Source organism: Erigeron canadensis, chromosome 2 (genome assembly GCF_010389155.1).
Source record: "Erigeron canadensis isolate Cc75 chromosome 2, C_canadensis_v1, whole genome shotgun sequence".
NCBI classification, from domain to species: Eukaryota; Viridiplantae; Streptophyta; class Magnoliopsida; order Asterales; family Asteraceae; genus Erigeron; species Erigeron canadensis.
Window position 1 is genome coordinate 5,057,293 of NC_057762.1, and position 61,070 is coordinate 5,118,362.

At 30.7% G+C, this 61,070-nt stretch overlaps 3 protein-coding genes across 3 annotated transcripts; all 3 read left to right on the top strand.

Moving 5' to 3' along the window:
* The first annotated feature begins 18,152 nt into the window (after positions 1–18,152).
* LOC122589554 (transcription factor PRE1-like) lies at positions 18,153–19,988 on the top strand. Its single transcript, XM_043761852.1, has 2 exons — positions 18,153–18,429; positions 19,666–19,988. The coding sequence occupies exons 1-2, from the start codon at positions 18,163–18,165 to the stop codon at positions 19,816–19,818; spliced, it is 420 nt and encodes a 139-aa protein (XP_043617787.1). The 5' UTR covers positions 18,153–18,162; the 3' UTR covers positions 19,819–19,988.
* A 4,384-nt stretch (positions 19,989–24,372) lies between these two features.
* On the top strand, positions 24,373–25,423 carry LOC122587571. Its single transcript, XM_043759752.1, has 2 exons — positions 24,373–24,772; positions 24,861–25,423. The coding sequence occupies exons 1-2, from the start codon at positions 24,373–24,375 to the stop codon at positions 25,421–25,423; spliced, it is 963 nt and encodes a 320-aa protein (XP_043615687.1).
* A 20,072-nt stretch (positions 25,424–45,495) lies between these two features.
* LOC122587572 (homeobox-leucine zipper protein ATHB-13-like) lies at positions 45,496–46,919 on the top strand. The gene is made up of 3 exons (XM_043759753.1): positions 45,496–45,571; positions 45,797–46,182; positions 46,596–46,919. Exons 1-3 carry the CDS (start codon positions 45,496–45,498, stop codon positions 46,917–46,919), a joined length of 786 nt encoding a protein of 261 aa, XP_043615688.1.
* The last annotated feature ends 14,151 nt before the right edge of the window (positions 46,920–61,070 follow it).

Consider the following 61,070-nt stretch of genomic DNA (forward strand, 5'->3'; position numbering starts at 1 on the left):
GACTGATTTTTGAGTATTTTTGGTGCGAATTTCGTGGTCTAATTCGGAGAAACGAAAGTTTAATCGGATTTTTAAGTTTTCCAACGAGTATTTGCAGTTTCCGGCGAGTTTGAAAAAAAATAATCAGTTTTTTTTTTAATTGTATGCATAAACTAATCCCAAAAAGTTATTGTGTGCATGTCACGTAAGCAGTCAACGGGTCAATGTGAAAGTAACCGGTCCCACATAGCCATAATCCTGTTTTATGTTCACAATAACCAAAAGTTCAAGTTTCGTGAATACAATAAAGCCGACCTAGAGTTCGTGCACACAATAACTTTTGAGCATTAGTTGACTGTATTTCTGGGCACTTATCCCTAAAATCAATTCCCATTTATTAATTGTTTATCTATCGCATCGAATTCTTAATATCACAATGATTATTTAACTTCATTAGTTGATGAAACCACGGATAACAATCGGGTTGTGCTTGCATCAGTTGCATGCACGAAGGTATTAAATTTGATTTTTTGGTATTAAGGAATCTAATTGATACTATATTCTATGTAAGTTTCTATGTAATACCACAATGTTGATTGTTGAAGTCACTACACCAAATTTATTGTGAGTTCATAGCACTAAATATTACACCAAATCTTATCGTTTTCTATTTTAATTAATTTACACATTTACTTATTGTTTTACTCCCTAGTTTTTTATGATGTATCGATTAGTATAATGCCCAAATGTGAAAATGTTAAATGTTTTTTTTTTTGTTTTTTTTTTTTTTTTTCACTTAAGCATAAGGTTTTGTAAAATAAAAATCAAACTGGGATAAACCTTGGAGTGTTAAAACTAAATTCAGTTTTATCATTTTGTACCAAGTTTGATATATACCTTTAAGATACCTTAAGAAAGTGAGCTGATATACATACATCACACCTTTAATATAGAAGGTTTTAAGGTTATTTTGATATATAGAAAAGTTATATCATTATACACTACACACTGTCACACTATTATACATATAAATATTACTGTGAGTTGTCACCCCTTAATTGCCATGAGACCATGATACAATACACAACAACATTACATGATTAAGATATGATAGTTTATTATTAATTTTTTAATTATTGCAAGACAATACAATAGAAATATATGATAGTACGATACAATATTCTCAAAGGGAGATATTAGCTTAAAAAGCTTTTTAACAATAAGATAATAACATACGAGAAGATCAAAAGACAAAATTATAAAGAAAACTGAGCGAAATTCATATGTCATGTTCATGGAATTTTAAAAAGTTTTTAAAACTAATATTTAAAAAAATTAATCATTTTCATTGACTCAATGTGGCATACCGCATATGCAATCATGCTCATGCTCCATTATGATTTAGAACGTCGATGTCGATATATTCAATTGATTGGGTTTTTAGATAAATACATTTGGGCCGAATCAAAGTCCACATAACTTATGGACTAGAGTCCTTTGATCTTTATAATTCTCGCGACCATGTTACATAAACGACTAGAGTCCGATTTTTATCATGTATAATTGTTTTATGATTAATTGATTATACTTTTTAAAATATAACATTTGATAGTAAATAGCCCAATGGTTAAAAAACCATCCCCTTGCATGAGGTCTTGAGTTCAAGCCTTTGGAAGGATATAGGAATTAAATCCTTTTATGAGGGCTTGACATGGGTATACCCAGGTTCAAGTCTGAGGGGGGCAAGGTTTACCCCTATTAATCGTCGTGTTTTCGGGCGGATTAGTAGGGGGTTTTCCTCCTATCGGATATTTGAAATAGGCATTTCTACTTCAAGGGAGCTCTCTAGCGCGGACCCGGTTAAAACAACTTATGCTAGACCTCTCGCTGTCGAATCGCGACACAAAATTTTTAACGAAATTCACCTTTAAAAAAAATAAGATGCATCAATGACTTTCAATAGATAATAAAATTCTCACGCCATGTAATTTCATTAGTGACATTACTTATCTACTAACCTGTATTACATAGAGGTAAAAAACATGTAATTTAGATTCACTTTTATGAATATTGTAATAGTTATGGAGTTGTCCTTAAGCATTAGCTCAATGATTGAAATACCATCCCTTATCCATGAGGTCTTGAGTTTGGGGAGGACATAAGGAAATTCCTTTTATGAGGACTTGGCTTGGGTATATCCATGTTCAAGTCTGAGGGGGTAGGGTTTACCCCTATTGATCGTCGTGCCTTCGGGCGGATTAGTAGGGGGTTTTCCCCCATCGGCTATTTGAAATAGGCATTTCTACTTCGACGGAACTCTCTAGCGCGGACCCGGTTAAGACAACGTATTCTAGACCTTCTGCTGTCGAATCGCGGCACGAAGTTTCCAGCGAAATTCACATTTAAAAAAAAAGCAATTTTGGAAACATATTTCCAAAACATTAATTGCATTCTATCGTATCTAAATGATATGTAAAACTTTGTGTATCATAGAATATAAAGACATGCTTACTGCTTACAGATATTCATGGCTTAAAGATAACCCAAAAATGACTCACATGCATCAATTCTGTATCATTGACGCGGAAATGAGTCAAGTGGAACTTGAGCTTGGATCTGGGCAATGGTGTTAATCAAAGCTAAATTCAAGATAGGATCAAGACATGAAAAAATTTAAATTATACGTACGTATTAGTGTTTTACATTCACAGAACTTATCTTAGGCCAAAAGAAGGCTTTAATGGGCTTGGGTGTGGATAGGCTCGTTATTATATTATAGAGTTGTATGATAAGGAGAAAGGGCCGAAAGTCCTTTGTTTTTGGGCTTTAGGCCCCCCTTTTTTTTTTGCCAGGGGCGTTTAGCGGGAGTGAAGTGGGAACCATCGGTTACTTTTATTTATTTGTTTGTTTTTTTTTCTTTATAAGACAAATTTAGGTTCAGCGGCATGTTTTTTTCCATATATCCAACTTCAATTCATGATGGAAAAACCCCTAACTCCATTTCTGGGGCATTTTGCTCATATCAGAATTTGATCCTAAGACCTCTTAGTCTCAGGTTCCACTATATACCAATATATAGGTTAGCTGTTGAATAAAAGAGAGCGACGAGCAAAGCTTCGTAGACTGAGTTTGACTATTTTTATGTGAATTGATACTAAAACTATCCTTATGTGCTTTCCGATTTTTATAGGTACATGATTGATTTTAAATCATGTTAATTTGACAAAAATAATCAATATAATGAAATTATTTTAAAAGTTAGTATTGGTCTGAATATCCAAAAATGATTTGATACCAGCTTGAAAAGCCCAAAAACGCAAGAAAAGGTATTATGTGTAAACAATATATCGAGAAAGATGGCCTTTATTTTAGACAGTATTAACTATTCTTTTAAGGAAAATATGAATATAAATATTGATCATTTAATAAAAAATAAATATAAAAATAAACATATTAAAGATTCAATAACAAAAGGTCAAAAGTGGGACATTGGGTTGGGGGTACATTTGGCACCCCTAATCCACCTCCTTGAGTATAATCCTCCCTCCTTATTAATCCTATAATTTTGTTAATATTAATCTAAATTAATTTACATTATTTGGTTTTCCATCACCAATTTACACTTTAACCCCAATCTAAAATAATTAATTTACACTTTTTGGTTTCCCATTACCAAGTTACACTTTAACCCAATTTAAAATATTTAACTTACACTTTTTGATTTTTCATCACCAATTTACACTTTAACCCAATTTAAAAATAATTAATTATATTTTTATATAGTTTATACTTTTAGAATATAAGAAACTGTAAAATTTTATTTAACTAATGTTGAAAAAAAAGGGGTAAACTGCAATCAATATTTATATGGAGTTAATTTTCGTATGTTTCTTCTTTGGGCGGATAATTTTTGGTGTATTTTGACCGATGGAGTGGCTATTTAGCTAGCAAATCTCCAAATTGATTTCGGTATATTTATTTAATATATTTGAATTCCAACTTTTAGCTTTGATTAGTATATTTTGAGACTACCCGTCCATTGGACGGGTCTGAACACTAGTAATATAACTAAAAGAGGGGGTTGGGGGTACACTTGGCACCCCTAATCCACCTCCTTGAGTCTAATCTTCTCTCCTTATTAATCCTCTAATTTTTTTAATATTAATCTAAATTAATTTACACTTTTTGGTTTTTCATCACCAATTTATACTTTAACCCCAATCTAAAACAATTAATTTACACTTTTTAGTTTCTCATCATCAATTTACACTTTAACCCAATTTAAAATAATTAACTTATACTTTTTGATTTTCCATCACCAATTTACACTTTAACCTAATTTATATTTAATTATACTTTTATATATATAATTTACACTTTTAGAATATAAGAAACTGTAAATTTTTTATTTAACTAAAGTTGAAAAAAAAGGGTAAACTGAAATCAATATTTATATGGAGTTAATTTTCGTATGTTTCTTCGTTGGGCGGATAATTTTTGGAGTATTTTGACCGATGGAGTGGCTATTCAGCTAGCAAATTTTCAAGTTGATTTCAGTATATATTTGAATTCTAATTTTTTAGCTTTGATTAATATATTGAGACTCCCCGTCCATTGGACGGGCCTGACCACTAGTTACATGTAGAGATGAGAACTTGATAAGAAAGATGAATAAGATCGACGTTAATATAGGAGGAGATGAAAAAAAGCCATTGATTAAAAAACAATTCAATGAATAGAAATCAAATATTCATATAAAATAACAATGAATAAACCTTGATAATCTTTCCATGTTTCAAATTACTTAATTTTCATTATTCAAATGTAGTCACACTTTTATTAAATGGATTTATTTATTTATTTATTTTTAATACTTGATTTCTCTTATTAATTTTGTATACATATAAATTTTACTTTTATTGGGTTTATATATATTAATTGTAAAAAAAATAATCAAGATGTGTGTCAATTTTTAAAGAGAGCCTTAAATTAAAGAGGATGCCTTATAATGCTTGCAGAACTATTTTTTTTATGATATATATATATAGGGTGAGGATCCTGGAAGAAGGGTGTTAAGGGGAGAAGGGAGAGAAGGTCATATTGACCAATCAGAACGCGACATGTGTCTAAATTAAAAAAAAAGCGCGGTGGCATTTTCGTAAATAATTTAAAGTTTTGTGAAGCTTGGTCAACTTCAACTCTCAGTGGGTTGGTTCAGCTAGGGTTGGGTCAGCCTGAGTTGGATCAGCTTAGTTTGGGTTAGCTTGATCAGGTTGGGTCAGCTTATGGTCTGGGTGAGTTTGGGTCAGCTTGGGGTCTGGTGAGGTTAGATCAGCTTGCGTCAGCTTGGGGTTGGGTCTCGGTCAGTTTGGGTCAGCTTGGGGTCAGGTCAAGTTAGGTCAGCGTGGGTTGGGTCAGTTTGGGGTCTAGGTCAGGGTTGGGTCAGCTTGACACACAATCTACACAAATGTAGATTATGGGTTTTGGGTCAGCTTGGGTTTTGGGTTGGGTCAGCATGGGTTCTGGGTTGGATCAGCTTGGGTCAGGTTGGGTTAGCTTGGGGTCTGGTCAGGTTGGGTCAGCTTGGGGTTGGGTTAGCTTGACACAATTTACACATAATCTACACAAATGTAGATTATGGGTTTTGGGTCAGCTTAGGTCCTGGGTTGGGTCAGCTTGGGTCATGTTGGGGTCTTGTCAGGTTGGGTCAGCTTGGGGTTGGGTTAGCTTGGCACAATTTACACATAATCTACACAAATGTAGATTATGGGTTTTGGGTCAGCTTGGGTCATGTTGGGTCAGCTTCGGGTCTGTGTTAGGTTGCATCAGCTTGGGTTCTGGGTCAGGTTGGGTCAACTTGGAGTCTGGTCAGGTTGGGTCAGCTTGGGGTTGGGTTAGCTTAACACAATTTACACATAATCTACACAAATGTAGATTATGGGTTTTGGGTCAGCTTGGGTCACGTTGGGTCAGCTTCAGGCCTGTGTCAGGTTGGGTCAGGTTGGGGTTGGGTTGGGTCAGCTTGGGGTTGGGTTGGGTTAGCTTGGGGTTGACCAGAACCTGGGCTGACCAAGCTGACCAACCAAGTTGACCACCCAAGCTGACCCATAACCCAAGCTGACCCAGAACCTAGGCTGACCAAAAGTTTGATTTATTTACAAAATTGCCACCGCGTAATTTTTTTTAAAAACGACGTGTCACACTCTGATTGGTTAATATAACCTTCTCTCCCTTCTCTCCTTAACACACCTTCTTATTTGATCTCCCTCCTATATATATATATATGAAAAGCGAATTAGTACAATTAGATGAGTGAAATACAATTAAAGTTTGCCTAAATAAGATATTTATCTATAATATAACTAAAAGAGGAGGTTGGGGTACATTTGGCACCACTAATCCTCCTCTTTGAGCCTAATCCCCCCTCCTTATTAATCCTTTATGTTTTTGAATATTTAATTTATATTAATAAATGGACGACCTTATTATTAATTAATAACTCTTTTTATCCTTAAAAGTTTCTCAAAAACTATTTAATCTATATATACAACATAGAAAAACTCTCACATATTTTCAATAAAAAAACCAACGCCATAAAAAAACATACGATTGACTACAAAAAGGGTTTTCTTTAATTTATATACTTTGTTCATATTTAATCATTATTATTATTATTACTTACTGTAACATGTAACTTTTATGTTATTGTTATTATTATCTCTTTTAATTTAGTTTGTTTTCCATTATAGGTTCGTTATGACTTCTTCTTCAACAAAAAAAAAAATAAGACCACATTAGTTCATTTTGAAGATCTTAAGCCAACACATGTAACCATCATCTACAACTCTGTGTTGTGCATGTATGGACTGTTTCGGAGTGGAATAACCCGAAAAAAATCAAAACGTTCAAGATGGTCTTTGTTGATGAATTGGTATGTATTTGTCAAATTATATACTTTGTTGCAAATATTTTATATAACTAAATTTGAGAAAAAAAGATAAACTGGAATCAATATTATTTGGAGTTAATTTTCATATGTTTCTTTTTTAGCTTTCGTATTTGATTAAGTTGTAATATTGGTCATATTGATGGTTGCTCGAATCATATTAACTTTGATTAATATGTTTTGAATTTACCCGTCCATTGGACATGTCTAAGCACTATATACTATCATAATTTACATTAAAGGTATATTTGGTATTTCTCATTTAAGAGTTTTAACTGAATCCGAATTACTTGTTACAATTATTTATGTGATTTCACTAAACCAGTATATGTGTTAGCCCAATTAGCATTTACGAGTAATACTTTTTAACACCCATTAGATATATTCACATCATTATTATCTAATGTAATATACATTGGTCGAGCATATATGGGTCTCGGATAGATTTCGAGTATACAAGTTTGCATCAAAGCCAACCGGCCAATCCTAAACCCCAATTCCTAAAAGATTAAACTCGCATATCTGGACTTGAATCCAACCCAAAGATTCGGGTTTTGGCCATTGGGGTTTTCCTTTGAGGCAAGAGTTCCATGTTTATTTGCTTAAGAGGTATGTCGCTGGTGAAATGTATGTTGCATTTATATATTTTCAAGCGGGCAATGAACCGTTTGCTTAGAATTGAGAATTTTGTAATCGTTGTATTTCTTGATTGTATGTACCTTTAATCTCTAGTAACTTGCTAACGATTATATATATATATATATATATATATATATATATATATATATAATAGAGAGAGAGAGAGAGAGAGAGAGAAGTGAGTATGGGGCTGTTATGCACCTAACTTGGGTGAAAAACCACTCACAACTAGTATTTTAATATTTTGAATAAATGTTTTGACCCCATGATTTTTTATGGTTTAAAAAAATGTATGTGAAAGGTTTTTCACCCAACTTAAGTACCTAACAGCCTCATATTATCTTCCCTCATATATATATATATATATATTTTCTTGAAGTTGTTCAAAAATTTTTTTTTTTTCTTTTCTTCTTGTTATATCCTAAACGTGTAAAAGTGAATGAGCATAAATATACCATTAGAGCTCTTTGTTAGTTAGAGACATTTTTTTTTTTGAACAGTGTAAATTAGAGACATTACCACGATGTAACATGCCCTTCCGAAAGTTAATCTCACATGTTTATGCTCTTATAAGCATGACACGACACGTGTCAACGTAAAACAGGCAAAGTTATTTAATACGGATGTTTCTGTCGGGCCACTGGCACGTGACTTTTCAAATATCTCATTTTTGTTTTTTTTTCTTTAACGTCAAAGGCAAGATTTTCATTTCACATGCTAGCAAGGTGCTAGAACATTACAATACAAAGTTAATAATTATATCAAGCTATTGAAATTACACCACTTTAACCAATCTATTGCCATTGACCTGTTAGAGATCCATAAGAAAGAGATGGATCTAACTTATTCAAATATAAGATTGAGAGAAAAAACAGCCTTTTCATGGACTACTTTATTACGTTTCTTCCACAAGCGCCATATTGTAACTTGGATGATTGCATTTACCATTTTCTTTCATTTTTTGTCACCAAGTAACATGTTATGTAAAAGATGCAGGTCTCGTACTTAGAAGGCAAATATCGGACTTATTTTACACCATCTTCCAACCTTGCTCCAAAAATCTAAAGCTAACGGGCAGCCGGTAAACAAGTGGTCACTTGATTCTTCATTCATATTGCAAAACGGGCATAGTAACGTGGTTGGAGAAATACCACGTTTTGACAGCTTGTAAGAGTGTTGGTAAGTAATCTAATCCTGCCCACCAGTTCATGATATTCACCTTTTTTGGGATCCATTTGTTCCAACAAAAGTCAACACCCGAGACATTATTATCTACGGCGTCAAGTTTCTTCCTTACCTCAGCCACTATATATGAATCAGATTCTAATATTGCAAGTATGTCCACCCCTAGTTTATCAAAATCCTGCTTAAGTTTGTGTACATTTCTCCAAAGACCTCTAATTCTATTTTTGAGTGGAACATCGAGCAAGTTACCTGCTTCACCATGAATAGCAACCATCGTCTTTCTCCATAACCTATCTGGTTCAATATGAAAACGAAACCACCAACGTGCTAGCAAAGCCAAATTTGCAACCTTTAAAGAACCAATACCATGGCCACCCCTATCCTTATGTCTAACGACCTTTAAAGAACCAATACAAATATTTCATATTTGTGACCCCCTCTTCTTTCCCTCCCTACACCATACTCATTTGTATATCTTTTGCCTTACACAATCTGATACAAAGGTCATTTCAGTTGAATATTCAGAATTGGCAAATTAGAGCAAGTTGAATAACTTATCAGTAAGGAAAAAGATAAATCTTTTTAACTAAATAGCATAAAAATCATTTTAACACTTTAAGAAGGTGACATGTGGTATCCAATAATTCTCTTTCTAATCTTCCCCTAATTTTTCCACATGACATCATCCAATAGTTAAGAAGGATTTTTAGCCTATTTAGTTAAAATGATTAATCACTTCCCTATCAGTAAACGTTGATGTCAAAATTAATATTTATTTTAGTACAAGTTTGAGATGTGTATATTGTGAGACGTGATTTGTGGATATTTAAAAATTTGCGCACTATCAATTGGTAAGCATCAACACTTTCTATTGGATCCTTCTATCGGCTTTATTTAGTCGATTGTGGCAACATTTGGCACCAAATATTAACATACAAGATTTCCTTTTTTTGTTTTGTCTTTTTTGTGGCAACATTTGGCATCATTTGGTAAATACACTCTTGAATTTGGCTTTTTTTTTGGCAAAAGTTGGCAAAATTTTTCAAATGTCACATGGCGTGATCTTATTGGCCTAATTCCTTGTCAACATGTCAATTTGTGGCATTACATCCTTGCCCTTAAGATCGATACTCTGTATCGATAATTTTATTCTCATACAGTAGAAATGACTTTATGCATTTGGACGTATATAACGACTACCTACTAGTATACTATATTTACCTGAAGAAAAAATATAGGAAGATACAGACATCATTTAATATTAGAAAAAAGTTACGACTTTCATTATTATTTAGTAAAAGTAATAGTAATAAGGCAAAAGCAACCTTAAAATTTCCTCATTATCACAACTTAAAAACCCAAGTTTATATATAAAAAGGCATAAGCAACCTTATCTCCTTTCATTTTAACAAACAGAAACTAGACACGCTAGAAGCTTTGGTTTTTTGACCAATTATTTGCAAATTCATGATTTATTTTAAAGTAAATATGTTACGGGACATGTTATTCTTTAACGGCCAAAACTTGAATAATGCCCAGTTAATTAGTCGGCTACCCGGGGTAACCTAATGGCCAAATACAACCATATACGCCCACAAATGCATTTGTTACACTATATACATGGGAACTAAGGATAAAAAAGTCCAACTCAAAGTCCAACCATATACATCATGAATTTGTTTTAGAGTGTTTTTTTCCAGCGAGCTTTTGAATCCTCATAGTCAACCCTGAATATGATAAAAATAAAATAAAAAAATTTATTAAAAAAAAGGCGAAACTAATAGATACATTGTTAACCTCTTGGTTCATATATAACATATATTTAAAGGGAACATGTTAACATGGACGGTCTAACATAACTGGTAGTGCTTCCATTCATTGTAAGAGAACATTTGGTTTCAACTTATTAGTATCAATGTTTTTGCACACAATTAAATACGAAAAACAAAGGCACCTAAGCATAGAGAACAAGATATTTCAACTCGATAGACTTAAAACAGTAAGCATTTTGAATGCAATGAGGACAACATACGACAATAGATATACATGAACTCCAAGTTGAATCGATTTTGGATGTTGCATGTACTTTTAAAAGAAGAGTAAACAAAGTTTTAAGGGTTTTCGTTAAAATGTATTAAATAGTTATACACTTATCATAAAAAACAGGATGGGCTTTTTGATAACAATATTGATATTAATTACTTAATTAATATACCTTCATAATATTTCATCAAAGTGGTTAGTGGTCAAACATATAAAAGGAATTACATGGTAATGGGCCCATGGTCGTTTGTGTGTAGAAGAGGGCCCAGCACCGTAGTGTATGGAAGAGGGCCCACGTTCGTTTTTACAAAACTCAAACTGTTTCCGTTAGGCATGTGGATTATGTAACACACTCCTCAACTTGGGCTGCATAATCGCGGAAATTATCTTCCACACACAATAATATGGGTGGACCGTGGACCTACTCATTCTACATATTTTACTCAAAGACATGTATTATCATTATGCATTATTATTTTAATAACCGGACAGACAGGCCGATATAACCAGTTAAACTAGGGGTGTTGATGGGTCGGGTTAAATGTGTTTTGGGTTATTTGGTTCGGGTTAATCGGGTTTTGAAAAATTATAAATTAGCCTGTAATCCAAACCGAATAAGATTAGGGTTATACGGGTTTGGGTTGTTCGGGTTCGGATTTTTGGATCGGGTTTTGGGTAACCAAAATAAAATGTGATTGAATTTACGTGCATTAGTTACGCAACAATATAATTTGAATTTCAAAACATTGAATAACAGTGATACTAATATTGATTAAGTTCTTTATATCCAAAAGTGTTGAAACAATTTTGATTGTGCGTTTTTGAAATTCTCGCATGAAAAGATGATTGTATTATTAGAATAAAAGTCATAGACAAAAAAAAAGTTATAAACTATATAAAAATATAAAAACTACTGATATTAAATAAACAAATTTTGACAATATATATATATATATATATATATATATATATATATATATGACTCTTTTTATATTCATATTGTTATTATCTTTTATAATTGTATTTTTAAACATCTATTATTATTTAACTTTTCGGGATCCTGATTTTGTTTATGAATCAAAATTTAATATTCAAATAATATATACTTTAAATAAATTTAATGTGTTATATTAGTGTATATATATAAACGCATCTTATTTAAGTTATTCGGGTTGACCCAAGTTATAAAATTTTCACCCGCAACCCAAACCGCTTAAACTTTGGGTTATTTGGGTTGACCCAAATGACGACCCACAAACCAAATAACCCAACCCGTTTCATCCAAACCCATTCGGGTTGGGTCGGGTTATTTGGGTTTGGTTATTTTTAACGCCCCTAAGTTAAAGGATGAACTAAGTGAGTAACTGTATTCTCAACCGGATCTGGATATCTTGGATATATTGCGAGGGATCAAAGTAAGGGGGAAGGGGGGAGCTCCCTACAAAATCTTACCCAAATTGTCATATCACTTTCCTCCAATAAATCTATCTAACTCAAAATTACCAATTTTACCTAAATCCTAGACATATACCCAATTTTACCTAATTTCTTTTTCTTTTTATATATGTTACTATTAAAATGCATACGATTAAAAACAACACATCGCCTTGAAACTTTACTTTTGACGCGCATCGTACCCATCTTGAAAATATAAAAAATCGCCTCAATATCCTCGACGATTTTCAAAAACATGTTTTTATCTATACCAAACTTCTTTCGAAAGTAGTCTTCGTCGTATTTTGGTTCTTCAACGAACCAATCATTTAGTAAAACTTGAAGACCTATTTTCCACTGTCGATTTACCAATCATTTAGAACTTTGTGTGTTTGCAAAAAGTGAATGTCGCTCTTGTAAGACATGGGCGATTCATGAATCACACACCGTGATTCGGAAAAACTAGAGGACATTTTTGTGAAAGAAGGTTGGGATTTTAGGAGTGGTAGATAGGTTGTGATTACTTTGTTGAGATTTTAGTGTAAAATGGTTTGTGTTTTGGATATTAATCGGTTGTGAATACATAAAAGGAATAAATTATTTTTTTTTTTTTAATAATTAATTTCGCTAGCTAGCCATTAGGGGTGGGGGGGGGGGGGGGGACTTGCAACAGCTCTATGCATTTACCATGCCTCGGTTTACAAGCTCGAATCACTACCTGACTTCAACTTGATCGGCGATGGTGGGGAAGCCGATCAGTTTACATGAACCCGATGCTTAACTGAGCTCCACTCCTTCATGCCTAACTTCCTCAAACACTACTAGGCCATGCTAGTTTCATACATCTTCTCAATTCTATTTCCCTATTTAACTTATATGAAAAAGTTCGGTTTTTTCCGTTCAATCCGATTGATTGGACCGTAAACTGTCATATATAAAACCGGTTCTAGGCCCCGTTCTAGATACATTGGGCACATATTAGAAAAAGTTATATAATAATAATAATAATAATAATAATAATAATAATAATAATAATAATAATAATAATAATAATAATAATAATAATAATGGATAATGATTAATACATAATTGGTATGCCTAAAAATAGACCTAATAATATAAAGATAACACATTGCATGGTGAATGGTAAAAATTAAGAGAGGAAAAAATACATGATACATGTATCAAACATTTAAGATGTTATACGTATCATTAGGTTCATAATTCAGGTATATCCTGAAATATCCGCAATGCAAAGGATTGTTCAGAATCTCAATATTCATCAAATCATCCTAAAATGAATACGAAAAAGACGGGATATCTCTACAATCAAATAAATCCATAAAATTTCAAAACTGAATTAAAACTTAGAAAATTTATTTTAAAATCTCATCAATTCCTAAAATTAGAAATTTGGGTATGTTCATAAGTTCACCATTGACTCTAAGACCAATTGGTGAACATATATTTTAAGAATTGAATTACTTCATGTTTTAGTTAATTTTAAAATGAGAAAGCTCAGTAGAGAAAATGAAAAGAAAAATGTTTATATCAAATGTAAAAAAGGTTCCAAGTGCTACATTCACAATGTAATTGAAAGGTATTCAGAAACAATACTATACTATACATAACAAATACACCTCCTTGGTTTAAACTTATAACAAATTCACATCGTTATACTTCCAACATTATATAATAGTGTTCTTTTTATTTAACACTTATGCGAACATATGGTTAGATACTTAGATATTTGTTGATAATTAGTTTTTCTAAGTTGCAAGTATAAACATTCCTAACTATTTGAAAAAGGTGCAAAATACCTAAACAAGATAATGCCTTGAAAAAACGACGGGTCCCTGTCTTATTATTGTTTAGTGGCGTCTATTTGTGTATGTTTACTGATACAACCATTCATTTTGATTGGTCTTTAACGAGCAAGCAGGACATTTATTTTGGATAGTCGTAAACAAAGGGCAGAGCATATTTGATCGAACTTAATTATGAACAAAGGTAATGGTAAGCGGTGGGCCTTCAATTAGTCTCCCTAACCTTTGATTAATTGTATTTAACCTTGTTATATAAGCTATTTGTGTGGTGGGATTGAGCTATTGATTATTTGAAAAGATTTGAAGACGAAATATATGAAATAGGGTTTTTTTAATGACATGCTTTAGTAGTGTTGTCATCATAAACTATTTTAGTTTTTGAAACAACGAGTTAATAGTTAGTGATCGAATAGTGAAAATGACATCTAAACAGGAAGTATGCAGACCTCAATTCATGATTCACGTTCTCTCGTTATACACTTAAGGGAAACTCTTAGGAATACCACTCTAAGAGAAAACTTGTGAAGAGACTCGAACTTGAGAATTTTTTAAGAAGAAAACCCTTTCTTTACACTGTAACATACGAGTGACCAATACTTGTAACAGAATTTGTTGGTACTAACTTTCATTTGTTTATCAAGCAAATTGGCATCCAAAATCCGAATTATGGAATTTTTGAAGGTATCAAACGTGTGTCTAACTTAAATATACATATGAATTTAGAACTTTCCTTCAGACAAACTCAAACTAGAATATACCATAAAATGAGTAAATGGAGAAGTTTTATGATAAAATCTAACATGCTACTTGCACATTGAAGTGAGACTGTGAGACTAAATATTTTTCAAGGTGTTGTTTAGTTCGTTGTAGTCTAGCTCATAAAGGGTTTAATAATATCTCTAAATATGTATAAAAGAGAAATCTTAATTTATAACAGAATAATTGGAGAAATGTGAATTCTTAGATGAAGTTTAACTTTTAATTAAAACTATTAGATCAAATTAATGATAATGTCATATATATAGCTTATTTAACTTATTTAAATATAAATTATTATTATTTCTTTATTTATATTTGTAGACATTAATAACTAATATACTTAATGATATAATTATGGAAACTAATATTTTCATATTTTACATCATTTTTTATTTTTATTTTTTTAAAAAATAAATAAAATTACTATAGATAATTATATAAATGAGGAAGGTTACTAGATGTTTATAATAAACTTTGTAAATATAGTAAACATAAAAGTAAAGTAAAATAACTCCCAATGCCGTCTTCCACGGGTTTTGGGTCCCAATACCGTCTTCGACGGTGTATGGGGGAGATTGATATGTAGACAGCCTTACCCCTACCAAAGGTAAAGAGGCTGCTTCCAGGTTCTACCATAGGAAGAAAAGGACCTCCAACCTTGCTGGACATGAGGATCGAACCCATGACCTCTGTTTTCAGAGGCATGAGCTCCAACCACTGATCCAACCCAGTTAGTTTTTAAATATAGTAAACATACTTCCCTTTAATACAAAAGTTTTATCTTCAAATACTTATAATTATTCACTAAGGGGGTGTTTGTTATTGCGATTATTGAACAAAATTTGTCTTTTTAAAATAGATTATGCGTTTTCAAAGTTTTGAAAAAGCATGCAGGTACATGCTTCTCCAAAACTGCGCTTTCATAGCCGATAATCACTTTTTCATACAAACATTTTTTAAAAATATATGCGTTTTACAAACGTAATAATCAGATAATCACTGTATAACGCAATACCAAACACCTTCTAAATAGATGTCATGTCGAGTGAGGTGTTATGATTATGTTAATTTCAAACCAAATATTTGTTTAACAAAATTATAAAACATACATAAAGTATGGAGTTAAGTGGGCTATAAACTTCGTCCTCTTTGTTTGTGCCAGCTAATGTATACCTTTAGTTATTTAAGCGTTGCGAATAAAGTATCCGACTTTGTTGCAATAGGCCGTTAAATAAAACAAAATTTTAAATGAGTTATTAGTTATTTTAGATTTTTAAATATTAAGGGGTGTATGTTATTGTGATTACAAAACAAATTTGCGATTTTAAAATATATTATTCATTTTCAAAACTGCATTTTTAAAAAACATGCTTGTACATATTTATCCAAAACTGAATTTTCATAGCAGATCATCATTTTTTCATACAAACATATTTTTAAATTATTTACTTTTTAAAAATGTAATAATCAGATAATTAATTTATAACGTAATCTCAAACACAACACCCTCTAAACTTAAAATGTAACACACTAATTTATTTAATTTAATTTCACATTGAAAGGCGGTATGAAAGTTTATGTGGCCACAAATCCATTAAACATCGCGGCCAGCTTCAAATTAAATATTATATTAAATGATAACAAATCAAAAGTCTTTCAAAGAAAGGTAAGTTTTAAATTTACATAGACAATAATCAATTAACATATAAAATTTTTGATATAAAAGATATAATTTTTAATCTTAAACTTATCTTAATACTCGTATATACTAAAAGGCAACTGACCTAACCTCAGTTAATCAATCACAACTCTCAATTGCTTAAAATTAATTAAATTAGCACATGTCTAAATTAATTTACACTTTTTGATTTTTCATCACTAATTTACACTTTTAACCCAATTCAAAAACAATTAATATAACTTATACCTTTTGGTAGGGATGTGCATGGTCCAGTTTGGACGGTTTTAGCCAAAAATCTCAACCAAACCAATACATACAGTTTCATGATTTTTCAAACCAATCCGTCCAAATTGTTATGTCGAACCAAACCAACCAAAACCAATTAATCCGGTTTGGTTTGGACGGTTAAGCGGTCTTTTATTTTTTGAAATTAAATGTACAAAAGCATAAAATAATACGTAGCATCTAAGATTCGATATCATGATATAACAAAATATTCATAAGTCTTATAAGACAAACAAACATAACAATTTAAGATTCGATATATATCATGTCTACAACTTTGACAAATAATAAGTATATACAATTTACATTATTAACTATTAATATAGATATAAACTTACATTTATTAAAAGTAAATGGTCCGGTTTGGTTTTACCGGATTGTATAATATCTAAAACCAAAACCAAACCATACAAATGGTTTACGGAAAAAACAAACCGACGGTTAAAAATTTTGATTTAAAACCAACCAATCTGTCCAAATACCCCGGTTTAAATCGTTTAGCCGGTTTGGACCAAACCATGCACATCTCTACCTTTTGGTTTTACATCACCAATTTACACTTTTAACCCAATTGAAAAATAATCAACAATTTTTTTACATAATGTCTTTCTAATAATAAAAGGAAAATGCTATAAAATACTAAATTTAGACATGTGTCAAATACAAGAGTTTACAACATTATTAATATAAGAATTAATATATGGAAAAAAATACGTATACATTAAACGTAGAAATATAATTAAAAAATAATCGAGATATTAAAATGTACTCGTAATACTCAATGTTAAAGAAACTCTGTTACATCATTCAGCTTTCATATGATTTTACATTCAGTATTAACATTTGAATATATATTTTTATATCTAATATATAAGATTTTTTTATTCCTTATTTATATTAATAATGTTTTAAAACTATATATATGACACGGATCTAAAATCTAGTATATCAATTAATATACTACCATTATCCTGAAATTTGTATGTTTTCGACTTTTCATTAAACAAGCTCTTATTAAATACATCGTATCAGTTACCTTCTTTTATTCCCTTGCACAAAAAGACTTGTGAGTTAAAAGGTTTTACAAATGACAGTTATATATACATAAAATTAAGATACCTTTTACCACTTAATAAAATATAATAGTACATATTTTTTTTATACATGTTATTGATAGGGTTTTAGGCTGTTATTAGCAAATTCCAAATTAATAGTGGACAAGTTAGCTTTTTACAAAGCTATTGTCTTCTTCATATTCAACATCGTTGGCCATGCTTCACACACATCGTGCTCTTATTTCTCTTTCTTGTAATTGTTGCTCAATAATCTTTGTGTTTTTTCTTTAATTGCATTGTTGAATACGACTGCTAGTTAAAACATTTGTTATGTTCAACCAAAACATCTATATATATTTACACACCATTACCCTCGATCTATATATATATAGCCATTCTCCCACACTGATTTTAAACAAATTCTTCCTCATCGATCTAACGACCAAACCATATAGTCATTCACAAGCTATAATGTCGAGTAGACGTTCAAGAGAATCGTCGAGTGCAGCTTCAAGGATCAGCGACGATCAAATTATACAACTCCTCTCGCAATTACAACAACTTCTGCCTGAGATTCGCAATCGTCGTTCAAACAAGGTAATTATAATTAATCATCGTTAACATATATTCTAGTATATATGTTGATTCAACAAACAATATTTGTCGGCGAATCAATGATTATATTATGATGATTTCTTGATCGAGTTAGACAATGAAGAAAAAAAGGATCGAGTTAATGTTGGTTTCATTTTCGTAACCTTCTTTTTCAACAACTATCAATTAATGTTCACTCTAAACTTTAATGTGAGAAAGACCTAAGGAAATAAGGAAATGCTAGGGCTGTATTTAACGTGCATAAAAAAAACTTGTACTTTTCATATTAAAAGTCTGTCCCCTGATTTTCATGGTAAATGTACAAACAATTTATGCACCTTAAACACAGCCCTTAAGGCTGTATTTAACAAACCCCAAGGAAATAATGACTTGACATAACAAACGTTTTCTATTTCCATATATTAGCTAGGTCGATCACTTCTTGCAAACGTTAAATCAAACCTATAATCAGTATATATAAAAAATGATAAATCCTCTTAATAACCATCCTAATTAATAATGTCATGATCTATTACATGACAGATGAAGTCCACTAATTTTTTTTTTCAATTTCTAATATATTTTGATTTTATCGAATGTCGTGATTACAATATTAAGAAGATTAATTAATGTCAAAAGGATGTTATAAGAGCATATATCATCATCATTGTCCGTTAGTAAATGCATGCATATATTGTGATCACATTAGTCGTTGTATGACGTTAATGTACGTTGGATGTGAACATTGATTTAGACTGTACACAAAGAAGCGCTGCATAACTACTTTCGATTTATCATTTTCTGTTCGAGTGATCTTGTCACAAAACCCACAAAATTTATTTTAGTCTATGTTAATTAGTTTTCACTTAATGAACCATTGAAGTTCAAATAAAAACAAAAACTCTAACAAGTACTAGTAGAAATGATCCACTGAATGTGGACTTGTAAACTTGACTTTTCGGTTATTTTAGTTTATTATTACTTTTTGCATGTGATAGTCGGATCCTAACTTCTAAATTAGGGGTCTATTTTCAAGTCACAAGAGTTGAAGTAAAAAGAAAAGGTTTGCAGTGAAAAGAGACAAAGGACAGTACACATTTACCAAACCAATTCATATTGTATCTATACTCCTTAAAATTAAATGTCATGATATGTGTCCATGTTTACTTTTTTAATATATATAGATTTTTGGTAAATAAAATAATTGTATTGATGGTGTAATTTTAATTTTGGGTATAGGCATCGGCTTCTAATGTGCTACAAGAGACTTGTAACTACGTGCGAAACTTGCATAGGGAGGTTGACGATCTTAGCGACCGTTTGTCACAATTATTGTCCACCATTGATGCCGAGAGCCCTGAAGCTTCAATCATTCGAAGTCTAATTATGTAATTTGTATCTACATACCGATCAGCTCATTTTAAGGATGTTCTTATCTGATTGCCCCCTAGCATATATGGCCGGGTTAAATTACGATATATATCGTAACGTGAACTTTATAATTAACTTAAAAGAGATTGTATTCAAAAGTTATAGATCGACTGTAACAACCTTTATCTTCATATATACTTATAGGTATATTCTATATTCTATATATAAAATAATGTATCATTTTGATCACATTCTGTCGACACATCATTGTAAGAACATAACATCATAAAGACTGCATGCATTCGAGGGAATGATAGTTGGTTAAATGGTTTATAAAGAATGTATAACCGTTATCATAACTTTCTAAAAAGCATTTTCTAATATTAGATATTAAAATGGATTTTTTGCATTAAATATAATTATTTATGAGTGACAGGTAGAGGTACTATTCCTCCATAACTTATGTTCCCTGCAGAATCTGATATGCCTAAAAGTATCTTATTATATACGAGTATATTTTTATGGGGTTTTCTAAATACAACACTTAGGTCTGTGTTTAGGATGCATAAATTATTTGTATATTTACCATGATAATCAGGAGGCAGACTTTTAATATGGAAGATACAAGTTTTTTTATGCACATTAAATACAGCCTAAAGCATTTCCCATTTTTCATTATAAACTTCAAATGCTTAAAATAAACAAATTAAATGGCCCCCCTTATTGTATAAATTGTTGTGAATTGATACAAGATTTTGAATTAACGATATCTTTAAAATCAAATGTAAAAGAAAGGGCTGGACATTAAGCGAATGTACATGGTGTGACAATTCCAGTCTCTTATGTATGGCTATATACCGGAATAAATAATTGGAATTAACTAGTAGACAAATTAAATTAGTCAATTTGGATCATCTAGGGCAAGTGATTAATTGATCTTAAAATGATGAAATGTAAAAACGGGTGAAGTATTAATTCTTGAGTTTATACCTTACGATACAAATTAAATGATGGGATAATATTTAGAAGTAGGTCAATTAATTGATGAAATTGCTTGATTTTTTGTGGAATACAACGACGCATATTCCTTGTGAGAAATAATGGACTATATGTATTACGAGCAATTAGAAATGTATGTTATTAAGAGAAATCAAAGGATCGATATTATTATATTAGAGAGAAAAGTCTTTGAATTGTAATGTGAGAATTTACCCTTTTGTTAGGTTACCTTGGAAAGTTGCCTGACTTTATAATGCATGTAGTAATAAATAAGAAGGTATAATTTTGATTAAAGGGTCCATCGTGAGTTCGTGACTCGTGAGTATTAATGAACGCACAAGAGATAAAAAATAAATAAATAAATAAATAAAATTCAAATAGTAAGTAGGGCGTGGTACAATTGGCAAATTTCTTAGGGGTAAGGGTATAGTCGGCTAAAACCATCGGCAAATTTGGCAAAACTATAGTACGTGAATTGGCAAGTTTCGGCAAGCACAATCAGCAAGTTTTGACAAGCAAGATCGGCTAGTTTTGGCCGATGCATATGAACGTTGGGAGCGTATGAAAGTGACCGTTTTTTTTTTTTTGTGGAAGTGAACGTTGGGAGCGTCTGTGATGTTTTTTTTTTTTTCAGTTTCCAACTTCTATATATACATACACATATTTATCACATATTTACCATCTTAAACAACAAACATCTATATTATCATCAAACACCAAACTATCAAATTTCATAAGGCATTACATGTTACGTCGTGATATTATGGAGCACGTGGGAGATCTAGGTATCGATGTTTAGTGATCTTGTTTTTTTATTTTTAAGTATTTGTGTGTTTTATGTTTTAAATAAATGTAATGTTTTAATTAGTTGTATTGTGTTTTTTAAGTTTAATAAAGTTTAAGGTTTGTTTTGTAAAATTTTTTCAATTGGCAAATTGGCACTATAACATACAATCTGGCAAGATTTGACTAGTTTTTGACTAAAATTGGTTTGGACACGTGGCGGCTCCTTATTGGTTGATTCCTTTCCAAAATTTGCCAAATTGCCACAACTTTGGCACTACACCCTTGCCCCTTAGATTTTTTTTATCGACAAAAATCAGTAAGTCAGCTCCATTGCACCCTTTCCCCTGGCTTAAATCGGCAAGTAACATCGGCAATATATATGTGCTTCTTTTGGTCGATCCTTATGAATCTTAAGAGCATGCTATTTGAACTTTTTTTTTAATTAGTTGTGGTGTCAATTATTATCATCACCAGAAACCTAATTTTTTAATTGGGGATTTTTGATTTTGAGGCTAATATATTATATATGTTTTCTTGGCTTGTATTGTCGGAATCGATGTCCGAACCGCTTGGCCGATGCTCCTAGCATACTACACCCTTTTTTTGGTGAGATCTGAATCCCCTTTTGGGGTTTTATTTCATCGCCAACCATGCATGGTTATGCACTTTTCTGACAACCTTTTTTTGGGGGATTTTTTTTTATTTCATTTTTTTTTTTTTTTACATTTTTTTTGCTTCTGAGGTCTCAACTAAACCTTTGTTTTCGTTTGTTTGTGGTTTTTGGTTTTCTTGCACAAAATAGATCTATGTGTTAATTAGTCATATTTATTCTTACAAATACTTAATGTATGATTAATTACTTGTGCAGGAAGTGACAAGTTGATAAAGTTGGAGGTTCAATTCTGGATAGCAAGTAATATAAAGCTCAGGGTAGATTCTGTCATAAGGATAAAGTCAAGGGTCCTATCTGCATATTGTTGATTCATATAAATAGAAGATGATGAGGTGAAAGAGGGTGACGATATATTTTTTCACACACTTGATTCTCTGGGTTGTTTTCTCTCTTATTCCTAACATATATAATATCTGTATATATTGTATATCACTATGATATACAATATTTTGATTCATTCTAATTACTAATCATAATCTGTTTGATTAGTATATCTGTATAAATCTTCAGTTCTTCAATTTGGTTGTAATAAGTTTAATAACAAATTCTGAATAATAATTAACTTTCTGGTAATTGATTGTTGATTGTTGAGATTCTTACACTATGTTTTCTATATTGCAAACTTTGACATAGTTGTGGTATTGTCTTTAAATAAATATCTATTTCATACGCCAAATTTTTAGCACACACACATATATAATGTATCGACACAATCAATAAACACAATTTCAATAATATCTCATTGAAAATATGTGACGCACATGCAAAAACTAATGTGGTATTACCTTTAAATATTTATACTCTTATATATTTGGTATGACAAACTTTTAAATATACATATCGAGGAGAATGGTTTTAAATTAGGCGATTATTAATTCAACGCAAATACGCTAATAAAACGAAAAGCTTATCAACATGATAACTGAGACCCGCATTACAGACGAGAACCTCGCTAGTTATCAAATATGTTGTATGGTGGTGCTTCAGTTCTTGTTGGTTGGTTAGATATTCCATTAATTAATTATCTGAATTCAAAGTATAGAATATAGATACATTCATATTACTATATTAGTGTATGTAACAAGTGTGCGTGATTGAAGAAAGACTCTCAAGTCACTATAAAGCTTTAAGGTATGTTTTTGTTTTTTTTCATTTTGAACGGCTATAAATTTTATTTCTAAAACTTCAGCAAAACGCCGAAGCAAAAAACAGTTACATAAATATTACAATAAAAAATACGGACTCATTGATCATAACGACCTAGAGAAATTATGCTTATATTACGACTAGAGACCCACAATCCCACATATACGACAAGGAAACAATATAAGATTTTTTAAGAGTTTTTTATTTAAGAGTTTTAGCTTTTGTTTTTAAACAATAAGTTTTTATTGTAATAAAAACTTTGTTTTGTTGCAACCAGCTTTAGCTTTTATTTGAAAGAAAAAGTTTCAAAATGAAATGTTACTTGAAGTAGCATTCCATGAACTTTACGATTGGATGAACCTTCTAACTTTTAAAATAACACAAATACCTTTTGAAGTTGCAGTTAGGGGGGAGGGAGCTGAAAGGGAGTTGGTGGTGAGAAGGAGGGAGCTCAGTGAGCTTCAGATGCCATGGAAGGGAGATGCCAGCGAGCTGGGGTGGGCGAGTACTATTCTCGCTGCGAGTTGGAAAAGACAGGGACCAAAAATGTAACTATTTCAAATGGTCATGTGACCGTTGGAAGACCATAGGTGTAAACTTAGACGCTTCAGGGACTAAAAGTGACAAGTCTGGGAAAGTTTTTTTTTTTTAAAATTTGTATATATAGGGCCGAACCTATTATACCAAAAACACAACCGAACCTATCATCATCTTCATCATCATCGTCGTCCGAAGAGATTTCTTCGGCTTCGGAATTTTCAATTCCTTTGTCGTTTCTGAATTTATCCACGGGTAGTAGCCTACCTTTTTTGCAAAGTGCTCTTGACGCGGTTGAAGACGACACGACAAGCTCAACCGAAACCCGCGCCTACATCGAGCGGTTTCGGGAACGAGCTCACGAAACGCTTATGCGTGACTACTTTGTTGAAAACCCAAAGTTTGGCCCGGTTTAGTTTCGTGAAAGATTTCGAATGAGTCAAAGGTTATTTTTAAAGATTGTTAGTGATATTGAGCAACGTTTCGTTTGCTTTCAAGAGCGTGTAGATCGGTCGGGGAGAAAGAGTTTAGCTGCCATACAAAAATGCACATCCGCGGTGGAACAACTCAGAATGGGAAACCCTCCGAATAACTTTGATGACTACTTGTGCATGGTAGCGAGAACTTCTCGCGAAAGCCTTGATCAATTTTGCAGCGCGGTCATTGAGTTATATCGTGACGAGTACTTACGTAGGCCGACTAGTCATGATGTTGCCCGATTGTACGAAGCGCATGAACGGAGACACAACATTCCGGGAATGCTAGGAAGTCTTGATTGTACGCATTTTGTTTGGAGAAATTGTCCTAAAGCGTTGAAGGGACAATACAAGAGAGGTGATCATCCAAACCCCACGTACGGTTACGCTTGAAGTCGTTGCTTCACAAGACTTGTGGATTTGGCATGTTTTTTTTGGTCCTCCAGGGTCGCTCAACGATATCAATGTCTTAAATCAATCGACATTGTATATGAGGGAGCGAAATTCGACGGCTCCTAACTCGTCTTTTACCGTAAACGGCCGTTGTGACAAACGGGGTTACTATCTTACCGATAGAATCTATCCTAGGTGGGCGACTCATGTCAAGGCAATGCCATATCTGACTGAACCAAATGACAAGAAGTTCAAGAAAGTACAAGAATCGGCAAGAAAGGATGTAGAGCGAGCTTTTGGTGTTTTGAAAGGAAAATGGGGGATGATTCGGCCAATGCGAGCGATGAGAGTCGACAAGATTACTAATATCGTGCACATGTGTATTATATTATACAACATGATTCTAAAGGATGATGGAAGGGCAATATCACCGGTTCGTATTATGGATACGGGAGTTCATGTGGTTTATAACCAAGATGTAGTGGATGAGATAGAAGACGAAAAGGTTCATCATCGTCTTCGATATGATCTTACAGAGCACGTTGGAAGACTAAATTTATCCCATCTCGACGACCCGATAGCTCAACCAACACCGATTGCCGAGTTATTTATGTAGTTTTTTTTTTCATAATAAAGTGTATGTGTTTTTATTTTATGTTTTGTATGTTTAAATTTTTAATCGTTATAGGAAAGGTATGTGTTTTATTTATATATTCGGTTAGTTATAATTAAAAGGGTTAATTAAGCAAAATTTATAATGTTAAAGATAAATTATGAAAATTTAAAGAAAAGGTTGGGAGTTTCGATTGCCACTAAAAAAAGGTTGAAAAAGGTTGGAAAAAAGGTTAGAGAGTTGAAATGAGGTGGAGTAATTTGATTGGGTATTTAAAGGGAGATGGGAGGGTTGAACCCTCGGCTCCCTCCCCCCTTACAACTATCATACCAAATACTTCTAAAAAATAAAATCCTTAACTTATAGCTGTAATTTTTACTTAAAAGTTACAACTTATAGCTGCACTAAAAATCTGCAACAGCAAACTAAAACTACCAACTATAATTATTCTTTCTTAACATACCCTAAGGGTAGGGGGATATAAGGAAGTAAGGGTGAGCAAAAACCGAACCAGAAAACTAAAAACCGAAAAGACTGAGAAAAAACATAACGCCTAAAACCGAAAACCGAACGAAACCGATTGATTTGGTTTTCATTTTCTAAAAAGCGAATAGATTGGTTCGTGTTTCAGTTTTATAGGCTAAAACAAACTAAACCAATTATATTTTGATTTATTTTAATTTATACCATCATATTAAATTTATATTTATTACTTATATCTAGTAAATACGTTAAAAATATTTCAAACTTTTTCTTTATAGTGTACAAATTAATATAAATTGTATGTTTTAAACAAAAACATAAATAAAAAATAATAAAATTTTCTTTTGTGGTTTTTTTCCCTTATTCATATCTTTTAAAAATTTTAAACTAATTTTAACATGTAAAAATTAGTTATTAAAAAGCATTGGTGTATTTTAGTTTTACATCATATTTTTTCTTTAACAATTGAAACTAAAATGTATAATATAATAAACAACAAGTGTAATAACATCCGAAATAAAAACCGAAACCGATCTAACCTGAACCGAAAACTGATAAAAAGAACTGACCAAAATTGAATCCAATGAATTTAGTTTTCTAAAAACCAAATGAGTCGGTTCAGATTTCAGTTTTAGGCCAAAATCAACCTAATCCCACCAATACACACCACTCTAAGGAAGTATACCAGCTACCTAAAATTTTGAACGTTTGTATATTATTGCAATGAACCAATCTAACTTTTTTTTGGATAGGTGTGGATCATTTATTTACAACAGGTGATCTAACTTACGCTGTCTTAACCGGATCCGTACTAGGGAGCCCCTCACCCTCATACCCCAAACTAAACTGCTCGAATACACGACATTTAATTGGGATAAAACTTTGCCCTTTCTGCAGGACTCAAATCTGCTTCATTAGAGGACTTTATGTAAAAATTCTAGGGGTGTAAAAAATGAACCAGAAAACCGAAACCCGAAAAAACCGAAAACATAAAAACCGAAGTGTAACGGTTCGGTTACGGTTTTCAATATTAATTACCCGCGGTTAACCGAACTGAACCGAATTTTGATATATACCTACATATAATCATATATATGTATATTTACACATATATGTTATACATGAATACATCATTTACATATATCACTTTAGCTAATTATTTTTAATTGTTGTCTGAAATATTAACAATTTTACTAACTTTCTTTCACAATCTATGATTAGATTTGGATATTCTAAGTAATTTTCTTATATATATATTCTTTTTAAGAAAAGTTGTTAACTTTGTTTAAGATATTAAATAAAAAATATTAGTAATATCATATAAAAGACATTTTAAATAGTAAATCATGATACTTTTAAATAGATTCTTGCATTGCATTAAGATAACGTTAGGAAAAGGTAATTCACAATTAGATGTAATGTATATTTATTTATAAAACAAAATATTAATGTAGTTAAATAACTATTATACATAGAAAAATTAATTAATGCAATGTAAATTGACTATTAACTTAAACTTTATATTAGCATAACTTTACTAAATGGTTAACCGAAAATAAAACTGAAATTAACCGACTTTTTCGGTTAACCGATTTGCGGGTAACCGAACTAAACGGTTCAAAATTTCTAACTAACCGAACCGAACCGAAACCCGAAAAATGGTTCAAATTTACTAGCTAACCGAACCGAACCGTTTACAGCTCTAAAAAATTCCATGAAAATGTATTTCTCATATCTCAAACTCGAGACCTCCAACATGTAAAGTTGATACTCAATTATTGAGCTATAACAAGAAATACATGAACCAATCTAATTAAAAGATAAGTTGGGAGGCAACCTTTTGAAAGTTTAGGGGGACATAAGGAACATATTTCTTTACCTGTTCCCATAATTAGTGCTACTAATTACTAAAATCTATCTGCCATTTTAAATGCCACAATTTAGGGTTGCTTTTTTGCTTCCAAGATCTTGGATTTTATTCTTTGACTTCTCATCTATTTGAATTTGATCATGACAAAAAGTGGTTGCGCTTTACTCTAATGTCTAATAGACATATTATCATTATTATTATTATTATTATTATTATTATTATTATTTAAAAAAAATAGTCAAACAGATAAAAAGAAAAGAGAAAATTGCATTTTTGTTCTCTCAAACTTCACAATTTATAGTTAATGTCTTTAAGTGAAAAAATTACGTCTTTTGCTTTAAAATGGGTCAATTTTTCATCATTTACTCCGTGACCATGTGACGTCCAAATAGCTTCGTTAACTCTCCCACGTGAGAGTAATATCTTCTTTTCAATATTAATACAGCATATTTAATTTAGCTTGTGTGCGTTTTCCTAAAATTCTTGATAATATGAATTTCCCATTGAGGGGTTTTTATTTATGAGAAGGCTCATTATTACGGACCTGATTAAGACAACATATGTTAAATTTTCTGATGTTTGCGAGTAATTCGCACCTTTAAAAAAAAAAGAAAAAACGTGGTTAAATGATTTTTTTTAAAGGTTTAAATTATTCGCATATATTAAGATGTCTAGCATACGTGAATAATTATTCGTGATTTATTCACCATATATAGGCGGAAATTTAAATACATACATGTGGTCATCTTAAATATGTATTGGGTAAAACAGAAAGTTAAATGATTAATTGCAGTTATCTTTATCCTTATATACTAAAATAAAGTTATTTTATAGATTGTTAGTCAATTTTCAAATCTTTTGTTTTTTAAATCATTAGTCAATCATATTTTCTCTTTTTTAGTTTGAACATTGTTGATGCCATTAACTTAATTAATTACAAATTAACACTAAAATTTTAATAGATGTTATCCAAGTATAACTTCTTTCTTTTAAAAGGTATGAATTACTCACGAACGTGACGAAGTTTAGCATACATGATAATAACTTTTTCCGTGCTAGAATGCCCCGTCGAATAATAGATCTCCAATTTAAACCGTTCAAATAGAAACCTTATCACTTTAGAAATCGAATTGAAAGCTCACACTATATCTATGGGTGGAAATTTAAATATCTATTACCACCCCTAATTAATATTGGGAGGAACATATGGTGATGGTTATCAAATTTATATACTCGTATCTTTTTAGAGATAATGAGATGCATTTGACTGATTAATACCATTGAACTTATCACCAATGGCTGGATGCCTGGATGTGTCATTTATCGGTTGCAATCTCGTTGAGGTTAAATGTCGACTAGATATTTTAAATAGTTTCTTATGTGACGTGATAATGAGATGACTCCCAGTCAGAGACGGTACTGGAAAAAAATCTTAGAGGGGACAAAATAAAAAAATCTATGAAATAAAAATATAAAAGAGGTCAAAAGGTTAAAAACCTATAGGAAATTTTTTAAAATCGATAAAAAATTTAAAAATACACGACAAAATCTAAATTTTGAGGGGGGCATTTGCCCCCATGTGGTACCGCCCCTGCTCCCAGTTACAGATATATGTATATAGTTTTAGTTAGGGATTAGTTTCCTGGAATGTAACTATCTTTGACCTAATGTCTATAGTAGGAAAAAACTAAAGTTGTGTGTATTGAATGTAAGCAACTCGAAAACTGTTTATTGTATGTAAGAAAACATATGTGGCAACCATATATATGTGTCACTTGTCAGATTTTAATTGGTTGAAACGAAATTCTTACATACAATAAACATTATTTCGAGTTGTTTACATACAATACACACAACTTTAGTTATTTTCTACTATAGACATTCGTCCAAAATTTCATACATTACAGGAAACTAATCCCTTTTAGTTATTATCATTAACTTTATCGTTTAATAAGAAAGGTATAGGGAAAGTGTTCTCAAAAATTTTTAGAGGATAGATTTTTTTAATTTGTTCTTTTTGACATGTGCGGATCGAATATTACAATTGGATCTAGACTATGTTGTCTTAATCGGTCCATGCTAGATGCCTCATTCACTCAATACCTAGTAGGAGAAAAACCTTCTAATAATAGTGCGTCTAAAGGCACGACAATATATTAAGAGTTAATCTTGTCCTTTTAGACTTAAAAGTGAGTCTCTCCAAATCCAAACCTTCATAGATAGACCCTTTTACCAATAGACTTTCAACCCTATTGGTTTCTAAAGTTGTTTGATCAGCTAAAAAACTTTTTAGAAATAGGAACAAAGATCAAATAGTTTGATATTTACTAAATGTAAAATGAGTAATAATATATCAACAAAAAGATCAACCTAATAAGAGGGAGGTCTTCAAAAACAATCTTTCTATCTATAAATAAATAATATTGACGATATCTCATCTCCATATATTGTTTAAAAAACAAGCTTGGGCATCCGTTTTAATGTTTTAATCGTGGAATATAACTTTCTAGAATGCATTGGGCTAAATTTCGAAATAAGTTTAATTAGAGCCCAACATTATTGTAAGACATACACTATAGTTAAGTACTTAAGTATGCTTTTTTTGGGCCCATTGATTCAGCTCAACAATCAATGGAGACATGGAGTTATTGGATTATGTTTGATTGTTAAATTGTAGTCGTGGATGTCTGATTTGGGTCTTGTTGAGTTGTTTCTACATTTTCGTAAGGGCAAAAAATTAAAATAGAAGATAGTCGACCTGACAGCATATTATTATTATTATTATTATTATTATTATTATTATTATTATTATTATTATTATTATTATTATTATTATCTTCTTAATCTTAATCTTAATCTTAATTATATACTATAAGACAGTTAAACTAATGACTTATTAACCAATCAAATCGCTCAATTTTATCAAATTGACTCTCGCTTATGTCATCATTTAGATTAACTATAAATTAAAAATCCAAATAATAATGATCCAGATATATTATTATATTAATATTTATAATAATTTGTAGAAAAAGTCTCATTAATTTACACTTTTTTGTTTTCCATAAAAAATTTACACTTTTTAGCCTTTAATATTTAATTTATATTTATTTTTAACCATCAACTTGAGATGATTTTTTTAAAAGTATTTTTATTTAATTTTTTTTACACTTTTTAAAAAATTTACACTTTTTAGCCTTTAATGTTTAAGTTATAAAAAGTATTTATATTTAATTTTTTTCAAGTTACAATTGTCACTCAAATCAAAAGTCCTAATTGTTATCAAAGAAAGTGAAAACAATCATAATTGTTATCTAATTATCATAAGACAGGTGATTGAAAATGAGCCCGCATCATGACCACATATGTATACTTGAATGTCAAGTAAAAGATCACAAGTATAGTTATATTTTAATACTTAATTATATTTTCATAATAATATTACATTATAAGTATAACTGGTTTCAAAAACTTGTATGATAAGGAAATTATTGTAACATATGTCTTGTGGAATGACTATGTCAAAGAATTCCATCAATATGCCTCAGCTAATAATGACAGTGACGAATATACGATTATTGTACTACAATTTGCACATTATAACACTTAAAACCGTATATTTTCAAAATTATAAGATTTTATAAATTAAATGTATGAAGATCTAATATTGATAGTATCGTAAACCCCATGTTCAGTGTTGGACATGGGTCTAAAATCTAGTTATTATTTATATATATATATATATATTATATATATATATTTTATTACTCGTATTATTATTATTATTATTATTATTATTATTATTGAGTTTTCATGAAGTAACTAAAAAAATCAAACGGATACCGAATTGCATGTCGAAACATGCGTTTTAACCAAATTGCAGGCTTTAACCTATTATTTGGTCAATTCACAGGCTTTTAACTTGCAATTTAGTCATCTCTTTGACATGTGATTGCCTTTTTCCCTTATTTTTAAATGGTCGAACCTTTTTTCTTATATCTGTTTAAACATGAATTGCAGTATATATTGCAAATTGCAAAATACAAAAATACGTATGACAAATTAGAGGGTTATTCTTTGGAGAGAGAAAAACTTTATTCCTAACATATAAGACCCTATAATTTTTTTAACGGTAGTTGGGTTTGCTGTCTTGCTGATGCGTCCATCCGATCATCTTCACTCCGTATCAACCAATTGGAGTAACATCACTTGCACGAAAATTACGAAAATTATAATATCTAGTAAATATGGAAAATGTAATTGCATTAGAATAAGTAATTAAATATTCCAATCGAAATAGTAACATAAAGTTGACTTAGAAATGCATCATTGCATGAAAATATATATAAAAAAACAAGCAAGAGTTTGTGCGGAATTCGGTTATGAACATTTTAGTACTGGTTTCGTCTTCCGATTCGAAGCAACGAGAGAGAAATCATGATTTTCAGTTTTTTGGCAACTTTTCTGGCTGCTGCGAACAACAAATAGGTGGTGGCACTGTTGCGCTTCAGGTGGTGCGAATAGGGTTGTTGCGTGGTGGCCAACGATAGTTGTGGCTAGATATTGGAGTTAAAATGAATATTTCTATTTTTGAGTTACAATTGAAATTTGTTTGACGAATATGTTTTTTGTTGTCTGAGATTTGTCAAAAATTAGCTGGAGAAGATGACCGAAATAAAAGCCGGCGGTTGGATTTAGATACGATGAAGATGATGGTGATAGATAAATTAAATTGCAATTTTTGTCCCTGAACATGCCACGTTTTGTATTTTTAGTCCCTCAAGTGTAAAGGGGAAAAAACATTAATGTCTTCACGTGTTTTAGCACGTGCATACGTTAACGGCCAAAAATCACGATTGCAAATTTTTGTCAACTTTAAGAATGCAAATTGATATTATTTTACGTCTTAAAGATTGAAAGTAAAACACGTGTCAACTTTATGCAGGAAAAATGTAATTTACTCACTTTGATATGGTGATAAAAGCAAATTTGCAATGAAACAAATTCATAGAAACACTATTCTGATAGATATATCAATTAAAAACCATACTGAATTTAATTATTATATTGATATAGGAAATTGAAAAAGCATGGTGAACAATATGTTTCAATTAACAAAATCTGGCGTAAAAAAAAGCACGAAACTGAAAGTAACTATACTTTGGAGACATCAAGTAAAAGATGATAAAGATGTAGTATCTGCATAGACACTGAAGTATTGTATGATTATTAAAGAAGAAGAAGAATATAATTATATATTTTTTTGCATAGACAGTACACACTGAATGAAGGAGGCAGATAGAGAGAAATAGCCGTGCACATGGTAACACGATAGCATGTGAAGCCAGACTACTCTTTTCTATTTTTTAATATTTTTATTAATGGCTATTCTTTTACATCACTTATATTATTTATGTTTCGTAAAAAGAAAAATAATAAATAGACCTAAAAATCAACTTAAAATTTTAAAATTTAACATGTGTAATCCACTAAGTCCATCCTAATTTTATTATTTGTTTCTCCAAATGTCATGGTCTAATGATTAAGTTGATTTATAAACACATCAATTTGGTTGATCTATCATTAATTTATGGTTAAAATGCAATTTAGTACATTCAACTTGGTTACCTAGATATTCTACTACCTTAAATTATTGAAGGTGTAATATAGTACTCTAGACTTGATTAACAAAGTTTTTTACTACCCTAAACTTACTAATGAAGCTTTAAAAACTTATATGAAGTAATTAACTAATATATGATATTAGAATATATTTGACAAACCATAATTAACTAAAAACAGTAAAGTATATGTCATCTTTAACACGATTATAAAATTTTAAAATACCGACTTTGAAAAAAATATAATTTAAAATTATAATAAATAGACATTAAAATTATATTATTATTTAAAACCCTGAAATTACAATAAAATATTTATACAAATTAATAGTTATGTGTATAATTATGTATTTCGTTACAAAAAAATATTTGTACAAATTAATAAATAATCATTTTCTTATTGAAGTTTTTATTAGTTTGTTTATAAAATAAAAATGAATTAATAATTCAACTGACGTGATTAATGAAGTTACAAACTTACCTATAAAATACAATAATATCTTCTATATTTATTTTAAATTGTGATACAAGTATTTAGTTTTAAAATTATTTAATATATGTATAAACTTAACATTCTATATTGAACTATACTTTTAATTTCAATACGTTATTTATAATATTATATTTTTTTTTTTAACATAGTCTCAACATTTCTAGCATAATTATTTTTAAAATTATAAATTTAAACTTAAAAGTATTGTTAGAAAACCAATGTATATATTAACAACATAACTTAAATTAATAATTGATGTTATATCTTTGAAAGATTAATTAGTGAGTTAAGGTAATAGAAAACCTTGTTAACCAAGTCTAGGGTATTATACTACACCTTTAATAATTCAGGGTAGTAGAGCACCTAGTCAACCAAGTTGAGGGTATTAAAATGCATTTTGGCCTTAACTCATTATCCTTCATAAAAACTTTTTTTTGTTGGAACCTTTTTTCTAAGGGATCGACATATAGTTAACAAAGTTAAAATACTCATTTTTTTAGAACATCATCAGAATCTATTACTAATCTTGAATTACAACGCATGTATAAAATAAAACTAGATTAATACCCGGTCGGTGACCGGGTTACCAACTAAATTTATTAGCAATATATCACACATTGCGAAAAATATACGTCTTATAGTATATTATATTGAAGTTTATTATGAAAATGGGCATATGTTAAGATAACGAATCTTGTACTTTTTTTGGTATAACATATATGAAGTCGGTTATATATGTACTCAACCTTACATTAAATTCGACTTGAAACTAACCTGGAAAAACTGGGTTAGGGTTGTGAAATCTCGACCCGGTAATCTGCCAACTTGAGTTTTTGGGTCGTGGTCGGGTTGAACTTTTGGATTAATAGATCAACCCGTCAACCCAAAAATATTTTTAAATTATATAAAAAATTAAAATAAATCGACCCATCAACTCATTTGATCAGACAACTCACAACCCATTTACTCGAAATCAATCTGCCAACCACCAACCATATCACCTGAAATCAACCCACCAAACCATTTAACTCGTAAACTTTAGTTGTGTTGGTTGGTGCTTGGGTTTGTGTTAATGAACTGACAGAGTTACAGGTTTTGGTTGAGAAATTTTAAATTATAATTATAATTATATACCGGCATTCCGAACCCATTAACTCGAACCAGAGATAATTATACTTATATTTTTTTAAATTGTTGTTCTATATAAAATTATTTACTCTTTCATACAAAATTTTAAATTATATAATAACTTGCTATAAACTTTTAAAGTACATTATAGATGACTAAAACATCATGTTAAGTATATTTCTAAACGTTACATTGTATTTTATCTATATAAAAGAAAAAATATATAGGCCACATAATTTAAAACATTATTATATCTGTAAATTTAAAATCAAGAATCTTAATAAATATATGTTGTAAAAAACTATATGACAGTAAATATGATTGAATTAATAAAATAATATATGGATACTCTAAATAATATAAAAGTAACAAAAGCATTGGATGTGAAGGTTTCACGGCTATCTTGTTCAATTTTCTTAAGAAAAACACTTTTACGTATTATATACATTAATTAAAAATTGAAGTAATAATATATTTTTCCTCCCCCCCCCCCCCCCCCCCCCCAAATAAATCACTTTATGATTTTTAATTAATTAGAAAATCATTTTTTTACTTTTTCTTGTTGTTCAAATATAAACTCTTAATAATATGTATTACATTTATATATTTCACCTCTTCCATTTGAATAACAAAATATTACCACTAATCATAGCTAGATTCACCCTCCTCTTTTTTTTTCCACCTAAACAAACAAACAGACAAATACACTTTTGATATCATTATGCTCGTGATAGTATTTTATAGCTAAGATGTGGTATTCTCATCTTTGTCTAATTATCAAGATCTACATCAACCTTTCCATCCCGTCAGCCACCATCTCTGACGAGACATTCCCATCGAGAACAACCATCATATGGTTGAGAGTGAATGAATGAAAATAAAGAGTACGTGAAAACTGAATAGAAATGAATGGTTGTATAGTGACATTGGCAACCCGTTTTAAAAAATGGTTAGAAATAATGACATTTTTATTCCAACCAATTTAAAAATGTTTTTATTTTTTTGTTAATTTAATTTTTTAAATTTTATTTTCTAACTCATAATGATAAACTAACCCCAATGCAACTTTCGTATATTGTAAGTTACATAATTATTCGTTTAACCTGGTCACTCATCGAATATTAAGCTAGTTTTTATTATTATAAAAATCGACATGTTTGAAAATGAGTTAAAAATGAGAAAAAAATCATTAAAACGTTGCCAAATGAGAGATAGAAAAAAGACAAAATAAATCTTAAACATGTTACCATATATATATATATATATATATATATATATATAATATACATTTAGTATAATTAATTAGTTACCATATCTAGATTTTTAATTTCAAGAGCCGAGATTGATTTGTAAAACTAATTTCAATGGTTCAGATCAAAAGTTCAACTTTATTTTTTTCTTTCTGCTCTACCGGCAATATATACTAGATCAATACCCGGTCGGTGACCGGGTAAACAATTAATATATGTATTACACATTGAAAACATAAAAAGATCTTAATTAGTTTATTTTAAAAGGTTAAGATTAAAAGACAAAATTATTTTTTTCTCTTGGCTATGATAGCCATATATATATATATATATATATATATATATATATATATAATTTCTCATAGGGTGGCTATCAAATGAGACCCAAATTAAAATGAGAACAAATGAGAACACTTAAAAACTAAATTTTGATGCATTAAAAGTCCATAAAACTGACATAGTGCATAAATAATTATCATTATTTAAGTGTTTAACAACATATTGATCCGTTAAAATAAAAAAAATCACGTTTTTTGTTGGATGCATCATTTTGAGAATATGCATCCAAGATGGATGCACAAAACAAAAAACATGATTTTTTCGATTTTGACGGATCAATGTGTTGTTAAACACTTAAATAAATGATAGTTAGAAATGCACTATGTTAGTTTTATGGGCTTTTAATGCATCAAAATGATGTTTTTAACTGTTCTCACCGTCTTATTTTAAAAGTATTTTCACTGGAGTGTTACCCTATATATATAATTTCTTACAACCCACAACCCATTTGAACTAAAATCGACCCACCAACCCACAACCTAAATGACCCGTTTGACTTAAAAATCAACTCACCAATTTAGTTGGCCTGTTAATATAAAACTCGACAAGACAACCAGCTAATCCAAATTTTTGAATTTTTCATTAAAAAAAAATCATATTTGAAAATCTTTTTCAAAATGCAAACTTCTTCAAGAGAGTTTTTTCATTTGATAAACATAATAAACTAAACAGAATTTTTTTTTTTTTACAATAGGTTAACGTAAACACATTGATTAGCATTTTCTGTTGCTCATTCTTTTAGAATGGCATACTATGTTAATCTAAAAATTATCTTTTTAGTTATGATTAATTATTTATAAATAATCTATAAGTCAACCCATCAACCATTTGACCCGTTAACTTGACAACTTACAACCCACAAACCATTTGACTTAAAATCAACATACCAACACAACCTATAACCCAAATGACATATAACATGTATGACCTGAAATCAACCCAACAATCCATTTAACCTAGCAACTCGAAACTCAGATTTATATGGATTTTTCATAATAATATAAATTCAATATTGAAATATTTTTGCGAAACTTGTTCAAAAGAATTTTAATTTGATAAACATAATAAGCTAAATGGGTTTTTTTTTACAATACGTTCAAGTAAACACAATTATTAACATTTTTTGTTATTCAATTTTTTATTTAAAATGACATACTATCCTACTATTAAAAACTTATTTTCAATTATGATAAATTGTATCCTTTTTATAATTTTTTAAATTATACTATACACCAATGAAATAAATAACTCAACTATAATAACTAAGATATTTTATAAATAACTTCGGCTTTGCAGATTATATTGATGATTTATTGCTATTCAAAAAAAAACTTGCTATTCAAAAAAAAAATATTGATGATTTCTTTACTTTCAATGACAAAAATATTTAATTATTTTCATTTCAATTAGTCAAACTTTCTTTCATATGTTAACAGAGCATTTATGTTTAAAAGCAAAAAATTTGAGGGTAATTACTAAGTTGCCTAGATTAGTTTTTATTTTCAATGGTGAGGATTAAGTTTTTAGTTTATTTTAAAAGGTTGAGATTAAAAGACAAAGTTATTTTTTTCTCTTGGCTATGGTAGCCATATATATATATATATATATATAAATTCAAAAGTTTCAAAACAAAACATCTTATTAATAAACCTCACAAATATAAAAATGAAATTTAAACTCGGGTTAATTTTTTTACTCATTTATTTTCCAATTTTCAATTTTAACTCAATAATCTTGAGTTTTTATATCTCTACTGAATTTACATATTGTCCATCATATATTTTATTCGAGTTTAGTTAATGACAATCTTTAGGACTTTCATTATAAATTATTTGTGTGTATTAAAACGTATACTTTATTATGTGATAATTCAAAAGGGTGATTTTTTATGTATCATATACTATAACAAAATAAAATATTGACAAACATAAAAGGTAGTTTAATGTTATATCTATATCTATACTACTTTATAAAATAAACTGATACCCTTCTTTAAACTTTTAACAATTTGATATGTCTAATTTAGACTTCATCTTAATATATCCCTAATTCCATTCTATACACTCTGACTAAAATATCCTTACAAAATTTCAGAATCTATCTCTCCCTCAGACAGAAACATACACGTAGCAAAAACCTTAACTCATAATTCGTTCCCCCTCGTTTCACATCCCACCTCAAACGTTATCTATTTTTACCGTTGCAACGCACATGTATCCATCTAGTTTTAGTATATGAATATATTGTAAAACAAAATTTATAGTTAAATTAATAAGATAAATATTGATTGTTGATTAAAAATTTATGTAATGTTTATTTATTCTTAAAACATTATAACTTGATATAAACACTACTACAAAAAAAAGACATAGAAACCGATTGCACAACCGGTCTCTATATAGCTAGTGGTTTCTCGAATACAGACCGGTTAACAACCGATCTCTAAACTTTTAATAGAGACCAGTTATTTACATACAAACCGGTCTCTATTCTATTTATTTTAGAAAAAATATAAATTCATATTCCAGCCAATATTCATCAAACCCAAATAATATATTTCCAAAAAATAAAAATAAATAAAATCTAGCCAGTTCATAGATATCCAAACACCTCTAAATTCAAACCAATGTTCATTAAATCTTAACAATACAACCTAAAAAACATCTATCCGTTCATGCTATGTGTAAATGAAATTAGGAAATCAAACTATATAAATTAAATAACGTCGAAATTTAATGGAACCTCCGCTTCTATAAAATCTTCATATCCATCATAAGTCAAGATCCATCAATGGCATCTGAGAAAATAAGTCTTAAGCTTCTTGTTGACAAGAAAAGATAAAGATTATTGTTTGTTGAAGCCTTAGAAGAGTTTGTGGAAAATCTGTTCCATATTTTCTCAAGATATGGCTGCAGGTTGCTTAGGAAAAATCAAAGTTTCAAAAGTTCCTACAAAATTCAAAAGAAACAATAATTAGACTAGATGATCTGGAAGTAGAAATATTTCTGGTGACAAATGAAAACTTCACCATACCTGTTGTTAGCTTACATAAGATATATAGCCATTTAATGTAATAAAGATTTATTAGATAATTTATATATACACCATACCTGTTGTTATATATTGCCAATTGTATATACACTTCCTACATAATATTCATATATATATGGCACAACATTGATGATATGTTTGACTGAGTGTGATATATGTTGGAGAAAAGTTGGGTTTGATATATGAAAATGATGTAGAATGTTTATGTTATGTGTGATAAAATATAAAGAGATTGAGATAGTAAAAAGCACTATATGGATATTTTGATAGAAAATATACATAGAAGCGGGAATTCCAATGAGTGCAAAATTTCAATTTTTTTTAGAACCTATCAAGGAGGGAAATGAAAAATTGATCACAAATTAGAAATATTTTTGGAATAGAAACCATTCTTTAAGATAACAACAGGTCTCTATTCTTCAAACACATTGAGACCAGTTCATATCTAAAAAATTGGTCTTTATTTCAATCGTTTTGTGGGACCCAAAGAATAAAGACTGGTTGTCATTGTGGGCCATTTAGTTTTTGTAGGTGCAATTTTTGAGCATCTTTTATTGTCCGTCGCAATGCAATTCCAAAGGCTGATTATGATGAAGAGAATACATCATCAAGGTCGTGATGACGTCAGCACGAGGCAACTAGTTTGTGTGAAGGAGTGCAAGGCCCACGAATGAGATAGAAGCCCAGCCCATGTAGCAGCCTATATATACTAGAATTAGGTTACAATTTCGAGTTAATGGTTTGAGTTGTGTGACAACCGTCATCTGAGTGTATTTTTCTGATGTACTTTTCCGGTCATTTATAGTTCATTACGTTCAAGTACACGACCTTATAACTAGAATATGTATTTTTAGGGCGTACAAGTCATTAGTCTGTAAGGCATTATTAACGGAATGAGTGGACTTATGTTTTTATTCGGGCCTTATGAGTATTTAGACTTTAGGAAAATTGTGTGTGGACTTGAGAACAGGAGGAATACTAGTTGTCTTGTGGAAATGCCAAATTAAGTGAAATACTTAAAATTAAATCAATTAAAGATTTAATAAATAAATATGGACATGTTTAGATCCGTTAGAAAGCTATTGAAAAGTTACATTTAAATATGTCGACGAAATATTTTAACGGGTCTCGGGTCTTCTTAAATGGTCGAGTCAAACAAGTTTTAGTAGGGTCAAAGGAGGGTCAAATTCGGTCAACCCTTTTAGTATACTTTTCAGGTACTCAGACTAATCAGGGATAAAGACTTATATGCTAGGACTGGACTTCGGAGATTTTGCTCCATTGCTTATTATCAAGACTTTAAGGCTACATGCCTTGGACTATCTTGTAGATGGACTTATTGTATTGAGCTGTTCTAGTATCGTTTTGACTTTGAACTCATGTTTTGGGAATATATTTATTATATTCTATTTCATTTTAGCAGTATCTATGTAATTCCATGTCGTGCTGTACTTTTCATAACACCTCATGTTTCCGCCAACGGTGGGGTGTTACAAGTTGCAACAGAAACTATTCAACGCGCACGGGGTAGAGATCTATACCCCGTGCCAGTCAGATGTATACTGATTTGGTGTGTAACAACCGCCTTAAAATGTTCTAATTAAGTTCTTTAAATCGTACTTTCGCCATCTGAACGGCTCAACAGTTCAACTTATTTAAATTCTTGACGTGCTATAGACTTATATTCTGTGAGTATTTGAAGGTCAATTTGACCTAAAATCTTGATTTATGTGACGGATTATGAATTAATTCGATAAAATATTAAAGTCCGGGCTCGTAAACGTTCATGTTCTTAAAAGCCCTAGCCCAAATATTCATAAAAGTCCTTGCATTTATTCCAATACATTTATTATGATAAAGTATATATAGAAAATGATAGAGTAAGAGAGCACTATTCATTCATCACCTCCAAACACCACTCTCTCTCTAAAGAAACACATAGTTAGGCTCTCCACCACCATTTTCACACACTAAAAAAAAAAATCACCCTTTTTATTTTGGGTTGTTTGAATGAAATCATTTGTACTTCCGGGTTCCTTGTGATGATCAAAACACGTTTCTAGCATCAAATCGCAGGTAATAACAACATCTTTTTGAGAATTTGATCAAAATAAAAGTGTACTTTTTATGTTCTTGTTCTTGATGATTTGGTCCGATTTTTGTTAAGAAATCGTGTTAATAATCAATGGGTTTGTGTCTAAATATGTTTAACAACATTTTGGTGAACAAATTTGAGTCATAACATGATTAAATTACAAAACCCATTTTTCGAATATGAACATAACTTGTGCTTGAAACCACCAAGTGATCATGTGTTAGTTTGATTCTGAAATCAAAAATGTGATAAGAGAATAGTGTTATTATGATAATATATACTAATAAAATGTTCTAACTCGTTCCAATATCGACTTAGACCTCTATAGATTTGATTTCTTGGTTGTTTGGGCTCGTGTTCATGTGCTTGAGCTGCCACTTTTGTTACTCGATGTTGTTTTGTGTGTGGTGTGGTCTGATGTTGATTCACATTCTGGGTAACTGATCATATGATTGGTTTCGCTCAATCTAATGATGAATTGAATCAGTCGCATTGGTGGTAGTGTTTGGAATGAAATGAAACGATCTCTTTTCTGCTTATCATGAAACGATCTATTTTGTCAAATGTAAAGAAACGATCTCTTTTGGCTAGCAATGTAAAACGATCTAAATGCTAGGCTAGAACGATCAGAACATCACATCTACAAGACAATCTCTATTTCAAATATGAAACGATCTCCTGCAAGATACTAAAACGATGTAAACAATGGGAACTAGAACGATTTAAATATAGAGTTTATATATAATGATCTGAAACCATGAACTCTGAAACGATTTCTTGAACCTGAACATCAAAACGACCTAAATAAGGAGGACGATCTAAATGGAGAAGAATCCAGGGACGACCTAATTCATCTTGACACAAAGAACAATCTAAATTGACCCAAGGTAGAACGATCTTTTTTTGCTATGAAACCAGAACGACCTAAGTTCTCCTAGACTCTAAAACGATCCAAGTGACTCAGTTGAGGAATGATCTCTTTTGTAAAGCAATTCAGAACAATTTAAATTAATTATTGAGAAACGACCTAATTATACTTGTATGACCTAGTACATGAACATAAACTAGCTTGCCTTTATACATAATTACAAGACTTGGGTATAACCTAATTACCTCACAATAATACACACCTGGAACTGTTTGAACTTCATTCTTACTATTGTTGTACAAAACCCTAATTATGTACAGCAAATGATTATTCTAGCTAAAATTACTAGGGTACAAGTTCTGAGATCACGATAATCCGTGTACAGTTCAATAACTAATCGGACAAAGTTAAGACTAAAGTTCACTAATAAAGTCGTGTATAGCTAATTAATAAATAGGTTGGGTGTTCAAAGACGTGCAATTGAGTCCAGTTCGGGTACTTAAAGTTTGTTTTGAGTCAAAACGTTTTCAATTCATTAAGGGCCAAATCATCGGTTCATCAAGAACATTTTGTGGTTAAATAATCACCAAGTCTAATATATGTACGTATTATATGATCAACAACGTGTACTTAGGTTTCTATCAAGGTGTGCTTGGATTTCGATAGATATATCTTATCTATCTCTGTGCTTGTTCTCTGTGCTTGATAACTGTGCGTGTACCAGATCACTGTGAGTTCACTTATCCCTTTTCGTACATTTTGTTCAAAGTTTTTTATCGGGGACTAAAAAGCATGAAAACTATTTTTGTACTTATATATATATATATACATATATGTTCTGGAACTGTTTTATGTACTATTATATGATCGTATGAAAATACTTATGAAATGATTCTGAATTATTTTCTAAAGTGTATTTAGATCTTGAATGGGCAGGATCTAGAATACATTCATATTGCTATACATGTTCGCTACTATGTACTTACTGATCTATGTATGAGTACTATTTTTACTGCTATCAATTCATACCCCACAATTCAGGGAATGAACCGTAGGTAATCATGTACAGCGCTGTTAGGGTAGGCCCACCCTCATTCTCTACAGTTCTAAAGGATGCATATTATCTGTACTTGTTCTGATCTGAATCATATATTTAGCTTACTTATTTACGTGAGCTCACTGGTATATTATTGTTCATCTTTGGCCAATCGGGTTAGCAGTAATTATATACATACATATAAAGTACATTACTTGTTCTTAAACTGATCTTGCTATTACGAAGTACTTTTGATAAATGTACCGACCTTATGACTTGCTCTTATTATACATATTATTATTATCATGTATACCTATTAAGTACTTTATGTGAATCTCACCAACTACTTTCGTAGTTGACCCTTTTGAACTTACATGTTTTTCAGGCTAGGCTATTAGATCCTTTAGCATAGGAGTCTTCCTTCTCTCAGCTCATTCCTTGATGATTGTTCGTACGTTCAAGATCAGTAGCTGTGAAGACTTCCTTTTGCTCATTTCAGTTCAAGACTTGGTTCTGTAAAGACAATTGTCCTGTCTTTCTTGACATTGACTATTCTGAGTATATCCCATGTGCTGTAATAACTTATGATACTACTTATCTTTTAATGTTATTGGCTGTATTCGAACTTGTACTGTGCGTGCTTGTGCTTATCTGTGCATCCCGTATATTGCGCTTTAGCGGGGGTGTTACATGGTGATTGTAATCTTATGATTAATGATATTCACGAGTTTTACATCTGTTCTTATCTCTTATTCTTCATGTAATTCATGTTTTTATGTCCATTAATTATACAGAAACCTCAAAGTCGATTATGAATGGATTCCACACTTTCATAGTCGAATTGGTCACGATTTGAACGGTCCTACGTGTTTCAACAGTTTTGGACATAGAAACCATTTTTTAAGAAAAGAATAGGTCTCTATACTAATGACCGGTCTCTATTACTCAAAATTTGTAGTAGTGAAATATAATAATTCAACTAACACAATTATTATATAGTTAATAAATCTACTAAATAAAAAAAAGTCATTTTATTTATAATAATATATATGAGAGAATTCTTATTATTTAAATAAATGATTAAATTAAACATGTAAAAGGCTATTTTTATTTTATTTATATATGAAATCATAATTAAATAAAAAGTTTTTTAAGGTGAAATATGGATTTGACACGTCAAAAACTTTCTAAGAATATTTATAAAAAATAATCTTGTTTTATTATATATAAAGAAAGAGATTGATACACGAAAATTTATAGTAAAACACAACTATATACATTGATGTATGAAGATTTTTATAATGGACAATGATTTTTAATTAGTAACAAAAGTAAGTATTTTATTTCTTTCACTTTAATTTTTATTTAGATTAAATGTTTCTAATTATTTTATACGATAACCGCCACCAAAATCCTCTTTTTAATTTTAATTAGCTAATATGTTGTAGTATTTCTTTTCACGTGGCCTGCGTGGAATTGTGGAAGTCGTTTCCAAATGAACTATATATTAAGTCAATTATTACTAAAAGAAAATTAAAGTTTCTAATTTATGTCGATCCGTTAAAGAATATGGTTAATATGTACAACTTTTTTTTCTTATAAATAAATAGGAACTATATATTCTTGTTTCCCCTTTTTGTTTTCTTTCTTAAAGGGGGATATTGCAAAACCTTCCTCTCTCTTTTTGTAGAATAAATCCAACAGGTTATTGTTATTCATTCATATATTGTATCATCAAAACATATATACTACTAAAGAGTGCAATAAACTCTATCATATCATAACCTTTTGCCATATTTCATAATCTTTTTTCTAAATTTATCACAAAATATCTCATCTCCATGTCCTTTCTCTCATCTGAACCCATGTTCTTTGGCTATGAAGATCAACACAACCTCAATCCTCATCATTTCCAAGGTCCTCTTCAATGTTTCTCTTAATTATTACTCATATATATACCCGCATCAGTATTTGCTGGGGCGGTATCTGGAAAAAAAAAAATCTAAGATGATGAGACAAAACTAAAAACTCTGAAGAAAAATTTATATATTCATGACAAAATTTAAATTTTCAGATAGACATTGGCCAGTCTTGAGTTAATGTGTTTTTTATTTGTGAACATTTTGCTCATGAATTTTACAGGTCTTGATCCACTCATGATGAAAAGATCAATGTCATATTCAGGAAGAGAAGGATGTGAAGAAACAAACGTTGCTGGTGACGTTGAGACGTCAGACGACGAGGGGTCACAACTCGGAGAAAAGAAAAGGAGGCTGAACCTAGAACAAGTGAAGGCTTTGGAGAAAAGTTTTGAATTAGGAAACAAGCTAGAACCAGAACGAAAACGGCAACTGGCTCGGGCTATCGGGTTGCAGCCAAGGCAAGTGGCTATATGGTTTCAAAATAGAAGGGCTCGTTACAAGACTAAACAATTAGAAAGAGATTACAATGTGTTGAAAAGACAATACGACAACATTAAAGCTGATAATGATGCACTTAAAAACCACAACAACAAACTTCATGCACAGGTAACTCTAAATTTCATTCTTTTTTGGTTAAAACAGAACACATATTAATTTCATGGGACGTTTATAAAGTAACAAATTCTTTTGTTCATATATTCTTAGTACAATCTGTGTATGTTTTTGTAAACATTTCTCAATTTGTTTTCAGGGCCAGGTGCATATATATATATACGGTGTAGCCACCAATTTATGCCTAGGGCCGAACAGAAATTTATGTTTTGTAGAATTACTACATCATGTATACAGACCCAATATAGATTTTTATAAATGTTGTAAGGGGCCGGTCATGATCAACCTTTGACTCAATGTGGCCCCGCCATTGGGTCTGTATACTTGTTATATACCTTATGATATAACACAATAAAACAAATATATTGGAAGTTGTTTAATTTTGTTGATATGATGTTTGAATTCAGTTGATGGCTTTAAAAAGTCAAGAAGCAAATGGATTTAGAGCCATGGTGAATTTAAACAAAGAAACAGAAGGATCTTGGAGCAATGGAAGTACTGACAACAGTTGTGAAGACAATAACACATTGCTTTACACCCAAATTTTAAATAATCTTCCTAACGAATCGTCGATGATAAGCGGCTTAACTCAGCAGTATCTCCTTGGTCAGCCATTGAATCAAACGGTCGGAGATGAAGGATTTTGCAACATGCTTAATGGGATGGAGGATCAGCCTACTGCTTTCTGGCCATGGCCAGAAGCTAGTGATACTACACCAGCATCCTCATGAATTATAAATAAATATTTTCTTTCAATTTTCATTCATCCTTCATTTTCTTGAAGTTTAATGTTAGTGTGATAATATCATGCTTTTTGTTATGTAAATTAATTGATGTATATTTTGTGCATTCAATCCTATAATACAGTTCTTGTATTTTGGGATGCTGCTTTATCTTAACTACTGAGTATATATAATTATAAATGCGCTAAACATTTACTCGTATCTTTTATATTCTTGACATGGTCCACATGATAAGAACCATAAGAATATAAGATGCTACTATATGAAATTGATTAAATTTTGGGAAGAAAAAAAAAAAAAAAAAAAAAAAAACCTCGTGGGTGCATCTAGGAATTTACACATAAGTTTTGCAAAATAAGAAAGTCCGGCCAAAATTCGCCACATAATTGAAGTCCGGTGTCATATGACACCGGTTTGCAATTAAACATGGTGACCCAGAAAATAAGATCAGTATTTTTAGAGACCGGACTAGACTTTGAGTAATTGAAGATAGAAGTTAGAAGAATCGAACCACGTAGGCCGAGTCCGGTGTTTAAGACACGGGAGTTCGATTATGTGGCTAAGTCTGGTGTTGTCATCACCGCACTTTCTTGTTTTGCAAAATTTGTAAGTGAAATTCCTAAAAACACCATAGTCTTTGTTTTTTTCTTTCCCGTCCGTACAAACTTTTCAAAATTGATTATAACAAGATGAAGTCATTATAACAAGTATATATGTAACTGTAATCTCTTTAATTTGATAAATGCGAATTTTTTAAACAGCAAAATTGGTATTATAATCATAAAATGATTTGAAAGCTAGGAGGCCAAGCTAGAATAGACAATTTACATTGGATAGTTTGGCCTCGATCGATCATGCATCATAATGAGTAGTGACCACATCAGATTAACCTTCCTAATCTACCAATATACTAAAACAAGGTTTTGTATTTTTTGATTGACATTTGGTACATTACTTACACGACATGTGTTACTTTTGGTGTACTTAAAAAAATTCTTATTCATGATTACATAATTGTAATCAAATACTAATCTTTTAAATTTAATATAAAAAGCTTTTTTTATCGATAATGGACGCATTCCTTACATGACATGTGTCACTTTTGTGTAATTTAAAAAAGATTCCTAATTTATAATAAACTAATTGTAATCAATTACTAATCTTTAGATTTTAATAACTATCTAATCATTATATATTTTATTATTATAATAACTTAAGTATACTTTGTTCTCTATATAAATATAATTGTATCATCATATATTATATAATCCGTATATTGTATGGGCATTAGAAATAATACAAAATAAACAAATGTGACTTAACTCATACGTATTGACTTAAGGGTCTCAATTACCATTACTGAGGGGGTGTTTGGGGTTGCGTTTACAAAATAAATTTCGCGTTTTCAAAATAGATTATGTGTTTTCAAAACTGCGTTTTGCTTCTCCAAAAATGCGTTTTCATAACAAATAATCACTTTTTCACACAAACACATTTTTAGATTATTTGTGTTTTACAAACGTAATAATCAAATAATCACTTTATATCGTAATTTCAAACACCCTCTGACTATCGATCACCAAGTAATTTTGAACACATGATTAGATAAATTCAATCTTAATGTTTAATATAAATATAAATAAAATTTGAATATGTACACGATTCTATTAAGTTTTGCTAATGATAAAGCTGTCATTAATGTGCATAAATTAGTTGTACTATTAACATAAAATTTAAAAAGTAAACATTTAATATAAAGTGTACCAGTTTTTTATTAAGCATACATTCAATTCTTGATGGAAATAGAGTTTTGCAAATTCTCTTGGAGTTGGAAGATCATTTTGAGATATTCGAACATATTCGAGGGTTCAATTAATGTCACTATTGTAATTTCGGCCAACACACAATTAGAAGTCCTAATTTTATAAGGCAATATCGAAATATGTTTACATGGAGAAGATGTTATATATAATACATTACCAAAATTAACCATTAATCATACACCACTAAAGTGTACATATATATCACCTCACCAGTTGTATTTAACTTAAGTTAGTTAAAACATGCAAGAACATAAGGATGATACATATATATATATATATATATATATATAGGAGTATATAATTTAGTTTATCTTAATGTCATCCGTTAAAAAAAAGTCTCGACTTCATGTGACATGTTTGTACACGGCATATATTTTGCCAGTTAGGTAAGTGTCATTGCTCTGGCATTAATGGGTTATAATAATTTATAAACATAGTTAAATGAAATAGACAAATTAAATATAAAGAATAATTGTTATACTTTTGCATCTTTAATATTAAAGTAATAACGAAGCCACCACTTTCCCATTATATATAGTGTTTGAGGAGAAGATTCTACTTCTATGCATGTGCTACGAAATTAAACAAACTATATCATATCATACTTCTATATAACACTGTGAGTATACAATTAATTAATTAATAATGTAAGTTTAATAACTTCGCTGCTTCAAATGATATAATAATGTTATAAAAGGGGATAAAGTTTTTTACATATATATATATATAAAAAGTTGTAAGTCTTTTAGAAAAGAAAATTAGTATGTCTAAATATTATCTTATAAGTTTTTAGTTGGCTTTTAGTCTCAAGTGGCATTTTGCAATAAAAATTTCTTTCGAATTCATGCGATGCTATGATAAAAATGATGACCGCAAACTTGGTTTGTCAGTTGTCACTATCCGATTTTCTTTTTTACTATACATATTACATGTGTAAAGTGGATAATTTATGAGACATGTATTGAGTTGATTCTCTTAATATAAACGGGGTGAAAGAGTAATGTAATAGTAATATGTTACATTATCTTCTCAACTATTAGAGGTTATAGTAATATGTTACATTATCTTCTTAACTATTAGAGGTTGCTTTATGTGTACGTAGACTCGTTCTCAGGAGAACTAGTCCTAATCAGCACTATAAGTAAAAAAATCATCCAATGACTAATTTCTCTAAATCCAAACTTATACCAAGGACTAGTCTTGGGCACACATTTTATTTAATTATACACTCACAAAATTTTTAAAAAAAAAGTGCTTAAACATTCGTCCATGGGGGGACGAGTGGAGAAGGACGAGTCCAACCTCGTGGTTCAATGGAGAACTAGTCCTGGACGAGTACATAAGGCACATCCTTAACGCGTTTGTGGTAAGCAATGTGAAAAATCATTATATGTCCCTAAACAGACACTATGTTAGTAATTTTATCTTATAAGTAATATATAACCTATAAATGTGGACATATATTAGTTATATGGAGAACAATATGCATTACAAAAGTATAGGTTTTGGGTTTAAATCTTGTTTTACATCCCTTTTAATATAATATCATGCAATTTTTATTTTAATGTTTGATGTATAAATAGTCGGTAAGACTAATAATCAATCAATTCCTTGCGTGAGATTGAGAATCTTATCTAGTCTTAGTTTGGGTGGAGTAAACTTTGTTCTTTGAATTTAATCACTCGAAAGTTAGATAGATTAAGAAGAAGAAACATATGAAACAATGTAACATTGTAACCGGCCAAACCACCACTTTCCCATTATATATGGAAAATTGGATACAGGCATACAGCCCCCAGCGGAGGTGGGCCGTAAGGCAGTGGCATATTCAACATTAGCCCAATAATGCTAGTCCTAACCCATATAAATATATAATTTGATGGGCATCAACAAACGCCCAAATAATTTGAACTTTTCGAATTTGAAGATAATAAGGATAAACAAAAAAAAAGACTTCTGTTCTATCATTCCTACATAATTTTACCTTATTCCCAACACAGATACAGTATTTATGTTCTTTTTCTGTTAGATTAGAATTAACTTGTTTTTATTATGGATAAGTGCGCCGGAATGTAATTAATTAATCATGAAAAGTTATTGTGTGCACGAACTCGAGATCAGCTTTATTGTATGCAAAATCTTAATAAAATGTTCAAATCATGTGGACTAAACTGGTAGCATGTTATAATCTGACTTTTTCAAGCTTGACCGCTTATGTGTCATATTCACCAAACATAAACCCATATATCTTCCACACCATCTCTTACTCACAAAATATCCACATCACATCACATCACATTCTCTATGTATCTATCATTGACACACACACACATATATATATATATATATATACAATCAATGGCTGACCAAGAGAACAAAAAGGTTAAAAGAATGGCGAAAAAGAGAGCAATGGAAGCAATCGAATCTCAGTTAAAACCTGCCAAAAAACCCGAGTTGTTTTGGGGGAAATTACCAACAATCCGAGTTTGAGATCCGACCCGGTCAAAACCCAGACCCCGAAATCAAAGAAAGTCAAGAAAGCGGTTAAAACCCAGAAACCAATTTTGGTTAAAGATGATGAAGTGGTGGCTAGTGATCCCCAAATGTGTGAAGCTTATGTTGCAGCTATATATAGTTATCTTCATAATATGGAGGTTTGTATTTATATATATATCTGATGAGATATGAAGGATCTTATCTATATTGACTTTTTGTTGAATTAATTATAATTGTATATGTAGTGAGAGAAAGAAATAAGATTTAAAAATATATTAAAGAAACACAATAACCCGGGTTATATAAAGTATCGAACTCAATTGCGAAAAACGGGCCAAAAACAGTGGAATTGGGCAAACCCATGAATCCATAAGAATGTGGTAAAGAATTGGGATCAGAAGTGATCAAGAAAGCAATACCATCACCAGGGAGACAATGTGGGGATTGAGGAGTAATGCTGAATGTGAAACGGTTCAAGAATGAAACGGTATCGTTTGATGAAGAGTTAACAAAACGAATCGGGTTTGAATGAAGGATTCTGCCAATTGATGTGGAAGTTTTGCAAGTTTGGGTTGTGGGTTGTTCTTGAGTTAAGATGATTGTGTTGTTTTTTTGTCGAAATGGGTTGACCCAACCAGTGTCAAGTTTGAAGATGGTGATGAATATGATGTTATTGGGTTGAAGAAAGTATAGAAGGTAAGAAAGAATAATTAAGAAGATAAAGGAAATAGTATTACGTGAAGTAACCGGTCCCATATAGCCATAATCTGGTTTTATGTTCCCAATAAATATAATTTCAAGTTTCCTAAATAGAATAAAGCCGACCTAGAGTTCGTGCACACAATAACTTTTCATGATTAGTTAATTGCATTTCGCCGCACTTATTCCTTTTTATTAACAGCTACAATATTTACATTACATGCAGAAGCGGTATCAGGAAAAAATCCCGAAGAGGACAAAATTAAAATTTTCATAAAATATAAATCTAAAAGGGAGCAAAATGTTAGAAACCTATAGAAAATTTTTTAAAATCCATGAAAAATTTAAAAATACATAACAAAATTTAAATTTTGACTTTAGTCACGCCCCTGATTACATGGTTATATCTTTTATATCCATATGCCAATTTGTTTGGGTCCAATTTTATGTGTTTATACTTTAGTTTAATTATCAAGCAAATATGATATACGGAGTATTAACTAGTAGTGAGATAAAAAACTTAGTATTGATACATTGATTAATATATAGTATAAGAACTAGATTTTAGACCTGTGTCTAATACTGGACACGATGCTTACGATATTATCAATATTAGATTTTCATACATTTAAGTTATAAAAGCTTATAATTTTGAAGATACATGGGTCCAAGTGTTATAATAATCACAAATTCATCACTGTCATTATTAGCTAAGACATATTGGAATTGTTTGTTGTAGTTATTCTACAAGACGCATGCTACAACAATCCCTCTATTATAGAATTTTATGAAACCAGTTCTACTCATAATGTGATATTATTATAAATGATAATTAAGAATTAAATATAAATATACTTATGATTTTGTACTTGATATTCAAGTATATGTCTTTGATCATAATGCATGCTCATAAGACGAATAAGTTGAAATAATTTTTTGATTTTGTAAAAACAAATTTTAAAGAATATACTTATAGAACATTAAACGCATATATTGTATTTCGTCTTTTAAAATATTTTTTTTAGACAATATTTCATATGTTTAATTTTTATTAAATAACTAAGTATTTAAAAACTTCTTAAAAAAAGGTCTCAAGTTGATGACAAAAAATAAATATAAATTAAGTATCAGGGCTAATAAGTGTAAATTATCCGTAGAAAATAAAAAAGTGTAAATAAATGAGTTTTTTTTCTATAAATACTAACATAATAATATATTTGAATAATAATTATAAGGATTTTTAATTTATATTTAAATTAAATGATGACATAAGCGAAAGCCAATTTGATAAAATTAAACGATTTGATTGGTTAATAAGTCATTAGTTCAATTGTCTTATAGTATATATTAAGATTAAGATTAAGATAAAATATATTAAAATTAAGATTAGGATTAAGATAAGATTAAAATTAAGATAAAAATAAGAATAATGTTATCATATCTCTCTCTTAATGTTTAGCACATATAATGTAGATTTTTACTAAATACTACTTACTAATATATCGCACCTCTACTCAACGCTAGACAAATTAGATTCGATAGGTATTATTTTTGTGAAAGTTTCAATCCACTTTTACAGTTTAGAATATACCAGGAACTTATTTAAAAAAAAAAAAAATGGTACATAAACCTTTTATGGATTACATGTTTAATTTACAATCTAACACTTATTACGATATTTATTTACAAAAATACAAAATCACCCATATATTTTTATCGTTGTTATGTTAAAGTTTATGAGATGATTGTCTATATGGATATACTTGGCCCATTCATTGAACCCAAACTATGATAGTATGATGACAAAAGCTAACAAGACCTGTATGAACTATGAACGACAACTCAAGCCCAAATATATAAAGATTTAGTAGATTTGTCATTTGTGAGTTATTGCTAGTATGCTTCTTTTTTCTTTCTTTTCATTTCGACTAATTCTCGATTTGTAACTTATTGCTAGAATGCTAGGTAGTAAATTTCTCCATATGGGAATCTTTGACTCAAGTCAACCAATAAGAACAACTAACAACATTAGGAGTGTAAACGGCCGATCCAAGCTCGAGCTCGTCCAAGCTTGAGGTGAAGATTGGTTATCTGCATAGAGTTCAAGCTCGGCTCATTTTGAGTTATGTAAGCAAAGTTCGATCTCCACTCATGAGTAATTAATAAATTTTGAGCTCGAATCGTGCTCCATTTGTTTATACAACAAATTTATTCGTATATCATTCTAATTTTGTTTATATCATTATTTTTTTTTCCAATAATGTTTATACATGAAATAACACTACTTTTTAATACTATAAGTTATAAATATATAATAATATCTACTAATTAATTTATATTAAATTAAACTTTACGTATTAAATCAGATGTTTATTTAACCTCGTTTAGGTTCGTGAGCTTAATCAAATATATTGTTCAAATCTCGAGCATAAACCATCAGTTATGCTCAAACTCGTCTTTGCTAAACTCGATTCGTGCTTTTAACGACTTGAGTAGTTAATGAGTAAACTTCACTCATAAACACCGTACCAAACATAATACTGTCTAAAATGTGTTATAAATTAAAGAGAGACTAATTCCCCTACCTTTAATGTAGTGTCATCCTTACCTCTACTATGGAGATAAAGAGAATGTTTTATAATACGGTTAGTTTAGTCGAAAATATCTTGTATTTTGAAAAACACATCTTAATTGTAACACCCTGCTTATAAAAATGTGGATTTCAAAAAAATTTTCAAAATAAAACATAACCCCGTTAAGTAAAGTGCGGAAGCGTCGTTTAAAAATCTCATTTGATCCCTAACGGAATCAATAAAACATAATAAATGTCTTAAGAGGTGTTACCAACAATATCATAAGACAACCGACATAGTAATGGCCAAACAGCTAGATAATAAGTCTACTTAAATAAATGCAACTATGGGAGTATGGGTAACTAAAGTCACAATCCTCAAGCTTCATAAGTAGCTACCCATCTCACCATCTACCGATCAGCTTCAAGTCCTAACCTGAGGGCACAACATTTTTCCACAAAACACAAGTGTCAGCTTAAAAGCCGAGTAAGATAACAGGTTAGTACAAAACAAGGATTGCCAATTAAAACTTTTTTATTAAGAAATATATCTCACACATATGTATAGACACAATCACACAATTCCACGTAAACAACATCATAAGGACATTTAATCCTATAAAGTGTTTAGCAATCCTTATTATTCCACGTTACAACACAATTTCCACGTTCCACGATATCCACGTATAGTTATGCCAATATAGTCAACAATAAAATATTTGTGTGTAGGCGGTCATAAGACCTTATAGGAACCTCACACCCGACATGAAGGGTAACCTTTCGGGGTCCATCGGCGTCGTTATGGATAGGCATAACCAAATCCATGAGCAAACTGTTTCCGCACATATGGTGGTCAACTTCTCCGCCTGGTATACTCTTTCTACGATGATTGAGTCACACGGGAAGCATGTACATTGCCCCCGAGTGATCCACGTACACAAGAGTCCATTGGACTAATGTGGGTTAAGCTTGACACTTTTCCACGATGTGCTCGAGACTTAAACACAAGATAAAATCCACGTTAACACACGATAATTCTTCGTTACATTATTAGGGCCCTTAACGTGCATCGTGACATGACAACTTAAATTAGTCTAGTGTACTATGTGTACAAGCCAACGACAAGCAATTATCACACAACAAACCATTCATCACAAGCATATCTACATAATTATGCATAAAATGTCCACAAGGAACCCCCCACATACATCCCACATCCAACATACGCATGAGATAATTAAAACATCATAAAAGTCATAAAAGGGGAGTAATTTTAAAATCTATGTTTTGTTGTGTCCCTCGTGTGTCAAAATTAAGTTATCTTACTGATGTGTATTTTCTAGTTATAAATTTATATCACGAAATACCTAGTAACTGTCTACTACACACTTGCGGGCAGTGTACCCGTTCGTATGCAATATAGTGACTTGGTAAATTCGAGTTCGAACACAAGGACTTATTAAGCAATTGTTAACAATAATGTAATTCAAATGAAAGGGGGTTTTGTGGCCGAATTGCCACTTTGCAATTACTTAGTAGAAAAAATTAGTAATCCCGTAGGATTAATCGCAAAGAGAGTTTTTGTTGTTGAATCTTAACACAGATATAAAAGGAACACCTACTTGGATCAGCTCACATGCCAATCATCGGGTCTAAACATTACTTGCATTTGTTGAACGACTCAAAAGATAGACAAGACGAACTTCCATTATACTTGACACTTTAATTGCTCCAAATATAGTTATCGCTTCCGCGTTTAATTTCTATTCAAAACAATTAAGCCTTAAGATCCTGAGGTGATTTTTACGATTTAACCTATAAAAGCTTTCTTCCGAACTGCTTATTCACCTAATCAGATTCCTCTATCATAAGTGTTTACACATTCAAAATGAATTTAATTGTTTAAAATCTTTATCGTTAGTTTCTTCCGAACTCCAACGACTTTAGGCTAATTATAGACCGATCAACTTTTCATAAACCAATTGACAATGACATAGATTTCTTCCGAACTTCTAATTACGATTATCAATCAATAAATATAAAAGATGAAAACAATATTTAAACTCAAATAAATATGGATCTTCGATTAAACGTAAAAACCTTGTTCAACGTTTGCAAGTAACATTCACAACGACCCTATGACATGTTCACTCCCCAAGCGGGTGCAAATAAGGTTTAGCCACTCATAGTAACCAAGAAAACACAAATAATATTAAAAGAAATCATATTGTACCGATAATCTTGATGAATTCGACAAGCAATAATGAATCCTTGAATAAAAATTGATATTCTTAAACAAATAGATGATAAGAAATCGACCTACTAGAGCCTCCTATTCGTTCCTTGCGTTTTTAGGGTTTTGAAGTGCTAAAAAGTGAATAATAGCCGTCCAAAGGAAAAATAAGGAGTATATATATATAATCAGCCGCTACATATTTGTAACTCCCGTTACACGCGCTATCTGCCACTATTTGCAAATTCGGTCCAGATACTAACGGCCGTTAAGTATTTGTAACGCCTATTGAAGAAGAAGCTTGTAACTGCCGTTACAGAAACCGTAACTGGAGTTACTGAACCCTTGTAATTCCTTGATCTTCGTAATGGCCATTATCCATTTGTAATGGGAGTTACGCTTTGAAACTTCAACTTTCTTCATTTTATCATCCTCGGAATTCATACAGAAGCATCCATTAGCTCATCTTACGCCTTATTTAACCATTTTCTTCCATCAAACCTGTTATGGACCTGAAACTACTCGTACATACCATAAAGCATCGAAATAGAGGTACGAATGACTATAATTGCAGCATAAATGACCTAAAACAATGTGGAAAATATGTATAAAATGAGTCACATTACTTACCTTTACGAAGATAAAGATTCATCGTCAGCTCCGATTGGTGTCTAGCACCTATAATTCCCATAACATTGTGTTAAGTAATTTAACTAATAATATTATCCATTTATTATCTAGAAACTTGTTATGATTAACATATATAAATCAAATGATTATGCATGAATCCCATCTCTACATACATGCAACGTGACCTTCATGAACCAGGTTCATTTGAAATTTGTTTATGTTTCTATTATTGCTTAATTACAAAACAACCTCATTTATCATTTCATGATCTTCCATTCGATCGAAGGCAGTGCACATCAAAACTTATTAGACTCCATCGTTAGATCAATTAAAACATGGTATATCAGCTTCATCCAGACTACTAATAATATTTGTATGAACGACACAGATATGCGACATACCATAATAACTAACTATGATGAAACGACTAGACCACCCCAGCCCGTCTTACACCCCATACGATATCAATAATTTTGAGACTATAAACAAGCTTTACCTTACTACGAACCGAGATTGAACCCAAAAATGATCACACCGCGAAAGCTCAATGACTAACTTGTTGTCTAGCTTGTTGTCTAGTGGTCTGTAATAACATAAACTATATGCATCTTCTTAATTCGAATCATCTCGTAAACATGATGGCAAAACCAGACAATGTCAAACAAAAGGCACCATCATTGATCTCTCCTTTTAGTTCTTTCACAAACTATATGCATCTTCTTAATCGCTAAATACTTCCTCCCATGGTACGATAACAACATAACCCTGAATTCAAACATAAAACTACCAACAGCCGCAACCGACATCCTATTGTTCTTCCGGGTTTGAACAGATTGCACGCCCATTGTTTGTAACGTTGTCACTCTAATATCTCATGATCATCGGCAATTCATGATCTCAACACCTCTTGGATCAGATCATTTCTCCTGACACACTACAGACCTTTCGATGCATCTATTTTCAGTTATGTATGTGGCAACTCATAAACAAAAGTAACGAAACCCTAATATATTTATTTGTATATGGTTATACTCGTAGCTATTTAGAAATCCAGTCGAATAACTGTGAATCGAAAATGGGCTTCCAAAACTCACGTCTCCTAGCTAGCCGGCCCATCTTATTTCTCAGTTTTATAGCCTTGCTAAATAAACTTATAATAATGACTATCTTTTAATAAATCTTTTTATTTATGATATATATTAAGGGGTATAAAATTGTAAACACTATCTAGTCATACATATGTGTTTTTAATTGTCACTTGTAAACTTCAGCATACAATAATTAACACTTAACGACTAATATAAAATTTAGGATGTTACATTAATAGTTCAATCATCAAATACCGTGCAAAATAGATATAATTCTATTATTAGCATTCCCTTAACTTTTAGGTAAAGTTTATAATGTGTATATTTGACCATCCTTACAAGAATGGATAACTATTAACTAGTAAACATAGACTATGTTTGGTACAAATTTTTCAAGAGTTTTTGTTCCGTTTTAAACACAAAGCTCCAAAAATTTGAAAGCTTTGTTTGAATAAATTAGCTTTACTTTTAGTTAGAACCCTAGATGAAGAAGCGTTCTAATTTGGACTGGAGCTTTTAGAGTCCAAAATTACATATAAACCCCTGGAGTTAAGTCACGTCCCTAACCCTATAACTAAGTTACTTTATCACAACCTCTTCTCCTCAATACGCACACACAAGCAGAGGTATTCTAATCTTACGGTAGTGTTTAAACAATTAACTAACGTACTTTATATAAAGCAGAAATTAAACTAGACTCGGCAAAACGGCTAATTTTAAATGATGTTATGTAAATTTAGACTATAACACAGGGAAGATTAAACATCTAACTATAGTTTTTTATTTTCTTTTTTTTTTATCTTAACATTAATAATTAGTGTGTGTGGGTGTTCTTGAGAACTAATCGGAAACTATAAATAAAGGACTTCAACTAAAATTTGACAATACATATCAAATTTTTATTTGCTCTATCGGGTTGGGCTAGCTAACGGTAGCCTTTAGCAATCGGGTTACTCTAGACAGATTAGGGCGATAAAGTGTTTAGCTGGCCGTTAAAAAGAAATTTACAAACACAACCCATTTGATAAGTAGTACTGTATTTTTTTTATGTAAAATAAAATAAGGAGATTGATTTAACCACTTTTAAGAAGAGAAATAGAGTAAAAAGTGTTTGATTGAGGATTTATGTACTTTGTAAGGTGTAAGAACATTATTTTCAAAGGTATGATATGATTTTTCTTTAAAATTATATCTAGGATTTATAATATGTCAAATTTAGGGCTTTATCATTTATTAATCAATAAGTGGAAATAATTTAAAGTAATGATTTAATATTATGAACTATATATACACGATGTAAATAATAAAATTGCATTTGAGTTTTGAAAGTATTTATATGATGATTATACAATGTGTTAAAGGTATTTTATGTTGAGTTAAATCATCATGATGATTATCAGTTTGGTACTTCTACGCATCAAGAGTTAAAGGTGCCTGTGTCAAATTAAGAAAATATCTACGAGTTTCTACGGGTGACTTTCAAGAAGTGAAAGATAAGATATGTCTTGCAATTGAGCATGAGTTTAACGAGATCAAAGTGACTATCGCAAATGAAAAAATCAAATTTCTGCATGATTGCAACATACCCATTTTTAGAGATCTTTTGTATCATGTGTCTCACTTCGCATTAAATGAAATTATGAGCAATATAAGAAAATAAAGGATGGTAATTTTTGTTGTTTATTTCAACATTGTTATGTATTTGAAAATCTACTTTGACTAACATATTCTTTGTGTTTTTTAGGTACTACAACTCCTTGCACTAGTACAACAACTATGGGTCTTCCGTGTGCTCATAAGATACAATACTACATTAGACATGATACAATAGTTAAGTTGCTCAAAGAGTTTTATTCGAAGTACCAAGTGTGGCCTTTAAATAAGAAATAATTTGTTGTTCCAATGATTAGTAAATTTGTTAATGAATCTGATACATCTTTTTGAGCCAATGATTATACGACCAAAAGAAAGACCGCCTAAAGCAAAAAAGAAAAGAAAAAGGAACAACTTCTAAAGCAAGAGATCCTTCGAGATTTGAGTATGTAGAATCATCGCAAACACACAATTCTTCAAGTTCTACTTCTATATTCCAAACAAACGATGAAGTGACAGAGGAGTTTGGTTGCATGGATTATGGAAAGAACTCGATGAATTGTGTATCTTCAGATTTCTCGTTTAATTGTACGCCGTTGGAGAAATATGGCTATCACTGAAATTTGTCAAAAAGAATTGTATTTCTAGATATGATATCTAGCTGTTGAAAGGAGACTTTCTTTTCATGATTTTGTTATGTAGTGAAATGGGATTGTCCATTTATAACTACAAAGTTCGGGTTTATTGATCTGTTTGTTATACTATTGTAGTTAGAAGTAATTTCTTTTTTGTTATGTATTGCAAATCTACAAAGGAAAAAAGATCATTATTGTATATTGTCCGTATATGTATTGAAGTTAGAAGTAATTTCTTTTTCGATTATGCATTGCAAATCAACAAAGAATTGTTGTTATTTGTATATTATTTTTCAGTCAGATATGTATTGATCTGCAATGTATAGAATAATGCTACATAGTGTATAAAATCATGCTACATTTAGTGAGA

What these genes read in the sequence shown, in the direction of transcription:
- LOC122589554 (XM_043761852.1), top strand. Translation starts at nt 18,163, where the DNA reads ATGTTCAACCAAAACATCTATATATATTTACACACCATTACCCTCGAT. An exon ending in GCAATCGTCGTTCAAACAAG is followed by an intron (nt 18,430 to 19,665) that starts GTAATTATAATT and finishes TTTTGGGTATAG; the next exon opens with GCATCGGCTTCTAATGTGCT.
- LOC122587572 (XM_043759753.1), top strand. Translation starts at nt 45,496, where the DNA reads ATGTCCTTTCTCTCATCTGAACCCATGTTCTTTGGCTATGAAGATCAA. An exon ending in CAATCCTCATCATTTCCAAG is followed by an intron (nt 45,572 to 45,796) that starts GTCCTCTTCAAT and finishes TGAATTTTACAG; the next exon opens with GTCTTGATCCACTCATGATG. An exon ending in ACAACAAACTTCATGCACAG is followed by an intron (nt 46,183 to 46,595) that starts GTAACTCTAAAT and finishes GTTTGAATTCAG; the next exon opens with TTGATGGCTTTAAAAAGTCA.
- LOC122587571 (XM_043759752.1), top strand. Translation starts at nt 24,373, where the DNA reads ATGAGTCAAAGGTTATTTTTAAAGATTGTTAGTGATATTGAGCAACGT. An exon ending in GAAGGGACAATACAAGAGAG is followed by an intron (nt 24,773 to 24,860) that starts GTGATCATCCAA and finishes TTGGTCCTCCAG; the next exon opens with GGTCGCTCAACGATATCAAT.